The sequence below is a fragment of the Molothrus ater genome, chromosome Z (assembly GCF_012460135.2).
Source record: "Molothrus ater isolate BHLD 08-10-18 breed brown headed cowbird chromosome Z, BPBGC_Mater_1.1, whole genome shotgun sequence".
NCBI classification, from domain to species: domain Eukaryota; kingdom Metazoa; phylum Chordata; class Aves; order Passeriformes; family Icteridae; genus Molothrus; species Molothrus ater.
In genome coordinates, this window is record NC_050511.2 from 41,638,180 (window position 1) to 41,710,268 (window position 72,089).

Sequence of the window (72,089 nt, forward strand, 5' to 3'; positions counted from 1 at the left end):
ATAGAGGGGAAAGGCGATAAATGTGGCTATTGCATGAAAAAATTTAGTATTAAAATAGTTATATTTATACAGATATAAACCAACACAGATATAATTACAATTACTATGAACTGACAAAGAAAATACAGCCCTGAATTTTCTTATTACTCTTGATTTCATATAGCAAAGAGTATTGCTACTGACATTTCTGGTCAAAGCAGTAAATTAGTATGTAACCTAAACAGTCATAATTTATAGATTCTTACAATGAGCAAGCAATTAAATTAATTTGTTGGACACCTCTAGTTTACTTCTGTTTAAGTGTCCTGGGTTTCCCCTAGAGATTGCCACAAATGTTTTCCGCTTAAATTGATCTATAAGTGAGTGAAAACTTTATGGAACACATATACCTTGTATTTAAAATCTATGAAATATTTCAGGCCTGTTTCTTACATAAAATAGGGATCTTTCAACTCCTTGGATAACAGAAGGAGGCCAAAATATTTGAGATTACAGTCCGTACTTTTTGAAGCTTCTGATCAAGTTCAGTTTTTCGACTCTAATATAGGACATCTGTAGTAAAAGGTGGCTCTGCCTGTGGCAGAAGGTTGAAATGATCTTTAAGGTTATTTCCAATCCAAACCATTCTGTGATTCTATGATTCTATGACATTTGCTTTTGTGTCACAACATTGCTTTCAGGCTATTGACTCAATTTTCTCTAAATGTTGTTCACTGCTATTGTGCTAACATGGAATCACTGCTTCCATCAAAATTAAAATGAAGCAGATAATAAAGAACTCCCAAATAGAACATATTTTTGCTCAAACCATGACTGAATTCAATGATCTGTGCAGAAATTTTATACGTCTTAAGCAAAATGCGTCACTTCTGCATTCTTTTTGTGGAGATGTACAGTCCCATCTTACTGACACCAACTTCTTCTATCACAGAGACCCTTTACTTTTAGCTGTAGATATGGTCACATTGAGAAATTGAACCTCAAATAAAATCATCTTGTCAGTGGCATTGTATCTCTTGTTGCTATGCGTTTTAGGCAATTTCACATTTAATCAGACAACAAAGCATGAGTTTAACTTCAGCGTTCCCTACTATAGAAATGGAGATGGCACTGCAGAAAACGCCCACCTCCGGCCTGTACTTACCTAAAGGGTAAGCCACAGTACTACCACTTGTGCTCGAGCAGAATTCTAGCAGGGCAAACAGCGTCTGCAAAAGTTGCCTACACTTGTACGACAGAAACAACAGCTTTGCTGAAGAAAGTCTTATTTCCACATACCTACCTGTATTTTCTCCAAATCACCCAGTCCCTGCAGCAATGAAGACAGAAGGAAGGCAACAGAAGTAGTAGGAAGGCAACAGAATAGACACTTTATTCAAATTTGCAAATTTTGGAGAGGGTCAATTTTAATCTTATAAATTTTATAAATTTTAATTTTATCTTATAATTTCTACTGATCCTAAAGTCAGTATTGTAAAGAAATGAGGTTTGAGAATATTCTAATAAATAATTTAAGCAAACAATCATGACTGTTGAAAGCAGAGATCTTTCAACATATATTGCCATAGTGAAAGCATTGAAACTCTCTCAGAAACTCCTAAAAAGTTGGGAGTATTATAAAGTTAAATGTTGCAGTTATTATACTGCACAACTATTTGGACACCATGTAAAAATTATTAATTTCTACTGTATATATTCATGTTGGGTAGGAAAATCCACACATTTACTGAATCCTTCCAGAAAAATCCAGATTTACACTTATTAAATTTCCAGAAAAAAAGGATGAAATATTTTACTTTATTGGTTGCTGGCCTTAAACGGAGCTGGCCACACATCACAGAAAAGCTTCAGAATGATAATATGGATATGTTAATATACAGCATTACATGTAACACATGAAATAAGACACCACACTGTTGTGAGCACCTTACCAAAAACCAGTATCACAGAACTCAGCTATTTGTAAAATAGCTTGTATGAAATGAAAGAAAAAGTAAACTGTGGACAGCCTAAAAACTCTTTGCTTCACTTACTGGGTTTCCCCTCCACTGGTGCCATAAGCTGACCTGGGCCAGCAGCCAAGCACCCACACAGCCAAATGCTCAGCTCCCCCTGCCCAGCGGGACTGACGGCGGAGAAGGGAGATCAAAAAAAGCCATGTGTCAAGATAAACATAATTTAATAGGTGAAGGGGAAAGCAACAAGATCACAACCACACCTAATGATGCAGAGCTGGTCACCCACTGCCTCCCACAAGCACAGTGACAAGCAGCAAACATCACATTAGTGGCTGCCTTGGAAGAAGCCCACATCCTTCCACCCTCCTTCATCTATACCCAGTTTTGATTGCTAATCATGAGAGCTATCCCTTTGTTCACTTGCAGGCAACTGTCCCAGCTCTGTCCTGTCCCAACTTCTTGTGCACCTCTGGCTTACATGCTGGGGACAGGGGCAAAGTGAAAACTGGAGAAAGCCTTGACATTGTGCAAGTAGTGTACAAGAATAGACAAATTATTAGTGTGGTATCAAGACTCTTTCAGCCAGAATCAAAGATTCAGCACCATATTGGCTGCTGTAATGAAAGCTATTCCTTCCCAGCAAGGTCCAGTACAATTGCTTATTCATTAGTGGTGATTTTTTTCACCAATTTAAGGTTAGACTTCCCCTTAAAAAACAGTTCATAGTCCAATAATGACTTTCCAAAAGCTTTTCCTGCAGATCTGCTCTCACTTGGATGTTGACAGGAAAATAACAATACCATAAAAACAGGTCTAAGAATTAGGTTTTCTAAGTTATTCTCGTTTTTCTACCATGCAGACAGTGCCAATAAGAAATGCACTGCCATTACAGCAATTGCCAAAAGTCTCACTGAAACAAATCAAAAGCAGAGACCTTTTTAAATGGTATGAAATATGTGAGATTTGTACGTTGGCAGCTCTACGGAATATCAGGTGTACAGTCCGTTTTGCAATAAGGAAAGGGAGACAGTGTTTTGACTGAAAATAATGGCTGTATCCCACAATAGTGCAAACACCAATTTATTATGGGGAAGAAGGAAGTGGATTTTTCCTGTTGCATGGACTGCCCATCACGGGACACTGCACTGTGTCATGCAGCACAGTCACTGCTGAAGGAGACCTTTCCCACTCCGGCCTCACCCAAGGCCCCTCATGCCACCCAGTCCTGTATGACCGGCATTAGGAGTGGTTTGTGCCTGGGCAGTCACGATAGCAGCATTTTTTGGCTGTGTGGTCTCAGCTTCCAGAGGAATTAATTCCGTCGCACAGGGCGTGAAGGACGCCTTCCTTCAAGCTAAGTGCCTGGGACACTGGAGTCTCCTTCACACCTGGAGTTGCTACAAATGTTTGATCAAAATATGGGAGAAATTTTTGTGTGACATACAGCAGGAAGGGTAATACTGTGCTGTGGCAGGCCCCTTTGCTGCTCCAAAAGGAAATCCTCTGGGAGTCCTTTTCTCGGCGAAGTACACACAAAGCAGCAAAGAACTTAAATATTCCAGAATTTACCAATTCACAGTTGGCATGTGCACCAATAGGCACACACTCGTTTTTTCCCTTTCCAGAAGCCGCAACTGGCACACTCCGATCCTCTGTCCCCAGCGTGGTGCTGAGCGACGGCACGTCCATCCTCCAAAGCCAGATGCCCGTGAGGCGACACCGGCGCTACAAGGAGCCCGGGCCGGGGTGCCAAGGCGACCCGGCACGGCGGGGTCCCGGAGACAGCCCCGTCAGGCGGCACCAAGGGACGCACGTCACGGGTCCCGGGCAGCCCGTGCCGCGGGGTCCGCAGGAGACGGACGCTGCCTGCCCCGCGGGAGAAGCAACAAGCAACAAGCGACGCCGGCGCCGCCGGGGGCTGCAGCGGTGCCCGGCCCTCCCTCCGGGGCCGCCGCCCGAAAGAGGGGTCCGGGGGCACGGCGGCCGCGCCCGCTGGAGAGGAGGGAGCGCTCGCCCACACTGCGCTGAGGAAGTGGCCGCGGCTGCGAGCGAAAACGAGGAAGCGGCGGATCCGGCGGCGCTCTAGGAGAGGTCCGGCCCGGTCCGGCCGCAGCCCGGCACGGTTCGGCCCGCCAGAGTCGCCCGCCCGAGGGCTGCCTGCCGGAAGGAGGCGGCGGCGCGGAGCCGAGGGACCCCGAGGCAGCGGTGAGCAGCGGCCCCGGCATCCAGCACGGAGAGCCGTAGGGCGACCGGCCCGGCGCCACCGCCCCTTCCCCGCCGGGGCCGCGGCCGGGAACGGGAACGAGGCCGGGGCCGGGAATCGGGGCTGAGGCCAAGGCCGGGGCTGGGGACGCGGCCGAAGCCACAGGAGCGGGCGGCGCTGCCGCTCCCGGTGCGGGGTTGGGGTGTCGCGGACACCGGCAGAAAGGAGAGCCGGAGCCCTCAGCAGTGGGTGGGAGGGAGGCTGGAGCACCTGGGACGCAGGAGAGTCCTAAGGAGCGGCGGCAGAGAGAAGCACTCGTGTAAGGGTGGGAGCGGGCGGCTGGAAAGGCACCGCCAGCCTGAAACCTTGCTGTATTGCGGTGCTTCGAAAAATAATTACCACTAGCCCCGCGTCTCAGGAATTTAAATCTAAAACTTAGGTGCAAAAGAAATTTGATTTTGCTTTGCTACGAGACGTTACTGTGGTGGCAGGTTTTAAACAGAGCCAAGCGTACACAAAAGTAAGGCTACTGTTTGAATGGTGCATAGACTGTGAAAGATTTATGATTGAAAAAAAAATCTTTAAAAAAAGGAGTTCTCTTACCAAACTTCCCTGTTTTGATTCCAAGAAAACAACTGTGGTTATTGTATCGCTTGTAGTCGATTCTACAAGCCTGGTGCCAAAGAAATTTCTCTTAGTTTTGTGTTCTGCCAGCATTATTCAGTTATCTTTGTTAGCACTGTATTTGCATGCACTTTATGTTGTAGCTGTCTAGATTAGTTTGAAGTGATGTGATGTTTTCTTGGACAAAGTAAAACAAGACTTTTGTTAGATGAAACAATCCTTTAGAAGAGTGGTAAGTAGAGTCCTAGTCTGACCAAGTTACATGATATATTGTAGAACAATTATTTAAGGTAAATTTAAAACGAAATTATTCTTCTTTAGGGCATTAACAGTTAATAGAATTTTTTAAATGTTCTTTTCCATTAGGTTTCTTTTCTTGCTCTTTTTATCCACAGAAGTGTAGATCTCCTGCGTCCTTGGGTTGAATCCATGGAGTAATCCATGGACACAGCCATGGAGTACAGATGTGTGTAGATTCAGCGTGCAAAGCTCTATATTTTTACAGGCTTGGAGGCCATACAGTGTAGCGGTGTAGATTGAGGCAGTCCCGTTAGAGGAACTGTGACTTCTTTTTTTTTTTTATCCCTCTGTTGAGCATTGAGAGATAAATAAGGAAGTTTGAATGTTCTTTATATTGTGACAGTTATCTTGTGAGGGAGAAAGATTATAGTCATAGATACGTATATTTAAAGAGTTTGGAATCAGATGTGATTCTTTAAAAAAATGGCTGAAATAGATTAAAGTATATAATTCTTTTGGTTTTCACAATCATTTAAAATCACTACAAAATACCATGATAAATACTGTTGACATGTTCAGTGTTTTTTTCAGTTAAAAAATATTAGCACTCTGTCAAAGTAAGGGTGAACCGTGCAGCTTTCCCTTTTGCACATTGTTGCAATTTGATAGAAGAGCAGAATTAGATCCAAAACCACAGGAAGACAAAAAACATATTTATTTTTAGAATTAGCTAGTGGTTTATCTTGAGCACAAAATAACAGTGTAGAAGACTGATGGTGAAATCATAAGCTTGTCTTAAGCACCTTTGAAGATACCAATGACCAAAAAAAAAAAACTACAGTAATTTCCTTAGTCTCCCATCTTTTTTTCCTGGACCTGTTAGGACAGAAGTATTGGAAGTGTGAAAAATCACTTCTGAAATATATGTTATGTTCAGAAGTCATGGTCTCTCAATAATAATAATAATTTTCTCCTTTTTTGCAAATTACACTTCTTTTTTTCTTCCTAATCCTTTTTCAAGATGCAATATTTAGCGGAAAACAATGAGTCCAATGCCATTGCTGATTTGAATCCTATAAGTGTAAGAAATTGTTTGCATCTGAATCTACTGAAAATTCTAGGTGGTGTTATTCTTTTTCCAGCTTTATAGACTTTTGGGTCACTCCCCCGAGATCGGTTGTGTACACATTACCCAGACTGTGCCAGAATCTGCCTTCAGTGACACGATTTTAGCTCCAGAATAGCACAGCTGAAAAGGGGAACTTGTCAGGGTTATCATAATTGCAAGGAATACAAGAGTTATCTATGAATGTGAGTAATAGTCACATAAAAATCATTCCAAATGAGTATTCTCTGTTATGCTGTGCTCGAAGTAAACCTGTAGCTGCTTCTAAAAACTACCTCTTTTTTGCTCGAATGTAAACATGTGCTTTAGTTGCTCCACTGGGGCAAGAGTGCTTGTACCATTCAAGGTATCTGTTACGAAGCTGAATATGGACTTGCAAGTGTTTCTGAGTTTCAGTAGTAAGTTTCAGTCATAAGAATGAAAACTTCTCATCTTGCAAGGATTTACAGTATAATCTTCTTAAATTCTAATTTAAGAAAAAGTAAAATACCAAATTATTGTAGGGAAATAATTTTGTAGTTCAGTTTGACAGTAGTTTTCCTTGCATTTGACAAAAGAAAAGAATATTGGTGGAGGAGGAGAGGGCAGCTCACTAGATGTCTCAGCTGGCATTTCTAGAAATGCTTTTATGAAAAAGGATTCTTAATATCTGTACTACGTTTACAGAAAAACATTAATTTCTGCTGTTGGATTTAAGCCTTTCAACCACTCTCATAAGAAAGAGAAACCTTGGGCTTTACAGTATCCTTCCCTAATCTTTTGTATGGTGTAGGATAGTACAATACACGATTATTAATATTTATTTGAGGCATGGTAAAATCATTTGATCACAAAGCTTTTGCTTAGTATTTGCATTGTATTTTAAGGTTCCAGCAGCAAGGGTACATAGCTGACACTGTTTACCTTTTAATTTCATGACATAGGGTAATGTGAAGGCATACAGTTAAGCAGAAGTTAACTGGAAGAAAACATTTCCTACTGACTTCTTCATTGCATGTTGGGGTGATTAGAAAACATCAGCATTGCAAATGTGAGAAGTGTGAAGGAGAACCAAAAGAAAAAATGCCAGGATTTGCTGCAGCAAATGATAATTAATAAATAAATATTGTGTTTGACACAGAAATATTGCCTGCCTCAAAGAAATTAAATACAATTTTGTAGTTTGTGTATGCATTCCAAATTTGAAATTAGGTATAACTTCCTGTGCCTTTGCATACAAAGATTAATGATACTTCTTAAGAGTGGCTTTTCTAAAAATGAAAGAAAAGGTAGAAATGCTTTGGAGACTCACAGGGATCCTAATGTTATAAAGTGACTTCAGAATATCTTGGGACCAGTGTTATTTAATATCTTCATTAATGACAGACAAAGGGATCAAGTGCATGCTCAATAAATTTTTAGATAACACCAAGCTGAGAGGTGCAGTTGACACACCTGAAAGATGGGATACTATTCAGAGGGACCTTTATAAGCTCAAGAAATGAGGCCATAGGAACCTGAGAAGATTTAACAAGACCAGGTTCAGGGTGCAGCGCCTGGGTTGAGGCAAACCCCAGTACCAGCACAGGCTGGGGGTGAGCAGATGCAGAGCAGCCCTGCCCAGAAGGACTTGGGGGTGCTGGTGGGTGAGAGGCTGCACATGACCCAGCGATGGGCACTCCCAGCCCAGAGAGCCAAACGTGTCCTGGGCTGCATCCAGAGCAGCGTGGGCAGCAGGGGAGGGAGGGGATTCTGCCCCTCTGCTCTGCTCTGCTGAGAGCCCAGCTGGAACCCTGCATCCAGCTCTGGGGTCCCAGCACAGGAAGGACATGGAACTGCTGGAGTGAGTACAGAGGAGGCCATCAAGGTGACTGGAGGGATGGAGCCCCTTTCCTGTGAAGAAAGGCTGAGAGAGTTGGGATTGTTCAGCATGGTAAAGAGAAGCATTCCAGATTACCTAATTGCAGCCTTGCAGTACCTGAAGGAAACCAACAAGATAGACATAAGAGCATGTAGTGACAGGACAAGGTAGAATGGCTTAAAACTGAGTTGGTTTACATATTAGTGGATGGATTATTACATGGATTCCATATTAAGAAGAAATTCTTTACTGTGAGGCTGGTGAGGCACTGGAACAGTTTGCCTAGGAAGTTGTGGGTATACCATCCCTGTAAGTGTTCAAGGCCAGGCTGGAGCTGGCCCCTCCAGCCTGGGGCTCTGAGAAAACCTGGTCCAGTGAGAGGTGTTTCTGCCCATGACAGGGGGCTTGAATCCAGATGATCTTTAAGGTCCCTCCAACCCAAGCTACCCTGTGATTGTATGATATGAAAAATGCTGCAAGCCTTTCCTTTGTACCAGAGCAAATAATTTAAACTTTGCATGTATTAGAACATAAATAACCAGCATACGGAGTATGATTATAGCCAGTTTGTCCAGTTTCACTATCACTCAGTGTGTAGTAAACAGATGTTAGAGTATATTGGTTGACCAGCTAGGACTACTGAGTCATTTCTCCAGTTTTGCCCTTATTTGCTTTGAGATAGCATTCCTCCAAACAGATGGATTTCCAGGTGCTTGAGTGGAAAAAATGTCCAGTAAAAATTCCAACTTTGCCTTCTTTAAAAATGGAAAGAGGCAGCAGAAGGAATTTTTCAGCACTGACACTGAGCAGGAGTAAGGTATAAGGTGCTAAAAGCTTTGATAAAGAATCAGGACTTCTGGCATGGTAGTGTGTAAGTCCAGCCGTGTAAATCCCTGAGACAGTATCTAGGCTAGCGGTGGAATTGAAATTGACAGGAAACACAATTGTGATAGGAGGCAACTACAGAAAATACATTCAGGAAGTGTTAGAGTAGGATATGTGCCAAGGAATTGGGCACAAGCTCAAATAAGATGAGTAAGGTATCACCATTTCATGCATCAGCCACAGCCCATCCCTACCCTCTTGGAGACATTCTCTTATTCCCCTCCCCCCCCCCCCCCCCCCCCCGTTTGTATAAAATAACAAAGTAAATGAGTGGGGGGAAAAAAAGAGGAAGAAACCATAAAACTTCTAAGACCATGGAAGAAATAGAATCCAGAACATATAGAGACAGTATGTGTCTTAGCTAAAGCCCATGTGACTGAAAACGTGTGGTATGCTAGATCTAAATGCTAAAATGTGTGTTGCTGCTGACCACTGAGTGTGTAGAACACAGAAAAGGAAGCTGGTATGTGTGTAAAAAGCAGTTGCTTATGGGTAAGTTCCTACTCTGGGAAAGAGACCAAATTTGATAACTTGAATCAAGTAGATCAATCTGTGCAAAAAAACCCACAAACCTAAAATTTTGTCAAGGTGGTAATCTTCGATGTCATAGAATCACAGAAAGTTTTGGATTCAAGGGGACCTTAAAGATCATTTATCTCCAACTGTACTACCATGGGCTGGGACAATTCTTGTTAAACTCAGTTGCTCAATATCTGAAATATGTGGAATGTTGAGCAAAGGAAGCAGCACTAGTATTGTCAACTTAGGCATAAAGTTATAAATGTCACTGCTGCATTTCATAGAATTCATGTGAATTCCACAGTGTTTTGCTCAAGAGTTAGTAAAGAAAGCAGGATGTTTAACTAAAGATTATTTTTCCAAGTTGGATAACTGGGTTAGCTATCTTTTGGATCAGTGAGCATCTTGGTGCCGTGAAGTGAAAATGATCACTTCCTTAAGATAAGTATCAAGTTGGAGAGCACTGCTCCGAACAGTTCTGACACCCCAGAATTGAGGTGGTCATTAAGGGAGGCTTTGAGTAACTTTTCCATCCTCAGTTATCAGGTGCAGTTGGCAAGAAATCTCCTGCTGCCTCAGGTGCAGGGAATAACTGTGTGACAGTTTTGATCCAATAAATGCCTCAAAGATCTGCTCTGTGGGTACTTCTGTGCACAAAAGTGCAGGGGCAACCCCCCAATATGGGATGAGTAAACTCAAACCCTTCTTTCTGGGTTGTGACAAACAACACTGGAACATGCTTTCTGAAAAAGATGCAGAGCCGTGTTCACTTGGAAGCAGCGATGTGTTGAGGCCATGATGTTGCAAGTGTGAAATCCAGTTGCCTCCAACTCTCAAGAGACAAGTTTCATCAAATGGAGTTGGGTTTTTGTTATCCTGACATAGCAACTATCCAATTACCAGTGGACCATTTAGAGAGGTAGCTGTTGATGCTGTGTGGAGGACAACACACCATGAAAAAAGAGGCCTGCCTATGCAGCCTGGCAGTTTGTCATGCAAGAGATAGGGAAATACTGCCTTTTGGCCCAGAACACGCTGAGGCCAGGTGCATCCTCTTTCTGCCCGGAGTGATAAATTGGCCTTGTCAAGGGTATTTAGTTGGCCCAGGGGTTGCTAATGGGCTTACTTTGCAGGATGGGAAGAGAGGGCTTATATCTTTCTCTGTGTAGTGTTTCTGGAATGCTCTATGTTTTATGTGAGAGGAGAGGTTAGGTTTCAGTTTGCTGGCTAAAATAAGTTCCTGCCTGTCAGGAGACTGTTCTGTCTTTATACCAATGAGAAGTAAGTTTTATCTGTGCTGCTTGTTCTGATGATAAAGGTTGATATGGGGAGAGATACAGACTTAGTCTTTTCAGGATAGCTGATGCACTAATTGTTACGAAGAGCCTCTTTTGCAAAGCAGTCTGCCTTTTATGATGTCTGTGTTCTCATAAAACATAGTCAGGAAGAGCTGGCACAATTGTTGGATGATAGTATTTTTTAAGAGAAGCATTCCTTTCCTAGCAAAAATGCTGTTAAATTAAAAATGCTTTACTGGGGGAGTGTTCTTGGAGTGGTTGCCCAGAGAACTTGTAAATGCCCCATCCCTGGCAGTGTTCAAGGCCTTATTGGATGGGGTTGTGAGCAACTTGGTCTGGTGAAAGGTGTCTCTGCCCGTAACAGGAGGTTTGGAAGTAAGTGACCTTTAAGGTGCCTTCTAACCTGAACAATGCTGTGCATCTATACTTCTAATTATTAGATAGATTTTAGGAAAGATATCCTTAATGCCGTCAACCTGGCTGTGTGAGCTAGTGTCACATCTTCCTTTCAAAAAACCAGAAATGCTTGGCCTTTTTTCCATACTTCTGTGGCTGTCAATTCTTTTTGAGTGTAATTTCCACTAAGAGATAGTGCTTACAGTGTGTCTATAGCAGAACATTTACCTGGTCTGTGCTCCTAGCAGAAGGTTTTCAGAAAATAAGGTAACACGTCATGGTTTTTATAGACTCTAGAAAGTGGCACTGAGAAGACTTGGCCAGTTTTATAGAAGCTTGCCTATTCTGGGAGTATGAAAGGCAAGTTGTTTTTGTTCCTGCAATAATTTCTGTATTTTATATATAAAGCAGGATACTGTAGACTGTTTCAGATGACAAAATAACCTCGGTCTGAAAGAGGAAGCTGCCTAATTTTGCCTCTCTGACTCATGGGGCCAGTCCATTGAGGCGTGTGTTCATCAAAGGTTTTAGCAATTCTATAGATAGACCAATACATTTCAGATAAGGAATTAAGTAAAATGGGGTCCAAGTGTTCTTGCTTAACAGTAAGTAAGTAAGGCTAATATTCCTGGTTGAGAAACTGAGATAATTTATATATCTGTAGCCTCTAGACTTGGAACTAAGTAGAGACAGACCTGCACAAAGAAGGGGAGTTCATACCTGCATAGTAGCTTTGGAAATGCCAGCCTGCAGCAATTACTGATTTTAAAAAAGTTAAATATAGACACTTACTGGAATGTAAAATAAACCTATCTTGTGGGTCTGCTGACTAGTAAGACCACAGTGGTCTTTATCTGAAACTTTGATGAATGAAATTCATTCAAATTTCATATGAATGAAATGTGGCATTTTGTCTTAGTCCTGTAAAACTACAAAACTTTGAGACTGCTGTAATAATGTTGAATTTCTCCTGGGTTGTTTATTTTAATGGATGAAGCTTTTCATTTGCCTTTTGTTTGATTATAGCAACTTCCTTCTAGAATTCATGATTCTTTAGTTCTGACGTGTCTTGCTTTCCAGAAAATTTGCTAAAAATATTACAAGGAAGGAAAAACAAAGTTATGGCTTGTGAATCCATCCACACTTGGACCCTGATCCTTCTGGATGACTCCAGCCTTTCTCTGAAAATTTAAAGTATCATCGACTCTCTGCCTAAGGCACTTTTTGTGTGTGTTTGGAAATCAGACAGATATACCAGGTTTTGACTTCCTGGAAAAAGAGGAATGTTTTGAATCAATGTTTTTGGTCTAACACTCTGGTAGATCATTGTCTGGCAATTTCTTTCTGGGTTGTGACAAACAACAGACCTCAGTGAACCTTGAAAGAAGATTCTGGAGTAATTTGGGGCTGGGGGGAAATTTAGTGATAGTTAGATCTTTGTTTTGCTCTGCAATCACTATCTTGTCCATAACAGTTTTGTTATTGCTGTCTCTGTAAAAACTCTTCTGTAAAAATGAAAATATATTCCACTTGGCAACTGCTATACTGTCATATTTAATGTCACTGTAAATTTGAACCTGAAAACAAGCAGGGCGTTGGCTAAGCAGTTCAATCCCTTTTTAGTGATTTCTTGCAAGAAAGATGATAATTTTTTTTGTTTTGCTCTTCACATATTTTCACTGCCTCTGTAAGTTCATTTCACATCTCCTTCTGTGCAGTCATAGTGGGATCTATGGTATGCACAGGAGTTTTACTTTTTACTGTAGTTCTGGGAAGTAAATACCTCTTTGAAACAAAACCATAAAGGAGCAATACGTATACACATACATACATATATATATATATGTGTGTGTGTACATGCATATACATTTATGTATGTCTCAGTAGCTCCTGAAGGGAGGTAGTTGGGGCTCCCTGAGTAAGACTTTTGTGACTACACTGCAACACAGGCTGTTTTTTTTTTTTCTCCCCCAGCATTTGGAAGATGCAATTATACCTGTACTATTCTGCAGTCACTACAGAGGCACAGATGGTCTTAGTGAAGACTATCTGTGCCCAGAGAAGTTTGTTCACATCTTGTCACAGCAGGAAAATGGGAGATTAGAAGGGTCTGCCCACAGTATTGGAAATTCTTTCTTGCAGCTGTTCCTGATCCCAGTGGTTCTGTTACTTATAGGGTAGTTTAATCACAGTCGAGTACTTTGTCCAAAAGGGAGCAGGTTTCCCCATACAAATGGTGCCACCCATTTTAAGTCTGAAATTCTTGATTTGACAAGAGACAAGTTTAGCGAGAGGCAGTGTTTGCATTTGTGACAGTGTAAGAGTCAAAAAGGAGGTACGGGAATGACTGATAGAGCATAGTTAAAATGTAGAAGAAAATGTTCACATTTTTGTGTAAGTGATCTTGTCTTTTCTTTTTCTAAAAGGAGAAAAAAGTTGTTTTGGTTTTGGGTTTTTTGGTTGGTTGTTTCTATTTTTAGTATGTGTGAAAATCATAGGATTTTTTTATTTCCAGGGAAAGAATTATTGTAATCCATAATGATCCATAAACACCTGGCCATTTTTTTTTCTTTTTCTTTCACAGTAGCATTCTGACATTTTTAAGAGATCAAAGCCTAAAAACCTTATTAGAGGAAGACTATGGCATGTGAAAAGAATACCAAATACATGAGAATCCCAAAAGAAAGGTGTTGTATAAGAGAGACAATAGATTTCTAGCATCAGTGAAGAACACTTTTTTAGTGATGCATGCTCCTCCATGAGCTGAGTACAGAAGCTTTTATAGAAAAGCCCTGAAAAGAACATGAATGCAGGGGTACTTTTTCTGAGCATCTGTTTGCCTTGTAATAGGGCAGTAATTGTGTTGACAGGTCAAGTAGTTTTTCCTCAGGAAATACTTCAATAGCTAGAGTGCCTGGAATAGTCTGATGATATCAGAATGTCAGATGCAATTTAGAGTAAATGAGGGCATTTCTGGCATGTTTCAATGGAGAACAAAACATCTATCTGTCCTCAGTATTAAGATGACTCCAGAAAGTAAATCTATAGGAAAATATTTTTGATGCTAATAAGGATTTTAGGTATGTTTGTGACGTTCCTTTTTAGTTCATTTTATGAATGACTCTTTGATACACGTGGGGAGATAAATGGAGTTCACCCTAAACCTAGTAGATGAAATACCAATACCACCTGTTTAGTAGGCAATTATTTGTTTGGATGTGGCCAAAATGCTGAGGATTTACATGATGAGGGCAAAAGCTGTTTCTTCTTAAGCTCAGAAAGAGGCTAGATAGGCCACTAACTTTCATAATAACAATGAAATAAATGAACCTGTTGCAAATTGGACAATCCCAAAGCTCACTGACCAAATTGTAAGATTCAGGTTTTGAATTCCCCATCAGAAAAGTCTTCTGGGCCAAAGCTACCATATTCCCTACTTTTCCCAGACAGATTTTAATTAAGCTATGTTTCTGGTGAAGAATACATCTCAGTGTTTAAAAACCTTAGCAGAAACACCATTGTCACCCTGAAAGCATCACAATAAAGCAAAAATATCTGAAAGAAAGAAAATGCTTCTGAAACTGAACTGTTAAATTAAAATATGGAACCCGAGACAAGTATTTTTAATAAGTAGAAGTGCTAAGGAAAGAGCCCAGTGTTGAATAAATAATAAAGAATTGACAATATGAGCTTCCTTGCTAATTGTCAATATGAATTGACAATATGAAGGTATAACAATATGCAGCTTGCTAAAAACTAACACATGCTTCATGTATCTGTCAGCACTGGCCAGGAGCATATGTGGAATAACAAGAAAGTCTTTGCAGATGAAGGCATTTTTAAAGTCTGAAGAATAAGGCAAAAAACAGAGCAACATAGCTTAGATTGTCAGTAAAAGGTTACAGAATTCAGAGAGGAGTGTTTGATTGTGTGAAGAAAGTTTTGCTTGGAGAAGCCGGGGAAAACACATGGAGAAGGAGGCTCAAGCATGAGTGACGGGAATGTTGCTGTCGGCTGTAAGCTGATTATAGACACAGTAGGTGCAGACTGCGACACAGTGCCCTGAGCATCAGTACTAAGCAAGGGCACTTCCCTGAGGAAGGTCAGCAACTCAAAGATATCTAAGTGTCATTTTTCCCTCTTAGGCAATACTACAGTACATCCCCTTCAGTTGATGAGTGGGACATTGTTTGAAGTTGTCTACAAAAGTTGCAAAATCACCAGTATTACCAGTTGAATTACTCAGGATTTCAAATGTTTTTCAGTAGGTCAGTAAGTTCACTCTAGTGTCCTGAGCAAACTCTAGTTTGTTTGAATTACTTGATAAAATTATATTCTGCTGCATTTCCTGCCCTGATGACTTCCTTTTAGGCACTTGCTGTGTTCTTCCTTTGTTTCTGCATAATTTGCTCATAAAAACCCTTCTCTGAAGGTGTGGATAGAAATTAGATCTTCATGTTTATACAAAAAGCTAAAGGAGGAATTTAGAGGTAATCTGATGATCAAATTAAGACCACTGTTCAGCTGCCTACACACACTGGAAGATGATTTTAAAGGTGCAAAAATGAGAAATCCATTTTCTTTGTTAAACTTCTTCAAATTTAGTTTGCTTAAAAGTGAGGTAGTAGCAATGAATTTGTAATACTTCAGTGTTAATTATTTCCAAGTGTACATCAATTCAGAATATACCTTTAAGGTTCTTCTTAAACCCTGAAACTACCAAAATATTTAATATATTATATCAAGTCACCATAAAAAATGTATTTATAATTCTGTGCATACTGAATTTCTTTCCGCTTTCATGTGTGTTACGTAAGTTCAAAATGTGGAGAAGAATCTTAAAAATACTTATACTGCTTTTCTCAGAGGCACACATCTTGATTCCAAGAATCCTAATTAAATCAGAGCTTCAGAAAAATACACATTCATATTATTCTTTTATTATTAATGTTTTCCTGTGTATAATTAGAGAACTGTTGAAGTTCTGTGGGTGCTTGAAATATCTCCCTGTTCTAGAACAAACTGTTTCAGTAAGCATATTTTCATCATTCAGCACTGTCTGTTGTGCCTTGTAGGTATGTGTGCCTGTGAGACATTTGCTTTAAACCTTACTTCTTTATTTTCATACCCTGATCACAGAATACTACCTTGAAAAACAAGAAAAGGTGAAAAAATAACTGCTCAAATAAGGAACATTTTTTTGTAACACTTACTTCACCGCTCCACGGCTTTTGGTATTCTGTCACATTTTCCTCATCTTACCCATGAAGGAGTAAACTTAAAAATCAGAAATCCCTAAGTCTCCCACCACACTACTGTTTGGTCATTTTAGAAAGATTCATATTCCTATTTGTATTTTTTTTAATGTTAGAATGGAGATCAGTACCTTGGCAATATTATACTCTTTGCTAGGCAAACTTTTCAATATAGCAATTATTCTCCTTTTATCCTTGTCTAAATATGAGATGAAATAGAATTAAGCTAAGTGTAGCAGTATGGTTAGCACAGATTTTTATTAACACCTTCCAGGTGAGTTTTCATTAGTTTTGTTCATCTATTTTGAGAGAATGTTTTGCTTCCTAGTATGCATAAAATGTGTGAGGTACTAAACCCTGTGCTATGTCAGGAGTACCCCGCAGAGTTGATGAGGAAGCTGCCTAGGGGGGAAGTGAGTACCTAATTTCCCTATGGGTTTGTGCAATATTTTTTCTTTCACGTAGGATAAGCCTGATATTTGCATGCATTTGTAGCTTCATTAAAAGTCACATTTAATGACTAAGGGGAGAGTTGCACTTAAGCCCCTCTATGGCTGTTATGCTCAAGCTTCTCTCTTGGATAGCCAGCCACACTTCCTTCAGCACTCGTAAGAGTAAAGCCTGACAGTCAGCTGTAGGGGGGCTGATCTCCTTGTTACAGCTTCTCGTTTGCAACCACACTGGCTTGAAAAACACTGAACTGTTTGTGCACCTGGAAAAACTTAAAGGAGGAGGAAACTGAATTCAAGCATTTTCTTCTATTCCATTACTGATCCTAGAAGGGTATTACACTACCAAAAGGAAGGCAAGATTTTGAAATTCCAAACAAAGAGAACAGCCATCCCAAATTCAGACATTCTTCCAAAATTTTAAATTAGTTTTTAATCATTATCTAGAGGGGTTTTTTGTGATTATTTGCCTCCATCCATGCCCAGCAGGTGGTGCATCAGTCCAAACATTTCCTACCATTGCTAAACATTAAATATTCTTCACATATTAGAAAATGGGGTAGAGAAACCTGGCCTGAAATCTACCAACAGTAACCTATTTTGTGAAAGTAAATCAGGCCATTGTTTTCTGAAACAGATATAGATAAATAATTTGTGAAATATTAGAGATCATAAGAATCCCACTGCTGTTCTTTTTATAACTGAGGAATATTCTTAATATTTTAGAAACTTGTTATATAGCAGGCCTCTCATTCTGAAGATTTAAGAGACAGTCCCTCACCAGTGCCATCACTGACATTTCATCTAAATTACAACCAGTGCATTTCCCCCCAGGCTCCCTCTGCCTTTTAAGAACTTTTTTTTCCTGGGCAAATCATCCTGAAGATTGTGTAGAAAATAGCAAGATTAATATGAGACAAAACAATACTCGAGAGTAGCCTGATCTGAAAAACATCCTAGTCAAAGTGAATTTAAATTTCAGTAGCTATAAAGGTTTTTGTAGTCAGGGGTGATGTGTTTACCCCCTCTAACCCTGTCCCCACCTTACTTTTATCTTATTAGCTGTTATTTTCATTCTAAAGTTCTTTATCTTTTTTAAGTCTGAAACTAGAAGTATGGCAACTTTAATGAAATACATTCATTCAAATAAATTTCTACAGATGAAAAGTGTGGTGATATTTTTCTGTTTGATATTTGTTCAGTATGTATTACTGAGGTGTTCTGAGCAGGCACTGCAGTGCAGTACCATTCTTGGCATGAGACACTTTATGGGATTATTTCTTCCTTTTCTCCAAGTTGTACATTGCTGGTGAAGAGCCAGTGTCAATCAGTCATCCATCCAAATTCTTTCCTTACTAAAAATCTAGTAGTAAATCTGTTTTCTTCCATCTTTCCTGAAAGTGATATTGAAGACTTGGAACCTGCCTTCCAGGACCATTTTGCTAGAAGTTGGATGATGTATATTTGTCTCCTAACCACCAGTATGTGTGGTGCATAGTGGAGTAAAAAAAAAAATTAAATGGGGGTGTGTGAAGGAAGCAAGTAAGCACAAGTGAAGGAAACAGAAACTAGAACATTCAAAACATCCTTATTTGTAATGACTTTCAGAATAATTGAATCAAAGAGTCATAGGAATAATTAGGTTGGAAAAGGTCCTTAAGATTATCAAGTCCAACTGTAAACCTATCACTACTCAATCCACTACAAAACCATGTCCCTAACCACCATTCTGTAGGTATTTAAATCCCTTCAGGGATGGTGGTTTAAGCACTTACCTGGGCACCTGTTCCAATACTTGATAACTTCCTCAGTGAAGAAATATTTGCTGGTATTCAATTTAAGCCTCCTCAGTACTACAGGAGGCCTTTTCCTCTCATCATCTCAGGTGTAGGAAGAGACTGACTCCAGCCCTGCTTGGGATGTCTGCCCCATGCCACTGTCCCTTGCAGCAGAGTTGTTCTCCCCTGTGCCTTCTTAGGTGCCCGATGCCATGTCCTGCCAAGACAGACATACAAAGTGATGGGACTTGTTTTTTGTTAGGAGTAGAAAAGTCAGGGAGGCATCAGAAGGCTGTGGGAGAGGGGAGATGGTGAAAGAGCCTCCTGGTGGCTCTCCTTGAAGGCTTGAAAGCAGCACCTGAGCCCTGGGACAGGGCAGTGAGATGTGGGGCTCGGCTGGTCTGTGCCCCTATCTGTGCACCCCACTGGAGGGCAGGGAGAGATGGCAGGGATGGAGAATAGGAGGAAGGCCCTGATCCTCCTCCACATCTCCCAGGTGCTCAGGCTGAGATATATGTTGCACATGACAGGCTCTGGCAAGATGTCAGGAGGGCTTAGGAGAGGAACTTGTATATTTACAACCCTAAGCCCCCATACCCTTTCCCAGTCACCACCAGCTTAGTACAGTGTACTTGGGGGAGGTGGTTAGGGAAGAAAGAGGAATTTTCTGAGTGTGTTCCCTTCTATCAATGCACTGTCCCAGGACAGGCTCCTGTGAAACCCGCAGGACTGTGCAGCTGGGGAGGGGAAGGGAAGCACCAGCAGGGGCTGCACTTATGCAGTGCCCAGGCCTGCTGCTGTCCCCTGTGCCACAGCTGGCAGAGCAAGCCAAGAGTTCTGATGGAGCCTGCATGCCTTGTGTGTGCACCTTCAGGGGCCCTGGACAAACTGTGGACAGACAGACCCTGCTGGAAAACATCCTGGTCACAGACCTTCCTTCCATGGTGACATCACAAGGGTGTGAGACACCGCCGTAGCCAGGAAGGCAGATGCTCCAAAAGGGGCAAAGTCTGCTCCACCGAATGTTCCCCTTTGTTGAGCTTCATTAAATTACTTTAATTTGAATTCCTTAGCCGTTTCGGGTCCCTTTGAATTGTATCACAGCCCTGTGATGTTTAGCCACTGTGCTGTTTTGTATCATGTGTGAATTTGCTGGGGCTGTGCTCTCCCCGCTCTCCACCACCTCAATGAAATAACATTGACCCCAGTCCTGACCCTGGGTTGCAATACTATTAACTGGCCTCCAAATGGGCATTGTATTATTGACTGCAGTCCTCTGGCCCTGCATTAAATTACTGAATGAATCTATTCCATTTGAAGAAAGCTTTGTATGGTACAGTCAGAATGGTCATTTTGCATACAGAATAAATGCTGGGTGGTGACTGACTAAGGACTGCCTTGTGTGTCTTTGGTTATAACTTTTCTTTGTTGCAATTAGCAAGCAAAAGTTACGTTACTAGATTGGTATGGGAACTTACACCAGTAACTTTTAGTTGCAGATCACAAGAGTAATAAATAATAGGCTGCACAAAGCTCTGTTTTATAGGTGCAATATTTTTGCAACTTTGAGATCTCCCTTATTTGGGATGGTGGGAGAAGACCGGAAGATCTGCACAGCATGTGGTTTGACATGACTGTGCCCTATCTAGTTTTCTATACTGTGTGAGCTTTGTTGTTTTGACTTTGTGTTCCTCTACCTCTTCCCTTTCCCACATCAACCCTTTACATATTCACAGCATAACACAGATATTTCTCTACTGTTTTTTGATATGAGAACAAGAGACAGCAAGTCAGCACTGATGGATCAAATATGAATTAAGCAGTAGGCACAAACAGCTCTGCCTGCTTCAGGACTGCCAGGGAAGGTGTCAGTCTGAAGTGCTGTGTGCTAAAAGGCCCTACATTAAGACTCACATTCCTCAGTTACACCTTTGCATTATGGACCCTCACTTTTTACATAGTTATCCTTAAAGTCTTCTGCACTTCTCTTCATGTAACTCAGTGCACACTGTTCCCTATAGCCTGAATTGTTTTATGCTGATTCCATAGATTGCTGCATGACTTCTCTGAAATGATGCTTCATTTTATTGTGAAGGGCTCATACTTTAACTCCTATGTGCTTCACAACTATATAAGGAGAAACTGAACTTCTGATCACTTTGTCCACTTCTAGACAAGGCGCTGGGAAACAGGAAAAGAGAGCTCATGGGATTTAGACAAACAACTTCTAACAAGATAAAAATAAAAATGGGATCTTCACTTTAAAATAATTTTTTAAATTGTCAACATATATATCACCAACAAAGGTTTTACTAAAATTACCTCAAGCTATGCCCCCTGGACATTTTCAGGTTGGACATTGGGTGAATTTCTTCACAGAAGGGGTTATTAAACATCGGAATCCTCTGCTGAGGGAGGTGATGGAGTCACCATCCCTGGAGGTATTCAAAAAGCAAGTGGACAGAGCACTCAGTGCCGTGGTCTTGCTGACAAGGTGGTGATTGGTTCAAGTTTGGACTCGATTTTAGAGGTCTATGCCAGTTTAAATCATTCTGTGATTCTGCAAACATACTACAGGTGAACTGCCATCTTACTGGTTTATCCTCTTTTTTCTACTGACATTCATATCTCTGTCTTTGTATTTTCAGGTACAGTATTCTAGGTTTGTTACTTGGAAAAGAAAAAACCATGGCTTCCAACACATCAAACCCTGCTAACCATTTGCCATACTTCTTCGGTAATATCACACGTGAAGAAGCCGAGGAGTATCTGATGCAGGGAGGAGCAAATGATGGACTGTACTTGCTCCGCCAAAGCCGGAATTACCTGGGGGGCTTTGCCCTATCCTTGGCCCATGGAAGGAAGGTTCACCACTATACAATTGAGAGGGAGCTGAGTGGTTCCTATGCTATTGCAGGAGGCAGGTCGCATGCCAGTCCTGCTGAACTCATTAACTATCACTCAGGGGAAGCGGATGGCCTTATCTGTCTACTGAGAAAACCTTTCAACCGGCCGCCAGGTGTTGAACCCAAAACAGGACCCTTCGAAGACTTGAAAGAGAACCTCATCAGAGAGTATGTCAAGCAGACTTGGAATTTGCAGGTAAAACCAGACTGATCTTGCCATAAAGTAATCCGTGAGCTAGGAGAAAAAAAGATTGCAGTGTTTGTTTCCAGCTGTTGCTGCTGCTAGGTAGTATTTTTTCACAATGAAATCACAGCTGTTTGAGATTTAACTGTAAGGGGTTTTTCTCCCCAGTACATGCAGTAACTTTGTGATAAGTGTAGTTTTCCTGAAATTTAAGCCCTTAGAATTTCTACAATGTCCTGGTCTAGCATAATCTTATCTACCTCTGCACTAATATATGCCATCAGATTTTGACCAAAAATTAATACCTGTAATGAAGAATATACAGAAGTGGTTTGTCTCATTGCTTTTAATTCTGATTTGTTATGGATTATTAGGCAGGCAGGCATGGTGACATGATGACTTGTTGTACATCTTACTCTCTTAGTTGGCCTTGTTTCTGTGATGCTAATTTATGTCCAAAACAGAAATTGTTCCAGAAGGAGAACAGTTTCTACAGTCTGGAGCACTGCATCTTCAGTGCTGCAGGGGTCAAGCAGGAATTTTCCATGTGGAGGACAGATGTTGGATTTTTTCCTGGGAATGACTATGAAGAAGCCATTCTTAACATGGAAACACTAGTGTAGGAGGCTGCAAAAAGAGTATTATTTCACCTTGCTTACCTTTATGAACTCATGAAGATACTCATGGTTCCTAATCTCTTTTGCTGCTAGCAGGTAACCCTGTGAATTCTGCTCTGTAAAATATATGGAGCAAACCCCAGCTGGGAAAACCTGAAACTTACACAACATTTTCTATAACTGCTGAGATTCACAGTGTCTTTTCTGATGAGTCTGAGCTCAATGTAGAGGGAAGTTGATGAGCTCTGGTTAAATGCTGGTGAAACTAGTGAGGGTTGCCCTCAGATTCTGAGCCCAATTTAGAAGTGGTAGGTTGTAGACAAGGTTAGAAATATCTAAGTTAATATTACTCTGAATAATTCACTCTAAAATGGGGACTGTTCTGTCTGGGAAAATTTGCATTGATGTCTTTGACATAGACATGCTGCAACAGTGCAAAGCACATTCTTTTTATTTTAGTACACTGCCATAGGATATGTAATTTGGAGGTATGTTTGAAAGCTCAGACTAACCCTAACTTCATTTAGCCGTGTCTCATTACCGTAACAATATGACTTTTTTTAAGCTTAAATACTAATATATCAGTGGTTTTATTTACTGGTTAATTTTTCTTCTTTTTCTCAGAGGTAGAGGGAGAACCCTAGTTTTGTGATATGTTAGTTTCTGTTTTAAAATCTTTATAGCAACCAGGCCTTCACACACAACAAATATGTGCAGATTTTGGATGTCCCAAAAGCAGTCCCAAAAGACTGAGAGTCTACCTGTCATCTTTTTATTGCAGAAGATAGTTTGACTGTTTCACCGTGTTTTTACTGTTCTCTAGGGGCAGGCTCTTGAACAAGCTATCATTAGTCAGAAGCCTCAGCTGGAGAAGCTGATTGCCACTACAGCCCATGAGAAGATGCCGTGGTTCCATGGGAGGATCTCTCGGGAGGAGTCAGAACACCGTATCCTCATCGGGTCGAGAAACAATGGAAAATTTCTGTGAGTTTCTTTTTCTGTGGTATTGTTGTTTGCCTCCAGTATTACTGTACAGCTCTTTTGAATAAATCTCAAATGAGACTGTGCCCTAAAGCATGGTTCATCCACAGTGAGGGCACCCAGTTCAGCATCATTTACATGACATGATGCTTCCTACCCTCAAGTCCCTCACTTAACTAAAGATGGAAAACTATAACAAAAGCCTGAAACATCTGCAGGGGTGTCCACTAGGACCTGCTGGCACCTGTTGTGACCAGCCCAGGGCAACCCCTGGCCTTTGCCAGCCCCACTGTCAAAGCCTGACCACTTGCACCCAATACACAGGCTTCTTAAACTGGTACAATTAGAGACAAACTCCCTATGTTAGCAGCTGTTGGGATCTGTATCTGTCACGTCTCCCAGGGACAGTGGTAGTGCTGTGTTTTGTAGTTAAGCAATAAAATGACCACTTCTACCTTGACAGCACTATTTTGTGTCTGGTGCTTACCCTCTGCATTTACCAAGCCTGATGATCTTTTGTTTTCTGAGCATAAATGTGGCATTAGGATAGTGACTGACAGCCATCAGGGACTAGAGAGAGCCAGGGGTTTGTTTGGAGAGTCCTCATTTGAAAAATACCAGTGTTTTAACAGAGCTGTCTTTTGTCACTCCCACCCCCACCCAGAAAGTATTTATATCATGATAAAAAATTTGAAAAATTAGGCTTAAAAGTCTAGCCACGTAAGGATCACTTGGAACTGTATAATTTTTGAGGGAAATTTCATCACTTACCTATGTAGTTTTCATTAGCACTCAGCCTTTGGCTTTTTTTAGAGGTAGTCCAAAATGAAACACCACAATTAAGTGCAGGAAGGATATGGTTCTTCAGTACCAATTCTTTCACTTTACTGTTTCTCTGTACTTATGCCATACTAATTGCTAATGTGGGTGCAACCCTTGCATATTTCCATTGTTTCAGTCTTAGTAGACAGGAACCAGCAACTCCTTTAAATCCAATTCCCAGTAGAGTGAATTCCTACAAGGTTTTAACCACAAATGCTTGGACTGTAGTGACATCTCATTTCTTGAACTCTCTTTCCGCAGTAGTTGAGTTTTTTGTGTTTCATAGCCAGTCTCACCCAAGTAGCCATGCATGCCTGTTTTCAGCCTGGTATTCCCTATTGGTGGGGACCACATCCAGAGGGGTGTTACTCAGTTGCTTCGGCTGCCATGTGTAACAAAACATTGTAATAAGCTTGTCACAGATTTTGTCATACTTGTAGTAAAAAAAAAAAAAACTGTTACAAAAGTTAAAAAAATTTGTGGAGCCAGATGTATATCTTTCTGCTGAATAGGAGTTCAGAGGATTTGATGAACATAGCTGCTGTTACCAATTACCAGCCCAACATCACCACACAACCTCTCCTTTTTCTTGCCCTGTGATTTTGCTAGTTTCTTCTCCTGCTTTTTAGACAGAAGGTCCAGTACTTGAAACAAAAAGCAATCCTTTCTTTTAATGACAATTTTATACCTAAAAATATATTGCTTTTTTGCTTTCCGTTTCAACACCTTATCAAACCAACTTTGTATCATCTGAGTCATGATGTTGATCATGTATTAAAACTGGCAGCTTTTTCCAGTTTCCCTCAGGCACATATTGGTTCCTCTGTGGCCAAAGTACTTCTCTTTGGGAAAAAGGGGGTGGGGGGGGGCACAGGGAAGGAATCTAGTTTTTCTTCAAAGAAAAGAATCCACTAGCTAGCATTTATTAACAAGAGGGATAGGTTTTGGAGTAAGGGAGTGAAATTTTCTAATAGACTTGACATTTTCAGCCTCTATTATAAACACTAGTCTCTTTTTAATCTTCTATAAGCAGTCCTACTGCTTTGACTGGAAATATTTTCCCAGCATTTTCCTATGTTCCTTAAAGATGGCCTAGGAGGCATTTTTGATACTCTTTGCAGTGACATGTTCAATCAGTTGTGGGGGAGCATTCAGACCTTCTCCCATGAGACTGGATATGTCAATGGATCCATATTTACATAGTTTTGATGGAACTTGGGTGGCTACTTTCACACGGGGAGGAGAAGCTCATAGAGGAGAAAATGCTAATTTTAAGGCTCTGTTTAAATCACGAGAACTGCCATTGGAGCTTAAATAATATGAATTGCTAGTGTGTTGATCTTGGATATCTGTTATCAAGGACAAGACTGATTACTTCTGCATCTGTAGGATGCTCTCTGATGTATTAATTTTTCTTGCACAACCTTCCTATGTGGCCATTTTAGAATGCAGTGGCCACTCAGCTGCCATTTGCTCCTATGGTCTCAGGGAAGACACAGGGAGAGTATCCCATAGTTCAGTAGCCAGTGCAGCAAGAGAAATAATGTGGTGTTCATTTGTGTTGAAATCAGTTATTCTACATTGCTGAGCCATTCTAGCTCTCAGACCCAAACACTTAGAGGCTCATCACAAATAACAAAAGAACTGTCTAATTTAGAGATGTTTATTGCTTTCAGCAGTGGGTTGCCTAACATAGGTTTGCTCAGCAGGTGTTGAGAAATAACCACTCATTTCTGGCTAACCAAAGCAGAAGCAGCAAAACTGTTGAGTGTGAGTGTGGTGCATTGTTTTATATTTCAGGCACAGACATCACAGTTTTACTTACCCAGCAGCAGTGCTTGCCAGAATATTCTGTACATCTGTGGATTGAAGGCTTTGAAGTTGTGACTGTGAGTTAGTGTTTTTCTAACATTGGTCAAGATAATTAAGCCCAGTAGCTGACTGAAAAGTAAAACTTTCAAACATGTAAGTCTAAGAGATATTTGCTTGTTGTAGGAGTTGGAACGTGGGAACAAAGAGAGGAGCTAAATTTTTTAAGAGATTAGGTAAACCTGAGGTTATTTAACAAGTCCATGAGTGAATACTTGTATGTGACAAAAATCAAATTGTTTATTATGGAGAAAATAATAAATCTTAGAAGGATATAATATTTTATATATTATATAAAAATAAATATTTTTAACAAGAGTCTCCAAAACTTCATTACACTAGAAATTTGCTATCCATCTGACATACCTACCTTAAAGCAAAATCCAATACAGCAGTCTGTGTAATAATACAACTAACATGTAGATTTCTTTAGCATTGCTATGCAAGATTATCAAATCTATAATTATTTTTAATGGTTTAAATATTTAAATAGTAGAAAAGATTCCTGACTGCAGTTCAAAATATCATGAGTAGCGCCATAAAAATAACATTACAATGCATCCAAGGAAAAATTCTGAGCTAAATGCGGATGTTTTACCAGGAGTTTTCAAAGATCTATTAAAAGTTTTTTTCATGGCTTAAAAGTCAGTAAAGTATGTATGTGGATGCTAGAGTTTGTTTTCAAAACCAAACACAGAAACCATGACATGAAATGGGAAGTATTTTCTACCTCTTCTGTGAAGAATGTTTATGTAAGATTGCCACTCTAGGCACAAACTTTGGGGGGAAAAAAATAGCAGCGGAACAGCAGTAAAATATTTCTAAAATTATCTGAAAAGAAACTGAAAATAGAGAACTTTATGTCTGAATCCCCATTTAACTACACTAACACTTTTACATTCTATATTGGGTGATGGTTCTTGACCAAACTTCTGGGGTTTATTACATTTTGTCTGGTATGGAACATTGATCATAGATTAAACTGTTAATATTGATAATACTTTTATTAATATTGCAATAGTATTTTATTAATAATGTATCATTAAATATTTATAATATTGTTCATATCTATGTGAGTTCATGCATGCATATGTGGAAGAGTTGAAAAATAAATTATAACTTCACTTAAAGCAAACAGTAGAAGAGTTAGTTTCCTCTGCAGTTTCACATAAGAAAGGCCTCTGGTATGTGGCACAGGTTGGCATATCTTGCCATCAGTAATGAACACATAAGTTATACAAGCATGTGATCTTGCATATGCATTCAAAACCAGGAGTTATGGAGTTGGAGGAGAATAAAGAATATTCAGAAATACTGGTAAACTTAAAAATTCAGTATTAGGGAAATTGTGAGTGAAGGCATTGCAAATTAGCAGTTTAGTCTATATAAACTTCTTACCTGTATTCATGGCTGTATGTAGTTCACATAAAATATGAACAATTGTGTAAAATGAAAGTAGAAAACTATTTTGATGTCATATGAGTGTCTTCAGTTAGTAATGAGAATATTAAAGAGGACAAATCTGATTTAGACTATTATAATGAGCCACAGTAATATGCCATATCATGGCATTCCATGACAACTAGAAACTAAACTGTCTCTTATGTGTCACAATACTTAGTACTAGTAACAACATTTCAAAATAATAAGCTTTGAAGTGCAGTTGTCTGTAACAGTTTTATTGTCTTTTGTCTGACCAAAGATTTTTGTTTCTGGGATATGTAGCAGTATATATTTACACTAATATTGCTGCCTTCTTCTAGGAGTTTGCTGCTACCAGACTGCATACTGAGCTAGGTCATTTTTCTGACCATATAGAGAATTCTTAAGATAATTCTATCAGTATTAACTTTCTATCTATAAAAGGGACTGGACATTGTTGACATCATAGAAGATGAAAACAATCCTATTAAATGTGACCCTCATTCAGGGACATTAATTAATGATGAAATTCCTCTTGAAAGTGCCAAGGAGTTGCTAGGCTTAGACGAGCTATAAAAGACCATAAAAGCTTTTCAAGATAAATGATAATACACAGACATTGAACTGTGTTTCTGGAGGTGCTGTCTTCCTCTCCACAGCAGCCTGGATGGTGTGCATGACTCTTTGGGAGAGCTCTTTACTGATCTTCAGTTAGGTACATGTTGGGTGCCACTTGCAGACCACCGCAGCAGAGCTGTGGCCTCTCAAGACAGATTCTGCACTGGGTGCTTCAGCCGCAGAGTGGGTCTAAGGTGTGAAGAAAAGCTGTGACCTAGCTGAGAGAGCTGTACTAAGGTCTTCTATTTCAGGTTCAGTTTTACTGCAGAGCTGTTTATTAGGGGTTTCGTGGAGCATGATGTATTTTGCTGCCATGGTGAAGTCAACTAAATAGACTAATTTGATGCAATCCTCACAAAATTATTTTGTAACTGTGCAGCAGACTCACCAGGAGATGAATTTTTAGGATCCATTGTAGATAGCAATAGTGTGAAGCTGAGATATCTCCTAAATTCTGTAGCGTTCTGACATTTCTGAAACAGCTTTGAATGTGTTAGCGAACAGGGGAGAAGAAATGATGCAAATGAAGACAGCAGTCAATCCACTTTGCCCTTTATGTAATTCTTTTACAGATGGCGCCAAGTTCATTTCTTATTACCCGCAAACTTGGAACATATGCAATGTGCAGCAGATCTTTGAAGTGATAATGAGTACCCATGTTGTTAATAGCATTACCAGAGAGATGGCCATGGAGAGAGAGCAAGACAAACAGGGAATGGCTGGAGCCCCATCAGCAGTGGGGAATGTCAATATCTCTGGCATCAACAAAGCTGTAATTGCTGAGAAGGCAAAGCAATGCCAAGAATAAACTTTAGTATGCCTTTGGATTCAGAAGCAAGAATAATTTCACACCATTCCTAAAGCAAGCATTTTGCTTGTTTATTTTCTTCATAATTCTCCACTGCAGAATGGTGTCAATTCTGTTTTTTTACACGGTCAATGAGGCATATTGTGGTAGCAATTTATTTCTTTGACCCTCAGGGATATTTTTCTTTAGAAAGAGAGGGATCATTTGGGTTTTCAGATGGAAACAGAAAAAATTGGGACATTGTTCTTTTTGCTTCGAAATGAAAATACCAAAGGAAAGAATGGATAGCTATTTACACGGACTGTAATAATACTCCAAATTGTTATTGGTTGCTGTCTAGGTTACATTCCCAAAACCACAAAAAATACTCAAACACACATTGCATGAAGTATAAAATAAATACCTAAATATTCTCTGCATTGCATCAGGTAACAGTTTTAATTTCTACATTCCTTATTCTGCTGTTTTAAAAATGTATGTCACAAAAAAATCTAGATACCTTGGCACTTCTCTAATATAGCTTTGTGGCTATGTACTCAAATCTGTTCTCAGTGAAGTTGTTCATAGTCTGATGAATTCAATGGATGAAAGAACACTTGTTTATTTACAGGTGTTTATTATCTTTATGTTTTTCTTTCTGGACATTTGCAATTCTCTGCAATAGCATGAAATGGAAGACGAGGTGATACCTCACTGCTGGCTTCCTTCCTTGCCAAAATTTTTCAATGAAGGCCTTTTTATTTAGCAGTTTTTATTGAAGAACAGTTAATATTGTGTTTCATTTCAGAGCCCTTTAAAGCAGAGAGTGCATTTGGAATTTTGATTTTTTTTTTTTTAATTAACATTCCGGAATTTGTTACTTTCCATGCAAGGAAAGTTCCATATATGAGGAGAGCTCCCAGATCTAAAGTGAAGGCCCTGGGTAATGCAGGCAGTACCATCAAGATGTGAAACTTTTCTGTCCGTTCCAAGAAGTTTCAGGTTACAACCTTTAAGTTTGAATAGCATTTGCCTTTTATTCTATTTTTTACAGCAGCTGTTGACATAGAACGGGATACTGTTACCCAGCTGCAGTTCTGGAGGCTTAGCCTAACCTAGACAGCTATTATCACAGTCTGCAAAACCAAAGTGAAATTGTGAAATGTGGCTTGGGGCAATCCATGCCACACAGTAAGGGTTCAGTTTGCCAAAACTAAGACTTAAGCTGTCAATTCAATGCACTTGACACTTCTGCCTTTCAGACGTATTTAGAAAAATGGTAGTATCTTCTGGTTTCATGTTTTGTGGGGATCCAGGTTGTGTACCTCTTGATTTTATCTTTTGTAGGGATCTAGGTTGTGCTGGAGTTGACTGACTACCGTTTAAAACCCACCTGCTCCTATTACATAACCCTAAGGGAGAAAGGGTCCCGTGGACCCTGACTGATCACGTGTTGGAATAGAGGTGTTTTCAGGATGTGCAGTGATAGAGCTGTCTGACAGAAGTTAACATGGCTGTAAGCTGCAGGTGGCTCCAGAGTTGTGTAGCTGTTTGGTTAGGGGAAGGAAAACCTCTGAAATGCAATTACAACCCTATAAACCTGAACTCCACCCCCAGTCCTGCACTGAAGAGTGATAGAGCTTTTTGGGTCTGTGCCATAGTCTTCAGAAATCAGGGCTCTCCCCTCCCATGGGTGCCTGTGCTCTCAAGAAATGTTTGCAATGCCTCTCCTGAGAGTAACAAGTCTTGGAAATGAGAACCAGTTTCAGTAGAACTGAATTGTATTGAAGCCTCCATTTCTTCCTGTGAAACATGAAGGATATTTGTTACTGAGAAACAATCCATTGCATTTTTAAAATCTTATTTGTGCTATTCTCAACAGAAGCCTGATTACAATGAAATGCCATTTGTTTGTGTTTTAGAAACAATGCCCTCTATTCTGAAAATATTTTTCTAAGCTTTATTTGCTTTGAGCAGGTCAGAGGAAAACTAAGTAAAAGTCACTCTTCATTGTAGCAGAGCCTGTTGCTTTTCACTGGTCAGTCAGTGCAGGAAATCAGCATGCTGAGAAAACACCTATATGCCATGAAGAAACCACAATGTGTTTCAATTTGCTTTAGAGACTTACACAAGTTACTTTGGTGTCAGGAAAAAAAAAAACTGACCCTACTTCCCTTTTCTTTTAGCCAGTGTCCTATTCACATCTTAGGCAACAAGAATCATTCTGTTTGAAGGAAAAAGCTACATAAGTAATTCAGGCAAAATACACTTTTACTTCAACCTTGAGAGAGTCAGCTGAGGAGAATACTTTAATACTTGCCTCTGCAATCTCCTGAGATATAACAGCAAGTACCAGTGTTGCACCAGCAAAGATTCTTAACACCTTAGTGAGTATTTACTGCTATAATTCTTTTCAAGGCTGCTCAAAAATTCAAGGGAGAGAAAGTAGATTTCTGTGCACACCAGAACAAGAAATGTTTTAGTGCTCCAGAATCTAAGCTTTTCATTAAAAAAAGAAAAAAAACAGTCAGTTTTATTCTAACTCTATTGCTGTCACATTGTCAGCTGTCAGTCAGCATGGAAGCCTGACTGAAAGAAAAAGCCTTCTTTCCAAACTCAGAAATGTTGCACCAACTGTGTTGGAGGTAGTAACAGACTCCCATCTATTCTGCATCCAGTAATCAGAATATGCTGGTCTCAGTGTCAGCTAGCCCTGAGTACACACATAACAACTCTGTCATGCTTTATAGGCATCTCAGAGGGCACTCATAGGTCTCCTGGAAGGAGGAGATCATCCTACCTATGAATTTTAGACAAAGTTTTTATATTACATTTGGCAGTCTCTCCGTGATGAAGTTTAGATGAGATATGTACACTTCAATACCATGTTAAGTTTCATATGAATTTTATGTAAAATCTGCAACAAAACATTAATGTCTTTCCTGAAATAATAAGAATTAATGATTACAGAAATATATTATTTTCTTTAAATTCCCAGCCACACAGCAAGCTATTTCAAACACAAATATTTTGCCTTTTCATATTACGTTCTTTTAATATTTTATCTTCGATTCTTACTGTCATCTCTTTATTTCAAAATAAAAGATACAAGAGAGGTGAGCCAGTCCTGCAAAACCTTTTAAATGCATATTTGCCCCAAGAGTGCTTTATGCAGTGTACAGTGTTCTGTAGCTGCCTTACAGTGCCTTACATAATTGATTTTTTGTTTTCATCTGTTGCCTTTTTGGAAGAAAAAAAAAGAGAAACTTTAGTCAATTAACCTGAAAGTTAATTACACTAAGAAATAAATTAAAAGCTTAACAAAATGTTTTCAGAGGTTGCAGTGCTGATTTTGTTTTGGTTTTAATTCAGAAGCTTTAAGGAAAGGGTAAATAGAAAAGAATGTTCATTCCTGGTAAATCCTGAAAGTCTTTCTTATTTCTACAGTATCCGAGAAAGGGATAGCAATGGTTCCTATGCCCTGTGCCTACTGAATGATGGAAAAGTACTGCACTATCGTATTGACAGAGATAAGACAGGAAAACTCTCCATACCAGATGGAAAAAGATTTGACACCTTGTGGCAGGTCTGTTAAATTTATGTCACGTGGATATCTGTCATCACATTTCTATATAACTGACCAACTGACCAACGTTGTTTTATTTTGCCCTGTGACAATAGTCTTTGGCTAAAACCAACATGTTTTGGCAGGTTATTTGTCAAATGTTTCAAATATTGTGTGGTTTCTGTATATGAAGAAAATATATGTTGATATTGAAAGCTATGTGAGTGTAGAGAGTTTAATAATTTTTAAATGTGATGTTGCAGCCTGGCGGAGTTCAAAACTGTGATTTTTATTAATTATATTATTAGGTGAACATTCTCTAGAATAACAATCCATTCACATTTGCAAGTAACCATTTTCAATAATGGATATGCTTGGTTTAGTCTTTTGCTAATGTCATTTATGACAGCAACAACAGAATTCTAGCAAGCAAAAAGAGGATGGTTTAAGGTGTTGCACACATAATTCAGTCTTTAGCTTTGAAATTCTCTACCATCAAGTCTGGTAAAGCATGGCTTGCTGAGGCTTACCACCCTAATATGTCTGGATCCTGGTAAAGATTAAACAGTGAAGAAGTCCATAGCTGACTATGCCATAGTTGATACTAAAACTGAATACTGGTGAAATTACTGTGTAAATTGAAAATACTAAGGGAATTGAAATCCCTGCAGAAATCTCTTACGTCCTCCTGCTTAAAAATCTATTAAAATGAGTTAAGTGAGTCACAGATCTAAAATATGAATCTTTGCTTGCATATATTAATTCTTAGGGTTTTTGTATTTCTTTCCTGATGTCACTAGAGATTAAAAAGCAGCTCTACTATCTTACAGTTTTTGTGAACTGTGAACATGCCTGCAACTCTTATGCTCACAGACCTTCTCCTTTATACCCAAAGGGAAAATATCAGTAACAAACCTGTAAAAGATGATGTGGGGAGGACAATCCAGGAGCACAAATGGTCACAACTACTGGTGCTACATTTATTAACTGTGCACATCCCATTGCAATTCTGAGGTCCAGAGAAAGCATTGCATATTAAGGCAATTCTTGCATTGTAATTATCCCCAAAAATTAAAAAAAAAAAAAAAAAAAAAGAAGGAGTGGGGGGAAATACTGACCCATCACATTGTACATTTATTCACAAGGTTACTTCAGAAACATGCACCCCTGCTAAATAGAAATAAAGCAAATAACATGGGCAGTAAAGATTTGTGGTATTCCATGGTCATTTGTTGTAATATAGATCAGCTATTGTAAATATGCACACTTTTCTAAAGAGACAGTATATTTAATTAATATATTTAATACCACCCTCATATTTTCTTATCTTTTTCTCTCATTATTTCTTTTTTTTCCCTCCCCTCTCATTTTGCTAGTTAGTTGAGCATTACTCATACAAACCAGATGGATTATTAAGAGTTCTTACCATTCCTTGTCCACAACATGGCTCAGAAAATGGTGAGTTATTCCTATTATTTTTATATGTGTTAAAAGACATGATAATTATGATAAATGTGTGTGAATTTTTTCCACTTCCCATATAGGTGGGTGCAGATTTTCCACATTTTCATATGAGGTAATATCTGCCAGACTGTGCATGATGGAAGTAATATCCTGTAGCTTAGGGCTACCAAGTGAAATTACTGCTGGGTCTAAATTATTGTTAGATCAGAAATGTGCTTTGCTGCTCAGAGTGGTTGTGTGTGTTACTTGGACCACAGACTTGAACAAAGTGCTCTTCCCAGCACTGCTCCAGTGGTCCTTACTCCAAGCTGAAGCAGGCACAGCAGCAGTGCTGCTGCAGGAATTCATCATGGGTGCAATGAGTCATGTGCCCAGCAGGTGAGTTCCTGTGTTGGGGGGAGCAGGGCAGAACAAGGCACTGGCTGCACCCAACACTGAAAATGGGGTCAGAGAGCCATTCCTTGATAACTTGTGGGAAAGGAGGAGAAGAGGTGGGGGAAAGTGTCAGTGTTGGTTTTTATCCTGTTTCTTCTTTAATGTCATATCACACTGAAGAGACGTTGACCTCCCTCTTTCCCTGACCGAAAAGTGAAAAAAGATGGATCTGACTGATCTATGTCCAACTTGTGCTCTTCCAGAACTGGTTTTCTCTCTGTAAGGCCACCTTCTGTCATTCTAACTGGATGCCAATGCTATGGTGAGAGGATTATAGAATAATAAAATATAATCATAGAACCATTTAGGTTAGAAAAGACACTAAGATCATCAAGTCCAACCCTGAAATTTTTACATTTTCCATTCATTTGAATCACTACATGCTTTTTTCCACCATTATTTTCATTCTCCTTTGAATCATTTAGGCTCTGCACTTACTTTTGTCTCTGTGGCCAAAAGTACCAGAGTCTGCTGCATATAAGAGACAAAAGCAAAGAAGATGGTCCAAGAGAAATGCTGTAATGGGATCTAAAAACTTCACAGTTGGTCCCCTCTGTAAAATTCTGTGTTCTTACACAAATTTTTCACCTTGCTCAGTATCATTTTACGTTTGATTCTTTTGCAGATAATGTTGGTTTTAATACTCATTCTTCTTCTGGAACACTTCCTAAGGTAAGCGAACATGGTGGTATAGCAGTAGCATTCATTTGAGGAGGATTACAGTCACGTACTGTTCTGGGAATCCTAATTCTTGGGTATTATTTCATCTGTGAGTTTATTTTTCTTGGGTTATAAACAGTGATTTGAAAAGAAACTTAACATTCTATCATGGTATTGCTTTCATCAGTGTTTTGGATGTGCTAATCATAATTTAATTTTTTGAATCTCTTTTATACATATGCATGTGATAAAACAGTATTTTACATAGGCAAGATGCCTCATTGATGGTCATATTCTATAATGTTGTATCAGCAACACTAGGAGGAGAGATACGACATTGCTTATGCTGTTCACTTTGAGAATCTTCTGACTGAAGCAGAAATGGAAGTTCAGTTTATTTTCATATTTGGTCTGTGAAGTTAACATCAGACTTTGCACAAGGGTTTCATTTCTTATGCACTGCTTTAGGGGTGATTCTTTCATCCACTCCATGAAGAGTGAGCAAGTCCAACTGTTACTAAATTGCCTAAGTTCTCAAAGTCCATTGACTACAGAAGCCATCTGAGGTGTGATACATCCACAGTATTACGTGATGCTGTGGATGTATCACACCTCAGATGGCGTGATTCTTTCCTTTATAAAGAATTGGAAATTAAGCAACCAAAATCAGTCCCTTTTAAATTAGAAATATATTTAAATTTATTTCTTCTTTATTATTAATAATATTTTTAATTAGAAAAAATTAAATATGAAAATACAGCCTTGAGGTTTGGATCTGTGCCATTTACAAGGATGTCCATGAAGTTTAAGCACACAAGACCACGTGTGTATCATCTGGTATACATGCAGTTATAGAGATAGGGCAAACATATTTAGTGTGGTAATACTGTGTATGTTTCATAATATACACAGAAAAAATTCACAATATAAGTGTAAATCTAACTGCTGCTGCTTAACAATTGTCATGACAGCTAAAAAAAGTCACCAAAGCTAAGTGAAAGTGCATATTTTGCAAAGAGTGTACTGAAACATTTTCAGATTAATTTTCAATATATTTGATATTTTGAATTTCTTAAAATTGAAATCTGAGTTTTGTGTTTTCTTTGGGACTTTTTAAAAATGAGCCTGCTAAATTACTTTCTTGTACTATAAACATAGAAAATGGAAAATTTTAAATAACTAATACTGTTTATGGAGCTCAAAAATTTCACTTAATATTTCCAGGTTCTCACAAATTAATACTTGTCTGTAAAAGCAGTGACTCATGAAGACTTTTTATATGCCTGAAATACAATTATTCAGATTACACAAAACCAAAAATTACGCCAGCTTGAAGAGAAGGAATACAATCACCAACATACAGACAGAATCTTATGTGGAAGATGTGCAATCTATCTTCATATTATTTACACCATGATAATTAAGATTTAGGAGTTTCTGACATTTTTAGTATACTGCATTGGGTTTTTTATCTGTGAAAATCATTGCTGAAATATGTAAATTGCAATAGTGAATTTTTGAATTGGGTATCAAAATAATTGTGATGAATTAGGGAAATGTCCTGTAAAAAATAAAAAGGGTGAGGCTCAGAAAAAAGTAGTACAAGATATTGCACTTTTAATAGTCAGATATAAATCACAGAAGAGCGGGCAGACACAGCTTTTCAGAGGATGTTATGCCTATGATGAATCAGGATGGGAACAAGAATGAGCAGCCACCATGCTGGTAGAGGAAAGGGAAACATCAATGTGTTTCCAGCTTGTTCGACTCTGGCAAGGTCTCAACTGAGAGACTTTCACCTGTTTTTGGCACTGCATGGAAGAATGTTTTCCAGGAGGAGATAATTCAGAGCAAGACAACAGGGATGATCATGACTTGTGAGAAAGGATTGATTATAATAAAGAAGCAAAGGAGAGAAAGTAGAGGAACAAAACATAATGGCCAGTTCTAAGCAACAGTCTAACACTGGTGCTCCCATGCAGACCAATTTTTCAATATCTTTTTCATTTATATATATATTTATATATACATATATTGCAGCCTAAAATACAGTGATGCTAATCCAAAGCCTTAGTGGAATAGAATGCCCAAATCTGAAGTTGAATTTAAGAAGGTGCATGAAATGTAGAAGCAACTGCTGGATGATACGCAAATTGTCCAATTATTATCTGTATACTGTTGGTTATAAAAAAAAGATCTTGGAGTAAAATTTACACCAGGGACATAAATCTACATCAGATTTGTCCAATATTTGCTATTGTTCCATGGGCAAATTTGGAGTAAAAAAATGCTTAAATTTAATGTAACATGGACATCTCCTTCTTAGTCATACTAACATGCAAAAGAAGGGACTTTATGCTAAATGTCTGTATTGAAGGTAATTTTCCATGCAGAATATGGAGAGTTGCTTGTTCTTGCTTCTCCCAGAACATGCATGGACTGAGATGTTTCTTGCCTTTCACATGAGGCTCCATGGCTAGATTTAAGGTGATTTGACCCCTTACATTTTATAAATTATTTCTTTCTCTTTGCAATCAATTTCATCTCAATATATATTTAAACCAGCAGAGGAGCCTTTGAGTCTTTATTTCAGTTCTCAAGCTGATGACATTATAGTGAAACTGCCAAATTCTGGCCATTTCCCAAATTCTCCTCTTAACCTTTCTCAGTATTTTGTTTAGTCACAGACTTTTAGGTGGTAATAATAGACCTAAACTTAATGAGTACAGCCTAACTAACTAGTTGCTGTGCTTGATGAGGTATTCATCTCAACATACGTTTGTAGGTCTAATACAAATATGTGAGTTAAACAGTATCATCGTAACTACAGGTGATTGCTTTCCCAAGTGCTGGGAGATACTCTCGCTGAAAAAGTATAATGAGAACCATGCTCAGCTTGTGCAACAGAGCACTTGACCTCTTAGAGAATTTATCTACTTTCAAACTGCAACTAAGTAGTACTTCAGGTTTCATTTATTCCCAATATGGAAAGAAAATTTCATGAAGTAAAAGAAAATAGCTGACACAGTAACCTTTTTGAATATGCAGTATATGAAATTTTTATGTATCACAGCTATGAAGAATGTCAAGCATCAAAAAGGTTTCTGTTCTTCCAGTAGCATCTCAGGGACTACATGGCTGTCCTTAGTGTCTTGAAACAAAAGACACCTTTTTAATGTGAAATCAGAAATTTTATTTTAAAAGAAAACTAGGGAATATACCAACCCTAGCAATTAAAAAAGTTACCTTTTCAGAAGATAAGAAGTCCAAATGGGCTGTTAAAAAGTTCTGAGTATCTAAGTTCAAAGGCTGTTTCAAGTGACTGACAATGTGGCTCAGATTGTTGTTTTAGCTTTGGCATCAGACTAAATGTTTGAACAGTAAGTGCTCCATCTCAGTTTTTAATCGTCATGTATGATCTCTCAGTGACCCCTAAAAATGCTAATTTGCCACATTTAATTAAGTTAATGTGTTCTTGTAAAATATATTTGCATATCTTTCAAAGGTATCTTTATACAGAACATAAGTGTGTGTGTAAAATGTAAAGCCTGTTCCTTTTTGGAACTAATATTATCTAGCATGCTTTCTGCTTCAATAACCACAGTGTTTGTTGTTTGACCAAGGTGTGCTTCAAATTTTGCTTGATACGTTAGATACATTACAATTAGGAAGTATTTCCAGACATGAAAGTTATCAACTCATTTCTAAATATGTTTGGGGGCTGGGGGAGAGGGACTAAAGTTCAGTGACAGAGGCAGGAGAAACATACAGTGTACTCCATAAATAAAGATCTGGACGAAGGGCAGTGGATTTGAATTTAAAAACTGCCTTATGGTATGTCTACAGGTTCAGGATGGTTTGACAGTAATATAGATGAAATAAAATTTAATACTAAGATTTCCTGTACTGCATTTTTCTGATGCATCATATGTGTGTACTTGAAGGCAGAAGCAACAGAAAGTTTGGGAGTTTTTTTAGAGTGTTTTGTTCTTTTAGAGTGTTTTTGTTTTGTGAAAAACCTTTAGCTATTTTCATGACACATTTACTGTTCCTCTTTGACATTGTGGTTTCTAGAGTTGGGCAGGAGGTGGAATTATCTCAAGACTCAAATCCTACACCTTCCCAAAGGCTGGCAGCAAAAAGGTGCCTCATATACTTTTTTTAGGTTTTTGACTGAGTTAAAAATACTTAAATTACTAATTTCACTCTCTTCTCCCCCTCTTTTCGCTTGCTGTCTTGTCTACTAACAATTAGATTGTTAAGATTTTGTCAGTTTTCTCTATCTATCCTAATCATCTGCGTAATTATGGGCTTGATGTTATAACTGAAGCAATGGGTTTGAAGGAGTTTTAAAAATAGAGGGACTCTTTTTTGTTTTTATTTCTGGCATACCAAAATAATGCAGATCTCAATATTTCTGCAAATGAAATGTGATAAAATATTTTTCAAAACCACTCAGTTATAACAAAATTATATTTCTACTTTCCTTTCTAATCAGAAAATTGTCTTGCTTACACAATTATGTTATTACTGAACACATTTAGGGAACAATAAAAACAACAACATACATACTTACATAACCTATGTGCACAGATATTCTTATGCATTCACTTACATTTAGGCAAGCATAAGATGCCACAAGACCAAGCAGAATGGGAAAATTGGCCAGATGCCAAGGAGCCAAGGGGAGCCCTGCCCTGTCCTACTGAAAATGCTTTTGCATGGGCCAGAAAATGGTGCTGTCCAGTAATTGATGTAGTTCTGAAGCATGTAGCTATGAGTTTATTTGCATGCTGAGAATAAAATGTATGCCCCTGTTCGGTCCATGAGTCTGTATGTTTATTGATTTATTTCCACTTGCTCTTCAACAAAAATGAGCAGGCATGAAAAGCCCTAGAGGTATGCTACTGTTCAGAGTGAGAAGCTCTGTTTTACACATACTGTATTTGATAATCCTGATAAATAACAAATATTGTTTTCCTACAGCTTCAGTTCACTTTTATGCTGAAGTGCTAACAGCTGTTGTCAGCTGTGTATCCCTACAGGACCCATACCTCTTTTTCAATGTGTTTGTTATATATGAATACAGACACAGTCTTACGATCTGCTCTCAACCATCTGAAATACAATGCAAAACTGTCACACATTTTGGGTTGATTCAGAAAAACGGGTGTCGGGTCTGAACTCTGTAGACATATGTTTGGTCACACTGCTGTCTGTTAACCTGGTAAAACCTGTGTCTTGCTCTGGTCACTTTCTGCTGTCAAATACCTATTTCCTGCCTTCTGGAAAACATACACAGAGTAGAGACTGAAGCATATTGGCAGAGTAAAACCATTCAGGAAAATAATTTCAGAAACCCGATTCGATTGCCATTTACGTGTACTTTACCTGGAATACTCAGACCCACATCATACTGCCAGATTTTAGACTCTAGACAAAAGTTTTGCTGTGAAAGATTTTAACTATTCATTAACCCAAATAAGCACAGTTTACTTTAGACCTGGTTAATTACACAATTACTTCTACTATGTCAAAAGCTTTCAGACAGTAAACCAGAAAAAACATATTTATTTTATTTGTTATGTTGTTATGTTATATTTATTCACTTTTGGGGATTTCTTTTTTCAATTTTACAAATGCACTATTTGTATTACGTTTTCAGATGCAGTTGAAAATTTTTCAGTCTGTTTTATTCGTGTAAAGTTGGCAATTTGGACAATTTAAGGGAAATCCTGCCACCTAGTGGCAACTGAGATGGAGTAGGCAAAGCTCCTCTCTCATGGCTAATGAATGTTTGTCATGCAGTATTTAGCTATTAGATTTTAATAAGATTACTTTATGCATTTTTTCAAATCATAGTTATTTCCCTGAAAGAATATTGCACTTGCTGTACAACTTGCCTTCATGAGAATCGTACTGTGCTATTTACTATAAAACTATAATCATCACTGTAAAAGTCAGGTTTAGAGTTGCTGGAGCCATTTCATTCATATGTCACATTTTCAAAAGGCTCCTCTAGAGGACTGTTTTCTTGTACTCCTTTTTATTGGTTGAATAAATCCTTGGTCATCTTGCCCGTTCTCTGTTTCTTGTAAGAATACAAGAAGTAATCGGTTATCCTCTACCTTACATGTATTAAGACAAAGATCCTTTTGTCCAAAAAAGATCTGCAGAATTATACTTGCTGTTTTAAAAGGGTAGGGCAGAAAGGACTCTGCATTTAAATGATAGTTAAATAAAAAGTAAAGTAGGAATATTAACATAAAAGGCATTACTGTTATTTAATCATTCTGCAATAATTGGAAATAATTCTATATGTATTAACCAAACTAAGTAATGATAAATAAGGCACTATGATTCTTCTTAAACATGAGCAGCTCTCTGAGAAAGAAAACCCACTTTGATATATCTGGTGTCACTGTGTGATTTTCAGTTCACAGCTGCAGAGCTTTATTTGCAAGCATGGAAGTGATGTACTTTTTTGGTTTTATGCAGAGCAAGAGCATTCAGTCCTTTTGGATTTTTGTTGTTTTTGTTGTTCTTGAATTGCAAAGAGCAGTCATATCTCACATGTCTAGTTTGAGGATTCAGCTATGTCTTGGCCAGAGCTATTTTTTTACCAGCAATTCTCCACTGGTGATAGGATTCTTGAGGCGTGCAAAATTTGGCGTACATTAATTACATTTGGCCAGTTCAAAGTATGCCAGTTGACTTCCAGTCTTAATGGGGGTTGGGGGTTAGTGAATTGCCTGTGTGAAATAGAGTGACACAGGTCTTGTCAGGGTGAATCAGTCTAGAAAAACAAAACTAGATCTAAGGATCTTGGTTTATACCTTCATTTGCCTTGAGAATGGTAGATCAATCAGTTTGTTCCTTGACATATCCCAGAACTGTCTTGGGGTTTTGTGGCTTGCCTTGACAACAAATGGCCTTTTCACACTGTTCCAAGTCAGAAATACTGCCCTTACTGTGCCTGATGTCAATGTGCTCATCCTGCTAGGCCAGAATATTGCTGAAAACTGGATTCCTACACATGAATTGCAGTAAAATCTGTGTAGTGAAACCTTTTCTATTTCATCCAGTTGGGCAGATAACTTACTTATGATTTCAACATCTGTAGTTCCCAGGTCAGGTGTTTTCCCTATGAAATGCTGTTTCCAAATGATAAAACTTCTACTGCATCTAATAGTTCACTATGGGAAGCTTCACAGAATCATAGAATGGTTTGTGTTGGAAAGGACCTTAAAGGTTATTTCATTACAATCCTTTTGCCATGGTCAGGGACAGCTTCCATAGAGCTTTGTTTGTCTTTGCTTGAGAAAAAACTAACGTCCAGAAATAGATTCTGTAATTGCATGTTCCCAAGAGCTCACAAACAGAAGTGACCAGATTAGTAGAGTTTCTCTCATCTATACTTTATTATGCCAGGCAAGGAGCTTCAGAAGACACAATGGGTGAGATGGTTTGTGTACACCATATTATTTCTCTGTCACGAATAAGGGGAGAGGAATTGTATTTGAACCAGATGCTTAATTAAGTAATCTTGTCCCTCCTCAGAGCAGACAAACAGGCTGTACCCCTAGTATCTGGTCCATGATGTTTGTCCCTGATGTTACAGAAGCCTATGAAAGTAGTAACTTTTTACTACAGTTGCTTCCACTTCTTTAAAATAGAGCTCCTCTGTAATATCCACAAGAGAAACAGGAAATTGTTTTTTGTTTTAATTTGTGCTAGCAATTTCTCTGTGGCCCAGATAGGGGGAGAGATAACTTGAAGAAGGAGGAAGGACAGATTAAAGAGAAATCCTTCTGACTGCTTGTGTTACGTGGCAAATTTGAAAAGAGCATGTAAATTTAATAACTGCAGAATAAGATTTGTGCATGACCCACTACAGTTAATTCTCTCTTATCTAATGTTCTGAAATATTTGTAATATCTTTCTGTGCTTTTGGCCTGCTCTAACAATAACCTTCGGAATGAAATAACCTCTTTTGGATCCCTTTCTTTTTGATTCTCACCTATGTGTCTCTTGCAAACATTATGCCAAAATTCTTAGGGGGGAAAAAAGGTGCTTTTAACTTACCTATTTATTGTTAAAGAGAAAAACTTTATTTGTGTGCTACAGCTTCAGTCAACTAGCGGCCACCCACCAGAAGAAGCACCTTTTAATCCATATGTGCTGCAAAGGATCAGAGGTCTTTCAGGAGCAGAAAGAGGTAGGCAGAGTAATATATGTAATTAATGCAATTTTCTTCCTCATGGCAGAGCTCTTTCTCAATCCTTATTTATTTTTTCTTGCATATATTTCACATTCTGTTATGTATTGGTATAGCCACTATCATAACTGAAGCCAGGTAGCTGAAGATACCAGCTGTCACAATGTATAACAAAAATCATTTAGTAGAAATCCCTTTTTCCATTTCAAAGTGGAGTATTATTTCCTGGACTCTAAAAACTATATCATCTCATGTCACAAAAAGAATTGTGCCCTGTTGCATCCACAGTGCCAAGTTAAAGTTAGGTGCCTGAGAATGAAGTACATATAAGGCAGCATTCTGAGTGAAGAACTGTGTGAGGTAACTCATGGGGAGTACCAAGGAGAAGGGCCAACCTTTAGCCTTCCTTTTATCAAGTAACCTCCTGGTTTCACCCTGCACAAATGTTCAGTAACTGCAGCATGTCACCAGGGGGACGCCTCTGTCTTTTGGTCTGCCCTAAAATGCATATAGATGGACAGCATATGGTTTCTTTATAATGCCTTTGCAAGTCATACACACTGATGTTCTTGAACGTAGAAAAAATGAATATATTAGCTGTGGCAGCAAAAATGTCTGAAATCATGTCTAATTTTTTCATTGTTTGAACTGCAGGTGATCAGAGAGAGGCCTTACCCATGGATACTGAAGTCTATGAAAGTCCATATGCTGATCCAGATGAAATTAAACCAAAAAATGTCACTCTTGACAGGAAGTTGTTGACTTTGGAGGAAGGTGAACTTGGCTCTGGCAACTTTGGTACTGTAAAGAAAGGGTTCTATAAGATGAAAAAGTGAGTGTTGCCTTCTATTTTCATGGAATCCAGTATGTAAAAGTTCTAGCGTTTACTTTTTGGAGTAGCGTGTCATTTGGAGTGACACACTGTAACTAATTTCAGTTAATATTCACCAGTTTCTCTCTTTGTATGTACACTTATACACTCATTTTTGTCTTAAGTAGGAAAGTACTGTTTATGACTACTTTCTTTCCTGATGGGGATAGTAGAGTAGGAATCCCACTTTCTTGCTCCATAGTTTGCAGAAGTACTACTGATGCACAGTATTTCCCATCTGCACAACATCTCTGTCAGAAAACCTGGATAGTGCCATGGACAGTTTACCTATAGCAAAGAGAGTTTTGCCTGAAGTGTGATAAATACCAGTTTCCTGAAGCTGGAATGATGATTTTCAAGAAGACAGAACATGTAACATTTTCCAGCACATCATGTCAGTAGGAACAGACCCTGTTTGTACTTGACTCTTCATGCATTTTCATAGTAAAATGTTATCAGTATGCTGTTTATGTGCATGGACTGGTTTTGTACACACTCTCATCTCTTGAAGTTGGAGGCATTTCTTTAACCGAGGTTTTCAGATGCAGAAAGGATTTCTATTTTTCTAGTATAGGATGTAGGAATTTGAAGGGCTCTGATCTCAGCTTGTGTATATTTTAATTGTGTTTCACACTTGAGCTATGTTGATCTCATCAGTCACTCTGTCAGTTTGCTGTATGAATGGAAGTTTGCAGAAGTCGGCTTAGATTCTCAGGGTTTCAAAACCTTGCCTTGGCAACTGGCAGTGAGGCATGTTCCAGTCTCCCCCCCAAAACACCCCAGTGCTTAGAAAACTCTTTATAGCTTTTCTTGCCAGAAAAGCTTTATGCCATCTTACCAGAGTGGACAAAAAAAATTTGTCCAGTGTTTTTTTTTCAGGCTTCTTTAGGCATTGTTATGACAATCTGTAATTTTCTCAGGTTCTTTTCATTCTCACTCTTTTGCTTAGCTGTCTTCTGAGCATTTGATAGAGTGATGTTCCTGTTATGGCTGGATTTTTCTCCTCTGAGTGTCAATTCTGTCTTTTGTCACAATTTGTACCATGTGAATGGAAATACCTGATGAAGATTGTGTGCATTGGTGCACAGATTTTTCAGCAGCTAGTCTCAGAACTGGATTCTCTTTTGCAGGGGTGCCAAGCCTGTCGCTGTAAAAATTCTGAAGAATGAGAGTAATGATCCAGCCATAAAGGATGAGTTACTGAGAGAAGCGAATGTAATGCAGCAACTGGATAACCCATATATTGTCCGAATGATAGGTATATGTGAAGCTGAGGCCTGGATGTTAGTAATGGAAATGGCTGAACTTGGGCCATTGAACAAATTTTTGCAAAAAAATAGGTATGTAAACTTTGATTCCATTCCATAGGCATGGAAAAGTTCCTTTCTTTTATTTTTTTCTTTAAGGACAATTAAAATTGATATGTTGTTAATGTAATAATTAATGATTGTAGTTATTCTTCACTGGAACGTGTCTCCAAACTGTCAAATATTTCTGCCAAAATAGAGTATTTTGAATAAATGAAGGACTTTTCATATATCCTTCTTCTCTATATCTCCTTCATATATCCAACTTCTCCTTTATTAATGTGATCACATGTCATCTTGCCCAGGACAGGAGCTTAGATTGCCTTTTCAAATTGAAGCTTAGCTAAATGTAAATGAACCAGGTTCCCAGTGTAATATGGACAAGTTTGGAGTAAAGATTTGTATCTGAACTCCATGAAAAGTCATGAAAATGAACTACTGACCTCTTTAAAATTCAATTGTGATTTCAGACATGTCACAGAGAAGAATATAACAGAGCTGGTGCATCAGGTTTCCATGGGGATGAAATATCTGGAGGAGAATAATTTTGTTCATAGGGATCTGGCTGCAAGAAATGTGCTCTTAGTCACCCAACATTATGCCAAAATTAGTGACTTTGGACTTTCTAAAGCTCTTAGTGCTGATGAAAATTATTACAAGGTAAGTCTGAGCACAACATGAAAACTGTGTAGTATCATAGCTTAATAAGGATATTTTCAGTTGAAATGCAGTTGAAAATGAGAAATATTATGTATCACTCATTATTTTAAAACCTGATATTAAATTACCAAATTAAAATTTTGTGATCAACATTAAGACATGTAGAGAAGAAAAAGCTTGTCCTTTTACTTGTCTACTTTCATTTCCCCTTGATAACCTTGTCATTAGAAGATTGAAAGTTATTGTGGAAATTAGATACTACCTTATATAAATGGGGGGAAATGTGTTCGTTGCAAAACAGTTCCCATTATGTCCAAGTAAAATGTATGCTACCACTAATACACTGTCTTATAGAACAGAATTAGGGGAGGCTTTTGAAAGAATACCATTGTTAAATAATAAATTAACCTAAGCAAAATTTGTTTATCTTGGTTTTAAATTCTTTGGACCTCAGTACACGTCAAGTGATTAAAATAATTGCAACATTTAATAAGGTAAAAGGTGGGAGACAAAGGCTGTTACCATGTGTATATTTGTTTTCCTGATATACAGTCTTGCAGTTCAAATTACTTCTTCCTTCTGCTTATTCCCTTTTATCAGCTCTTTGAAACTAATAGCCCAACCCCTGAAGCACTGCAGAGGAGAAGCAAGCCCATGCTCCCTTGTGAAGACCTTCCTGTGTAGGAACAGTAGTCACTGCTGCCAGAAAAAGCACCTTAAATCTCTGCCACTAGCCTAGCCTAGCTTCTCAATCCCAGTCTCAGGGCCTCGAGAATTAATGTCAAAGTCCATTTTCTTTACAACTCCACAGGATGCAGTAGGGCCCTGTCACTAGATCTAGCACTGTGCTGGTATAGATTGACACTTGAACGTTCATAAAGCAGTATTATGGCATAATTTAGGTAAACTGCAGTTTGCCACAAGTCACTGTGCTTTGAAATAGAGCAACCTCTTCAACCATCTGGACATGTCTCTTAGCCTTTGTGAGATCCAAATGGAAAAAAATTATTCTAAAGAGCAACTTTAAATTAAATGCCACTAAAAGCATGACTCAAAGTCATTTAGCTGCACTATTTTTTACCATGGATTTCATTTCAGTACATTGTTTTGAAAGTGGAAGATTAGAACAATTTTGTAACACTTTCAAAGAAGCTGCTACCCATTTTCTCTAATGCTAACTGCATCAGAAATGTTATGGTACTTAGTACAAATGTGTGTAGATCTAAGTTAATGTTAATTATGTGCATTCAGATGTTGTTTACTGCTTATCAGTTAATCTAGTCTGCTTTTTTTTCCTTTCTGTTATGACATATTTTAGGCACAAAGTCATGGAAAATGGCCAGTCAAATGGTATGCTCCAGAATGCATGAATTTCTACAAATTTTCTAGCAAAAGTGATGTCTGGAGCTTTGGGGTTTTAATGTGGGAAGCTTTCTCTTATGGACAAAAACCATATAAGGTGAGTGGTTTTATTTGGTCATGTTTTTTCTTTAAAAATTCAGAGCAAATTTGAACCAATATTTTTTCCTAACTAAAGGGACTTGCTGCAAGAAGTGAGTCAAAGGATAGCCCAAAATCGGTTCCAGTCCTGTGTTTGATTTATGCTGTCATGTGTGCTGTAATAATTTGCACCTTGGATGACTGTTCTGGTCACTCTGTTCCAGGGAATGAAAGGTGGAGAAGTTGCACAGATGATTGAAAGAGGAGAACGAATGGAACGTCCTGAAGTCTGCCCAACAGAAGTCTATAGTCTAATGAAATTGTGTTGGACATACAAGTGAGTGTGCTGGGATGCTCTTTTGATAGAAGCACATTTTAATATACATGATTAATAGCTAGAAAAGGGGTGAGTAGGGGTTACTTCAAAATGCATCTTTTCACCTGGAGTTTAGCTTACAACCGCACTCCAAGCTCAGAAGTCAATTGCACTTTCAGGTGAAAATTATCTGAGTTACAGAGTGTACTACAAAAAGCTAATTTTGTAGAACAGAGTTTGCCAGAACAGTTATATACAAAATACATGGTATCATAAAAAATAAGTACACAAAGATGTCAGTCTAATGCATTTTGAAAAGAATGTTTGAAAGTATGCAAATATTTTTGTTTCATTTTGAATTGTGGTTCATTTAATTTTAATTTCCAAGGCTTTAGCTTTACTGAAATTTCAAAGTCATATTGCCAAAATGTTTGTTCTATTTCTCAATATTTAATTTTTTTGAGTTGTTTATCTCTTCTCTAATAATGGAATATCTTCAAATTGGATCCTACACTGACTTCTTATCAGTGAGAGGCAAACCATCTTTTCTGATATGTCAGAAACATTTTTTCTGTTTCATAACAATTTAGAAATTAGAACTATGAAATACAGAAAAAAAATAAAGCCTACCTGATTTTTTAAATTAGTATATTGCAAAAATATATTAAAACTCTTTCATGATTTATTGTTTCAAACTATTCTGCTTTCTGAAGTTACTTTTAACTGTAGAAAGCACCCAAAATTACTCTAATATCACTTATTCTTCCAGGTCATCATCAGGAGAATAGGTTTGTCCAAAAGTTCTATGTTAAGGAGCTGTGGTACTTCATTTTAGGTATCTTGCTTCATGTTAGCTTTATTAAACCTAGTACTCTAAAAAGAACATGCAACCAAAAAGTAATTCCTACCTTTTGGTTTGACTCCAGGAATGCTATAGCAGTCTACAGTGAAAGGGATTAGGTTTTGTTTTTAGTAACAAACATATCAAAAAGCATACTGATTTTATTTTTGTACTAAAATATCTTTATTAATAGAAAGAAAATAAATTTAAAAAAGAAGATTCAGGTTAGGCAGAGTAACTATCTCAATATGTAATGTAAAATTGTAAGGGCTTGTTGTCAGTTTAATTGTGTTCTCCAAATAAAGAAACAATTGCAGATAAATAAGAGATGGTACAGTCATATGATGTGTGGATAGGCTCCTCTCAGTGCTTCTAACCACTCTGTGTGATGGTACTACCCATTATAAGGCAGATATTGCACAGCAAATATTCTTTTCTCCAGATTATTACTAAAGTAAATTAAGTAGAAAATTAAATGGAGCTGATTTACCATTTCTTTGTTCTAGTGCCTTCATCAACCACAAACAGGCATGATAGTAAATGGGATGCTCTGTAGGAGCTCTGTAGTAGTATTTGTCACTTGGTATTAATTTTGTAGTGTCGTTTTTGTAGCCTTAATATACTGTGAGCATCTTTAAGTGAGCCGTCACTGAGGTAGAGTCTCAAGGGGTGTAAGGCCCATGAACCTTGACAGCTCTGTCCTTCCTGCACAGTGACACTTGTCATCTTCCCACAGCGTTGACGACCGACCAGGATTTGTTGCAGTGGAGATGAGGTTACGTAACTACTATTATGACATTTCCCACTAACAGCGTGGAGAGCAGCAGCTTCCTCATCGCCAGCCAGCACCCTCTAAGAAGCAGCACATTTTCCAAAACCAAGCAACCTCAATTCTTGTACTTCCGTTTTCAACCTGCAAAGCTCAGAGCTGAGCCTTGCATCCGTAAGGTTGCCTTTTCTTACCTTGTGCACAAAATCCAGCCCCAAAAGAGTTTTGGAAGTGTAACAGTCTCAAAGTGCGCAGCAAGGATGTTATATAAGATGCTTGTACTTTTGCTACATTCAATTTTACTTTATTTACAGCTTTATTTGCATTATATTTTGCAGTCTTGTAAAACCTATTTAATGACTTTGAGCCCTCTTCCTCTCCTATATTGGAATGCAAATTGGAATTTAAATTCTTCTCATCAACATTATTATCCTTTAAATGTATTTAGTTGTTCCAGCCTTCCCTTTCCTCAAGGAAGAATAGCATAAACATTTCTCACTATGAAGCAAATTCACTATACAAGTGTGTCAGACGCTTTGACTGACAGTGTGCTTGATTTTATCACCAAGCCCCTTTAAACCAAATCACATTATCCCTAGTAGTAAAGTAAGCAGAGGGGAATTGGGAGTTCTGGCTTTCTAACATTGTCACATCCTTTAAATGTGACCATTTTCTTTTGTTCCTCATCTCTTCTTTTGTTCTTCAGCCCAGCTGTTCCTCAGGGAGTTATTTTTTCCTAGTGAAAACTGGGAACTCAGAGGCTTGATCCCATCTTGGAAGAAAACATACCAGCACCTAAGATGATTCTATATTTTAACATAAACTCCAACACTGCATTCCTGAAAATACACCTGTGATGGAGCAGCACTTACCTTTCTCTGGGCTCTTCCATCCTTCTCCAGAGATACTTTTTCTATGTATCTATTTGGGTATACCATAGCTCCTTGTGTTGTGCTTTGAATAGCAATCATTTCTATCTTTTCTTCAAACCTTTCATTAGAAAGCATGTGAGAATTTCATGACACCTTACTCCCTCTAGATTTAAATTTCAGATCTAGTTGAAATATTTTATAATGGGCATATGGACAACAAGATTACCAGCTCCAAAATCTTAGTATTTGTCCTGTGGGACAAATCTCAGGAAAAGGCATCTCAGGAAAAGGCATTTGTCTTACCAGTCTTCTGTAATGTAGTGTGCATCTCCATTAAATTGGAAGTATAGTGGAGTAATAACAAATCATGAAATCAATTTCTGATTCAGTTTTTACCCTTATGCTTTGCTTGCTCAACCTCATTTTAAATATTATCAATAGAGACATTTCTATCACTTATTACTTACAAGCAGCTATTTTATTGTCATTTGCATATATCTCAGGAATCTACTTACATTTTGTTTGCTTGATATAGAGATTTTAGAAGAATATAAAGAATAAGATTTAGAGTTAGATATATTTATTGCATATGGCTGGTTAGTATATATGTGATTAATTTTTGTGTGAACAGAGTATTCTTAGAGATGCAGTGGTATTTTTTTTCTCTAGTAATTAAATTGTGTGAGCAATTAAACTGAGAAAGGGTGAAATCATTTTCATAAAAGACGGGACGATAAACAAATATAGAAGCTACTGGTATTTTTTTTATTATTTTTACTAAGTTTATGGCCTGTTTGTTAAATAATATCTGGTGCCTTTTAGTAGTTTAGTCTTGGCTGTCCAGTGCAAGGCACCACAAGCTACTGGAAGATACTGAGTGTAATAGACTGTGTTTCAATGTGACCAAACATGACTTACTTTGAAGATGATTTAATTTTGTTTTGTTTTTAAGATACATTTTTCTACAAGACCAGCTTCTGTAGAAGTTACCCATAGTTATACATCGGTGTTTTGTCACTTTAGTTATGTTGCAGAGAACTACATGTGCAATTAGTACAGTTATGGGGATATTAGCTATAAAAAAATTGCACAAATCTCTATGAACCAGTGAGTGACAATACTCAATTTTCTAGAATGAGGGATATATTCATCTCTGTCTTTCTCTCTCTTTAAAAGTGATGTCTGATACAACAAACATGGAGGATTATTTCTTCTCTTCTGAGTGAATGTCAACATCACTTTCTGGAGTTACTTGATTATTTTTAACTTCATTATTACATAATTAAAGTTTACAATGAGAATATAAAGTATTGTGAAATAAATAGATTTGGTTTTAACATTTTAATTAAAGATACTTTATAAAATATGCTGTCTTAACAAGAATCCTTTCATAATTACATGCTTTGTAAAAAATCCTGATGCTGTGCTGTATATGTACTGAGTTATCGTGATTGTTGTGGAAGACTGAGGTTTATCTGCTGACAGTGAAAAGTACCCACCAGGACAGATAAGGCCACTGAAGCTTGGGCTGCTTTCAGAGCAATTCAGGAATAGCAGGAAATTCCCAAAATATGCATATTGTTATTGCACCTAAGTATTTTCAAAGTGATTTACAACAATTCTGTGCTGAATCTGTAAGGTTAGAGAATTCCAGGAGTCAATGCACTGTATCAGCTAGCTAAGAATTTCTGCCTTACAGATGTCAGCTATGCAAGATTTAAGTCACATTATGACATGGGGCCTCCCTCAGATGCAGACAGCTGTTCTAGATATTCTAAAATAATAACAGCAACCTCTTAGTGTTTCATTTTGCTTTTTTGTGTGCTCAGGTTTTCTGGAAAGCTAAGGCTAGATGAGTGTGAATGTGAATTTGAGCAATAAACAAGAAAGGCGGAAAGGTAGACAACTCTTCAAGCAGCTATTTGCCTTTGGATAAGTCAGTCAGTGTCTGACTGACTGTTCTTCTGTGGATGTTTTCCTGTGTAGCAAATCTGGCCTATTTGCTGCATCTTCCCACTTGTAGGGCTGCACCATCAACTGACATGAAGGGACTTTTTCTCTTTTGGCTGTCTGGATCTGGTTGTCTGTTTTTAGATTGACTTGTCTCAGAAATGCCACTTGGTGGTGTAGGCCTACAGATGATTGTCAGGACATAGTTAAGGGGTAGAAAACTGCAGCATGCAGTTAGGGAGGCTGGTGGAAAAGAAGGACTAGGTGATAACATGCTAAGAGGGCTTTCTTTTCACTGGAAGAAAACTCTGTATTTACACATTTAGTTAGGGCTCAAATTTACAAAATTATGGAGTATGATTTTGAAGTATGGGAAGCACGTGGCCTTTTCCATAAAGACACACCCAAACATCCTAAAAGCCCTGATCTAGCCTGTCCTTGCTTCTAACACTGTGCAAAAACGGGGCTTTTAATCAGACAGTGAGGAACCCATAATTTTCACCCATTAAATCAGCACAGTCAACCCTGCCAGTTTGCCAAAGAACCCATCTGCAAGCAGCCTGGCCTGCACAGCCAGGTCATGCACCAAGGCAACGGGGTGTCCTCACCAAAGTCCTGCCAGGAGGTGGCAATGCCTGAACACAGTTGCAGTGAAGCACTTGTCTGGCCATTTCTGGCACCCTCTACTCTGCCCTGGCTGCTGTTGTGGCTGCATGTTACAGAGGACACACTCTCTTTGCTCCTTGCTGTGAAGCAATGCTGCGTGTGAGGACAAATCATCATTTATTTATATGGTGAATAGTCAGCTGTGGATGATTAACCAAGACTTCTGAGACTCAGTGTCCCCTTGTCTTTTAAATGATCACAGCAATGAGGGATTGCACGCAGACTACGCCCCACATGTGCCTAGAAGGGAGTGAGGGTGACATATGGATTGAATAACATAGGGAAGCATTAAGCAAGCAGTTGTAATTACCAGCCCTAAGTTTAGTGAGGACAGACTCAAGAAGACTTGAAGACTGTAAGGCATGCAGAAAAAGAGAAAAAAAATAGATTCCTGTTAAAAAAACAGTCAGAGAGATGTAAGGCAAATCCTGAGAACAGTCCTCCAGTCACTCAGAGTTCCCTGAAGCCAAGCTAGCACTGTGCATCTATGTCCAAGTAGGTATTTTATTATTTTCTGTCACATATGTAATAATTGAGACAAAGACCCACTGGGTTCCTTGGCATGTAATTAACTCTGCATGGAGTATAATGACTGCTTCCCTGAGGCAACGGACGTGTGTGCATTTCTTGATAACCAGAGAAGAGAGAAAACAAGGCAGCTGGGGAAAGCATTACACTACTGTCCATTAAAATTCATTACTTCAAATGTAAATAGCCCCTGGATGACCAGTCCAGTGTAAGTGTGCGGAGATGATTAACTCCTCTTGTCTATCCACTGCTGCAAATGCCTTAAAATGTCACCAAGAAACTGTTAGGTCTGGCTTAACTGTATCAAAGTGCTTGTGGGGGAATGCCACTGCCCTGCACCTGCAGCTACACTGCCCATGCAGCACACTCCACGTGTCAGAGGTTCAGTCAGCTGAGTGCCAGGCTCCCTGTGCCTCTGCCATGTTAGAAATGCAACACATTTCTGCAGTGACAGAAAAAGAGAAAAAATTTTGCAAAGAACCATTCAATGAAATTGTCCTGTTCTATTGTCACCTGCCAGTGGCTGCATTAACATCAACATCTGTTCTTCCTACTTCCTGCTTTAATAAAGAGAAATTGTGCCAGTTTCAGCAACAAGACTATAATTGCATGACTGAGCAGCAGAACATGTAGCAGAGAACTTTAATAGCTGTCTCTTGAACAGCTTGAAGACTTTCCTTTAAAAATATTACACACTTATGCCCATATGCAAATATTTCTTGTCATTATTTCATACTTGAGTTCAATAATGACTTGTTCCTCAGTTGTTACTGAACAACCATTGTGGCTGCATCTTCATGTCTTGTCCTAATTTATGTGCAGATTTCACCAGTGTTACCACAAGATTTCTCTCTGACTGGTGTATCAGGTCCCACCTCCAGTAATCTGGCAAGAATTAATGTTGGTTTTCAGTGATAGTTCTAGAAGATAACACGAAAATTTGTTATCCTGTTAGATAACAAAGAAATGGCTTCAGGGTGCATGAATACATCAAGAAATGCATGAGAGGTACAAGCTCACTGAGCTTGTCAAAGAGCAGCACTTCAGGGTGTTTTTCCCACTCTACTTTGGAGCATATATAAATTGACTGCTTGGCTAGGTTTGATGTTTCTTTTCCCAAAAGATACATATTTAGAGTCAATGTTTCCTTAATTTTCCCCAGTTATGTCGCATCTTTATACCCATAGTTGGGTATAAAAACCTAGATTATCAATATCATTTTGTTTCAGCAAGATTTCCTCTGGTGCCAGTAAATGCCCCAAACTGGGCTGTTTCTATGCATACAGCTACACACCTTGCACTCAGGACCCACCTCATTTTTTGCACACTTCTAATGCACTTGAGCACAAAACCTTCTTTTTTTTTTCTTTTTCTTCTGTAAATACTTTGTTGAGTCTGTCATGGATACACATATCTTTGGGTATTTTAAAATTGTATATTCACTGGTTTTACTGCTTCCCCAGGGGCATGCAGCAATGAGGTACTATTTTTAAACTCCTCAGTCAGCCATGACTTCCTTTTTGTCTGTCCACTCTGTAGCTGCCATGGGGAATGAGCATGGCATTCCTCATCATTTTGTGGTTTCTACTTATAAGGAATAAGCAGAACAAGTAGTGGTTCTTGTTGGTGCTGGAGTACTACACAAGTCAGATTACAGGAAAAAGCAAAGACTGAATCATGTCTCAGAAATTCTCCCTCCAGTGTCACATTGTACCCGAGTTAATGCAAACCAGAACTCCTGCTATACAAGCACAAGTACAAAGCTCACAGTTTGTTCCCAAAACTCCCACAGCTTTTTCCATACCAGCTATATAAAAGAAAAAAACAAAAACCTAACCAAACACCAAAACCCAACAACATTTAATAATATGACACATTCCTGTGTTTGTTTGCAGAACTGTATGTGACCAATTTTATGAGTCATTTAATTACAAGGAAGCCAAGGCCTGGACAAAGAAATACACTCAAGGTTTGCTTGGGTTGAGGACAGTCTCTGTCTTTCCCCCAAAATGAAAAGGTCCCAGTGTGTTTGAAATACAGCTAGAAGGAATAAAGATATCAGATGTCACACCAAAACTGGACTTTGAGACAGCTGTGAGACTGGTGGTACCTACACCTTTTGCTTGAAAAGTCCCTTATTTGGTGGTGGTGCCAGGCCCACAAAGCCAGCATGTCCCATTGCTTGGCCCCCAGGCCTCAGTAGGAGCCTGCTGATTACTACACATTAACAAACATTTGTGGAAAAAACACACAAGTACTGCACCCACTTCACCTAACGTAAACAACATACACTGAAAATGTCATACATACATACATGGGACATGGACTTGAAAGGGAAGGAGCCTTTAAAGGCCTTTAAATTTATTTATCCTAGTAAATGCAGCCAGTCTCTGCTCCTTATCCAAGGAGCTCACCTGCTGCCAGCATGTCCTGGCTAGATGTTATTGCATACCTTTTGGAGGTCACCAGGAAATCAGTAACTTCAACAGGTGGGAAGGGATGCAAAGGGAAGGGAAGGGCGACAGACACTATACTCATCTCTTGCAAAAAACCTATGAAGCACACTTTCACTCATAAGATAAGAAATTTAAAGTAGCTGGAGATTGGGTCTGGAACATTCAGGTCACCAATAGGGCTCACCTTTCAGCCTAGCAAGCAGTAGTACCATGTTTGTGGAGGCAATGTGATAGAGCACAATTTTACAAAGGTCTTTCATTTTTGTAAAAACAATGCCCGTGTAAGATTAAAATCTTTGGCTGATTTATTTTCCTTTAACTGTGCTTAGCAACATGCAACCGTGTATAAATATGCCTTACTTCAGAAATATTTTATTCTCACCACTAATTAGCAGGCAAGTACCTTCCAGTCTTGCTCTTGGTTGGAGGAAGCCCACAGCAGCAGGACAAACTTGGTTCAGACCTACTCATTTCAAGAAAGAAAACTTGCAGATCCTGCTGCATGCTTACTGCTCCCCTGCTTCTGCATGGCCATTTGTATTCCCCATTAGGCTGACCATAACCATAATTCCCCTGCCACCCAGAGAAATGGCTTTGACCCAAAGTAAGTTGTGTAAAGGGCACTGCACAGCTGCCAGCCATAAGACACTTCTGTGGGAAAATGCTCCAGACAATGGTGAAATGGCAAAGAACACCTGGTACCACCTTCTGCCGCTGCTGGGGAACAGGATCTGGGATCCTGTTCCACTGAGGTGGCAACAGTCCCGGCACAGCCCTGCAGCACAGCTGTTCTGCAGTACCACTTGCTGCTGATGAGCCAGGGGCAGAGTCTGAGGATGCCAGTGCAAACCTCAGATGAAGGAGTGGTAGGGGTGCTGCTTCTTTCTTTTAGACAAGTGCTGATCAGCTGAATCAATTGTTTCCTCTTCCCATATTTCAGACAGCCACTTTTGTGGCTCTCCCAGTAGGAATGCCAGTCTACCTGTCTGAGTAAAGAAAGCAAGGGGAGAAATAAGGCTCTAGATGTCATCACAGGTATGATGATGTGCAGAGCAAGTTTTCATGTTGGTGGGGATCTTATGTTATATTCTGGGAAGGTGTCTCTTTTCTGTGTCAGAGCATGGGTTTTGAGCTGAGCTTTTCCCCCCTTTTAGTTTAGATTGAAAAACACACACCTAGCTTTAGGTGACAAAGTGAAGCTACAGGACACAGAAAGAAGTCTTGTACAGTAAGTAGCCAAGTGCCCATACATTTCAAGGTCTATTTTTATTATTATTATTTGACTTGCAACTCAAAACCACTTCAAATTGGTTCTATGATGCTTATTTGTTTCTGTTCCTCACACTCTGCATGTGACAATGAATAAACCAAAAGGTCACTTCCTTCAAAGCTCTCCAGGAAATGCTCTGCAGCCATAAACTCTGCAAGGCCACAGAGAAAACCAGCTCAAACCAATCAAGTTTCCAAAACTGCCAAGATTGAGAAGAGAATGGCCTCAACAGGTCATCCAATGTTTCTCTGACCAAAAGGACAAAACTTCCTTCCAGCCAAAGAGCTCTAGGGTGAAATGAGAGTGCAAGAAGCTCACCAGAGGTCACCAAAGTTTAACAAAAAAGGGAACTATTATTTCTATCTTTGTGCACATATGCACACACATACACAGAGGCATCACTGGTCAGGGATACTTACCAGCCAACATGCCTTATTAATAAAAGGCAAATAGCAAGACCTGATTCTGAAATTCCCTGCCTTCTCTATACTCATATTTCTCTAGCAAATCTCTGTTTCTGTTGTCATCTGCAAATTTTATTACAAGCAATTTTTCCTATATTTTCAACTCCACGGTAAAATAATGAAAAGGTGCTGAGCCTAGCATGAAATTCATCAGATTCCCCTGACAAAGATGGAAAGGAAAAGCATCTCCTGTCATATGCCACTTTGCAATCACAAAACTCATTTAACCTAGAGGAAAGGGTTTTAAAGACCCTCAAATAATAGCACAGAACTGACAGATCACACAACAAAATTGTTTTAATACATTCCAGATGTATTGCTTCACTGAATTTAATACAAAGACTAATCTGAATCACTGCTCCTATGGTTGTCACTTTTCAATTCTCTCAGGGCTACATGCCAAATTTTTTTCTGCTTTCAACTGCATGGCTTTCAACAAAGTCAGGCCAAGGGAGTACACAATTTGGGTCCCAAGTAACTAGTTAAGTATTTGAAACTGTTTCCAGCCTTTTATGAGCTCAGTTCAAAATGACATTTAGGGAGGCTTGAAGCATCTTAGATAAGAAAGATGCTGAAGAAATAGAGGAGGATGATCAGCAGAGGAAGAAAAAAAAAGGAAAATCACTGCTACTGAAATAATAGAAATTACAAATATAAACCAATATTTACACATGTTATTCCCCTATTTCCTAAGTAAGCATGCACCATTAACAGGAATTTTCAAATTATGAAAGCATATGCAAAGTTGTTTAAATCCAAAACCTTCAGTTGTAGGGGAGTGATTTATTCTGTATAATTAAAATGTTTAGCTGCAAAACAGAGAACAGAATTGAATGTTCTGTTCAAATACTTACGTAAATCCACAGTAAAGCTGAAAGAGAGCTCTGATACCATCTCAATGGAAGCAGTTTTATTTGCTTAAGGAAAAGCTGTATTTTGAAAAGACTAAAAAGGACCAAAACCAAAAGAAAATAAAAAGAAGTTTGGGCTATGGTAATGGTGAAGCAATCCAAACAACCTCTGCAAAAATAGCAGAAATTCTGAAGAAAATATTGATGTCAGAAAATCTTTTGTATGAAAGAATATTAACTTCTGCTATTATGAATAAATGAATTCTAAATTATTCTTTGTCTGATGGATTTTAAGAAGTATTACCATAATCACATGAACTTCCTTTCATATAAAGCTATGTATAACATAAGACTTCCCTTTCAGTGCCATGATCAGAGAAACTGTTTGAATGAAGACACTAAAGCAGTGAGATTCCAATTAGAGTATGAAACACTCTAAATCTGTCAAAGTGAGCTGCTTGGATTACTGATGGAAACCCAGAAAACCCCAAATGATGGAAGATAAAGGTGAACAGAAACTCAAATGTGGATCTGTACCCATTCCACAAGCCCCTCTCCCCCACCCTGTTTGATCCCAGAGCATGTCTTTTTGCAGCCAAATTGTCCTTTTCCCAGTCTACAGGTAGATGAAGAACAAAGTTTTATTCAAAATGAGAGTCAGGGAGAATATGTTACATAGCACAGGTTTGAAAGGCAGTGACTATCTGTCTTGCTGAACGAGTATAATCTGTCTGATATAGATGGATGTGGAAAGAAGAGAAAAGAGAGCAACGTTGATGCCTGGGCTTAAAAGAGAAGTTTTACATAATAGCTGAAAGAGGAAGATTCTTGCACTGAAAAATTTGGAGCTTCTTGTCAGAAATTAGCATAAAGCTAAAGAGATCTGACAAACAGCTGTTTTGTGTAAAGATGTTCTATGGGATTTCTTTTCATTATTTTCAGTTCTTTACTGCATCTTTTATGTATGTCAGGCATGCACACACATATACACAATCAGGAAACCTTTTATGGATATATAGATCAAATTGTTGTGCAAAGGAGTAAATTAAGACAAATTTGCCAAGCCTGCACTGAAGTGATGCTCTTCATGCCTCAGTGCATCCCAAGCAAACTCAATGGTTTTATCCTTTACTTAAAAACAAACATATGGAAAACTATGTTTCCACACTGTCCTGGGGTCTCTGGTGAACCACAGACCACTCAGTGAGCCCATAGAAAAAATGAAGAAATTATCCACTCTTACCCCTATTCTGAACCACTGACCTTAGTGAGAATATCCTTCTAGTAAAAACAAATATTTACAAAAACCAGATTTCTTCTCTGTCTGTGAAAATCACTTGTCTCCCTTTTCAGAGGCCAAGAACCGACGGTGTTGATGATTTCTTGTTTGACCAGTCCAGAAAATATGTGCTGTGGGGGGCAGACATGAAAATGTCCTTCTCCTGGGAATTTTTCTAGGCTGGGTGAAGTTTTGTGGTGGTTGCAGTGGGAAAGGCCTGGTCCTGGCAGAGCAAGGCTCTGTGCTGATGAGGGCAGGAGCCAAGGTGTCCCCAGCAGTGACAGGATGGATGGCAGAGGACAGGCGCCAAAGCCCACAGCACCTGTGCCAGGAACGATGTGGGAAATATGCCTGTCAGGGCAAGTTGCCCATGAGGCTGCTGGAGGCCCTCTTTGCCTTCCTTGGCTGACCAACAGGTGACACTGCAGCTGCTGCAGCCCCTTCAGCCACAGCAAGGCCAAAAAGGAGGAAGGCCTAGTATGGAGGGAAGGTAATGCTGCCCAAAGCAGTATTAGACTGCATTTCTTCCACACTTTCATCCAAGTATTATTTCCTTGATAGAAACATGTACTCTACTCTTTATATGTTTAGAGGGGGCTAAAAAAATGTGAAATAAGCAATTTTCACTATCCTCCCTTCTGAGTACTTTATATATATTTCATATTTTCTCAATGTTGTTGCTAGTCTGCCTAGTAGTCACACTGTGGGCCTGACAGCTCTTGGCAGCAATAAGCAAGATCACAAGATCATAAGCCGTACTTGGTACAGACAAATGGTAAGCATGACCTGTGTCATCAGTACCCTCCAGGCCTTCCTTGTACCGTTCCTTATAGTATCCAGATTTTATCCTAGTTTCACTTCAGTACACTCCTCAAGCTGTGTGTAAGAGGAAGAGGACTAAAAAAGGGACAAACATAAACATAATCATAAACACAAACATAAACATAAACAGAAGGGTAAGCCAGTTGTCTTAGTAAGTTTCAGCCACCACTCTCATGTCTTCTTAGGTACCTTTTGGATCAATGTGTTGACTGCAACAGACCTTAGGTGGATAGAAAAAGAAAATTTGCTCCCCAAGAGCAATTCCCACATGAGGGATCTGGCACAACCTCCTCGCCTGATTATTGATCTTAACATGTTTCCCTCCTTTGGTTTTCTCTGACAGTAAAACCAGTGTGAAATCTTCTGACAGATGCTCATAATCTTTACCTCTGTGAAGCTGTTTATTGGTTTAGATTGAGTAGTTTTACACGATTAGTAGCTCTCCACTTTATTTCAGGAATCGCTGTTAAGCCTAGACAATGTATTCTGGTCAGAGCACAGATCTTAGTTTTAGGGACACTACAGCTGTATTTTGAAGCTGTTGCTTGTTATTGGGATATTAGCAGAATAATTATCCTCTCTCAAATTAATTCAGAACCTACAGAATAGTCTATGGTATTACTTCAAAATGCTGTAGTAATAAGCAGGTATGTCACTTTGCTGTACCTCTCCCAAGACTTTAAAAAAATTCTTAGATAATGCTTTTACAACACACTAGCTAACTTATTAGGATAATGATATTTTATAATAGCATTATTGAAAGTGATTACTAACATATGAAAAATGTCCTTTTCATATAGATTGAAAAGGTTGCAGTCATATATAATTTCTGTATGATAAGTTGAGTCATATTCATTGCAGGGTAATAGGTACCAATTGCACTGAAGCTACACTATGATTTAATTTTGCTCATGACGTCTTGTGTTCCTATTCTATATTAGCTACATTATATTATCTCCCTCCACAGGCACAATTGCATGTACGTCAAACTTGATTTGATGTAATTATCTAGGAATAAATTATCTTGTTTTGGCTTGTTTCAACAACTTGGGCCATTTCCACCCTGTTCCCACAAGATTTTTCTGCCTGCAGAACTCTCTTGGCAGTTCTTCAAGTCTGATCTAAAACTCAGTTTGAAAAGGTACAAATCCTTTATGTGTACCTACTGTACAAAAACAGTTGTTGCCTTTTTTTCCCTACAGCATGTCACAGCTTTTGCTGGTGGCTTATGAGAAACATTGATTTAAAGCATTTTTTAGGACTAATACACTTGCATGTGAAAAGCAAGAGTATCAGTGACACTTCAGGTTCTTATAAGAAACACACCTTTAGATATCCATTGCAGCTTAAGCTTCTATATCACTTCCATCCTTATAGAAAATTATCCATATTTGTAAACTATCATTTGTGTGTGGTTGTTCAGACATATTCTGGTCTACTGACAGAAAAAAAAAGGTTAGGTTTCTATCACTAGTAGGGAAATTGGCAACCTACTTCAAAACACCCTGCAGTTAGCAGAGGAAGAAGCTGTTTTCTTCACTGTCAGGCAATGGTTCAGACTTGAAACATCTCAGAGAAGGCAAAGAACAAAGACAGTGATCTGGGCACCCTCCCCTTTAAACTCCTCCACCAGGAAGCTCTGTGCTGGCTAGCATGCAGATACACACTTCTGTTGCCTTTCTGAGAATCTATTGCTCGCAAGAAAAGTCTCAGTTTTGACTGAACTAACACCTTCTGAGCATATCAGGAGCAGAAATTAATTTGGCAGATACATCAGACAAAGCTCTGTGCTTCGTCTCAGGCCAGAGGCCAGATGCTTCAAAGTGCATCTAAGTTGCTGAGAATGCAACTGGTAGTCCTCATTTCTCTGGTTATTGTCTAACAGGTGTTTGTGAAACCTGCATGGTTTAGCACCAAATCAGGCATCCAGCAAATAAAGAAAAGGTAAAGAATTGCAGGGGCTATCTACAGCACCCACTGAAATCCTCCTGCTTATTTTCACCAAGTGCTCTGGTAGCCAGCTCTGGTGAGTTGATCTGCCTTTTTGCTGCATTTGAACAAGGCAGATCAAATCCAAGGCCTTTAGGTACTGCTGAACTAAAACTGATCAATATTCCTGATCTCCTAGAAGTCAGGAACTCACCTAGGACCAGGACCTGGCGCCAGCCCTCTGTACCTGGAAGGAAGCTAGAAAGAACATCTATTTAGTATTAGATGCCCCTGCTTCATGGCACAAGACAAATCCCACTCCACCTTACGTCTCTCATTTTCACATCAGTGCTTGGTGCTGATGTGCAGTGTGGTTCCCTGTGCTCTCTGTGCTTCCATCCTATTGCAGCAGGCTGAGGAATGCTATCCCCTCACTCTGTCATCATTTTGTGAAATGGAGAAACTCACCACCACAAGATGCTTTATGTATCAGAATTATGAAGTTGCAGAAAGCAATTAGGGAAAGCCATAGATGGAAGGTCCTTAAAAGGTCTACTGAAGAAAGAGAGGCAACAATCTCCAGCATGGCAAGTCTCAGAGCCTGGCTGGTCATTAGGAAGTCTTATACTGGAGAATTCTCTAGGAGCATGTGTTTTTTCTGGTCTAAGCTTATGTCAGAGACAGAACATGTGAGTGGATGAGTTTTTCTTCTGAACTCATGTGATGTTGGTTCTGTAGTGTCAGTTCAGTTTTTCTGCTTTTCAGTGAGATATTGCAGGAAGAAAATTAGAAGGGCCAAAGGCCAAATAGCATTCTATCTGGCTGCAGATGTAAAAGGGAATGAAAATGGTTTCTATGAATACATCAACAACACAAGGAGAGCTAAGGAGAATCTCCATCCTTTAGTGGATGCAGGGCAAAAACATAGAGACTAATGATGTGGAAAAGACTGAGATACTTAATGCCTTCTTTGCCTCAGTCTTTAATAGAAAGGCCAGTGCTCCAAGTACCCAGCCCTCTGAACTGGAAGAAAGGGATGGGGAGCAGAATGAAGCTCTATAATACAAAGAACAGTGCTCAGCAATCTGCTACATGGTTTTCATACGCAAGACTGTGGGACCAGAAGGAATTCACCAAATAATAGTGGGTGAAGCTTTCACTGAGCCACTGCCAATCAGTCCTGGTCAACCAAGGAGATCCAAGGTCACTGGAGATTATAAAATGTGATGCCCATCTATAAGAAATGTGGGAAGGGGCACTCAAGGAGCAATAGGCTTGTCAGCATGATCTCAGTGCCAGGGAAGGTCATTAAACAGATAATTTTGAGTACCATCATGCAATAAGAACAGGACAACCAGGTGAGGAGACACAGTCAGGATGGACTTAGGAAACACAGATCCTCATTGACCAACATGACCTCCTTCTGTGACAGGGTGACCTACCTAGTGGATGATGGAAAGTCTGTGCATGTTGTCCACATGGACATTAGCTAAACATTTTACACCATTTCATACCATTTCCCAGATATTATCCTGGAGGAACTGGCTTCCTTTTACTTGGGCAGGTGCTCTCCTTGGTGAGTTAAGAACTGTCGGGATGGCCAGACCCAGGGACTGGTGAGTGGAGTTACATCCACCTGATGCATGGTCATTAGTGCTGTTCTCCAGGGCTCACAATCAGAGCCAGTCCTGGTCTGGGTGAGGGGATCCCCCTTAGTAAGTTCTCAGATGACACCAAGTTGGATGGGAATGTTGATCTGTTGGAGGCTAGAAAGCATCTGCAAAAGGATGAGGACAGGCCAGATCAATGGGCCAAGGCCAGTGGTATGAGGTTCAACAAGGCCAAGTGCCAGGTTCCACACATGAGTCACAGCAACCCCAGGCAGTGCCACAGACTTCAGGCAGCATCTGGAAATCTTCCCAGTGGAAAAGGACCTGGAGTGCTGCTCAACAGTGTCTGAACATGAGCCAGCCGTGCCCAGGTGGCCAAGAAGGCCAATGGCATCCTGGTCTGTGGCAGCAATAGTGTGGCCAGCAGGACAGGGCAGAGATTTTTCTCCTGACCCTGGCACTGGTGAGGCTGCAGCTTGAATCCTGTGTTCAGTTCTGGGCCTCTCATTACAAGAAAGACATTGAGAAAGGAAACAGAGCCAGTGAAGGGTCTGGAGAGCAAGTCCTGTGAGGACCAGCTGAGGGAGCTGGGGTTGTTTAGCCTGGAGAAGAGGAGGTTCAGGGCTGACTTTATTGCTCTCTACAACTCCCTGAAAGGAGGATGTGGTGAGGTGTGTCAGTCTCTTCTCCCAGGTAATGAGACAGGGCAAGAGGAAATGGCCCCTATTTCCACTAGGGAAAGTTTAGATTCGATATTAGTAACAATGTCTTCAGCAGACAGGATCACTCCACATGTCAAGCAATGGAACAGGCTGCTGGGGAAGTGGTTGAGTCACCTTCCCTGGAGATATTTAGAAGATGTAGTGCTTAGAAACATGGTCTAGTAGCACACTTGGCAATGTTAGGTTAATGGTTTTACTCAATAATCTTAAAGGTCTTTTCTGACCTAAATGATTCTACCACTCTATTAGTTTTTCCTGTCATTGCTCATACTCTCACTCTTGTCCTGTAGTGCTTCTTGTAGAAAATGGAAAAATCTGCTGTGGTTAAAGATTCTTCTGAAAGGAATAAACAAACCAACAAACCCCTAGCCTCTTGTAGGCTGTGAAGATTATGAAAGCCATGGGCATGTGGCTGCAGCACATTTGAACTTCACAAGGGGAAGTTCAGTCTGCCTGAAAATCAGGTGACAAAGGTCTTGTCACACGCAGAACAACAAGGGGGCTGTGATGCCATCACTTTGCTGATGAAGGTGCCCAGTTATTGCTTTTCTGGGTGTGGTGCTTGGCCCATTTTCACAGCTCAGTTTGACAGTACACATCCCATAAAGCCAAGAACAACAAAAACACCAGAGCCAGATTTCAGTCAGGTTTGAATCTCCCTGAACAAAACATATGGCCTCTTCTGCCTAAGAACATTTTGTTTTGAAAAGCAGCATTTTTGCATGATTTCACTGATTTGAATGAAATTGGGAGAATTTGTGGCATGATTTTTATGGTGAGATTAGCTGAAAAGTATGTGTATATGGTGGTCAGTAGTGGTCACCATCTTCAAATTCTGCAAAGCACAGCTTTGCCCCTGGCAAGGCCAGGAAAGGCCACAGGTGGGAAACACATCACACCAAAAAGAGAAGAATGACCAACAGCTATCTTGACACTAAACATACTCTTGAGTGTGCAGGCTCCAAATTATCTCATATTCTGCAGTGCAAAACACTCCTCTTCTGCAGGGCCAGATGCCCAGACAGTGTAAATCATCTTCCCAGTGTTGCCATCATTGATGTCTGCCAGCTGGCATCAGCTGTGGGTTTGACTACAGGTCCTTCCTTTCCTGAAGCCAAACAACATCCCTAAAAGTAGTCAGAAGCCTTAAACCTTGCTGTTTTCCTTCTCCTAGCCCTTCTGGTGGCAAACCTAGATGTCAGCAGCCTGCTAGGAAATTGCATGTCAGTTTCTAAATGTGCAAGTGCAAAAAATGAAGGGAAAACTTCCACATACCTCTTTCCTTTCTCATTCCCACACAGAGAAACCTTGCCAACCCATGGAAGAAGAATCCTTGCTGGACAGAAGCCTCAACCCAAGTGGGATATTTCAAGCCACTCAGTGAAGGGGAACAGTCCCACTGCTGCCAGGCCAGAACCAATGCACAAACGTTTTACACAACTGTTTTTGTGGTGGGATCTAATGGCTTGGTATCTGAGACATCTACTGAGGATCAAACCCCCCTTGCACACAGCTCAGCCAGCCTCACACTGCTGGTTGCTGAAGCCACAGCTCTGGACTGCTTCTCAGGTTTTGTTAACAGCAGAACAAAGCAACAAACCAGCTTGCTTTAAACTGCTATCAGTCATGCTTAGTGTTACTGTGTCAGGTACACCTTGTGCAATTCCAAAAACCTGCAACATCCACCACATGTCTCTCTGTATTTCCCCAAATCCAATTTCTGAGAGAAGAGACAAAATAAGAGCATGGTTATGGCAGGACATCATGACTTGCAGCCTGTATTTATAAGGGAATCCTGATCTGTGCTAACAGAAAGACACCCTCCTCCCCTGCCCCCCATCCCCTCCTCCACACACACACACACACACACATTCACACTCACTTTCTCATATACTGTCATTTAAGTGCCAGTTTCGGTGCTCGTTCTTTCATGGGAACACAATACAAATACACAGCAATAGCCTCAATGTATTCTTTTTCTTCAGTTTAACCATTGCATTATTTTCACAAGTGATTCTTAAGATCAGTTCTGTGATGTGAAATCCATTACTTAGGTCCCCTGTCCTAAACCAAGGTACCCATGCTCTTAAAACAGTATCTTTCAGCATCAATGGGTGCTCTGAGCACAAAGGAAGCAGTAGATGGTTTTTCGGATTGCCCACTCTAGTTTTGATATGAGAAGGAAAACCTTGTCACAATCTAATTGCTCCACTTCTTGCAGAAATAGCACTTGTCACTTGTGCTCACAGTGAGATAAAATACACAGACAATTTGTATTCAGAAGTAACGCTGTTTGAGGCTTTGAGAAGATAGTGTGCAGGCAAGATCTGTAAGTCCTCCTGAGGCATTTTGCTTTATCTGTGGCACATATTCTAAATGAAGTTAGGGTATTATCTCTATAAGAGCTGCAGCACCCAGCCTGGCCTATAGGCCTACTTAGCCAAAGACATAGTCCCATATATGTATGTATGTGTGCACTAAAGAGACAATAACATTAAAATTCTGCTCTGGAAATTTTGTAAAATTCTTCAAGAAAGGGCATCCCAATGTGTCTGCAAAATTATATTTTTAGAAAATGTGATTTAACTTTTCAACATCACAGGGGAACAGAGTGGTTCCTTTGGCTTCATGACTTAACTACTTGGCTTCAAGTGACATGATTGAAGGGCAGACTGCAATATATTGCTTATCTAACATGAAAAGAAGTAGTCTTCCATTTTTTCACTTGCTCATCTGCTGAGCAAAGATTTGCATAGTCTGCGAATCAACCAGGCTGAGGCATGAAGACCACCCAGATCACTCCATGGTTGGAACAGCCTCCCTATGATCCAACCCATATACTTTGTGGCTGAGGAGATGGCTCACTGGCCTCTGAGCAGCTTCTGAGGGCCCTCAGTGCAAATATACCACATCTTTCCTTGGCAGGACAAGTGGCATGAGATTGGTTTGTTCTTTGTTGAACTCTGAATCCTAATCCGCATCCTTCATTCCAAACTATGGTTTACTGAAGTGCAGTTTAAGGTCATATGCTATTTTGGATATGTAACTACAAAAATGTAGCTGGAAAATCAAAGAAAATGAAAAACAGCTTGTGACACTCAAATATTCAACAACTACATGTGGGTCCTCCATAATACATATAAAATAGGAGAGGGTAGGCAGAAACCCCGAAAAAACATAAATCACAGGGAATATACAGGGACAGATGGCAAGACTCTGGAAGAGATTTCAAGAAGCCATCCACTCTTTTTCTTAAGACAAAAATCACTATCTCTGTCATTGCCTACAAATGCTTTTTCCTATTTTAGATGAGATAAGGCAACCATCAAACACCAATAGTGGGGATTCCACAGCCTCTCCAGGCAATCTGTCCCTGCACTTCACTATCTCTGCTTTAATGCTTTGCTTAAGTCTTTCAACACTTACTTTGATTCTGTTCCTTCATGTCATAACCAACAGGGACAAGAAAATGAGTAGAAATCAATTTAGAGAAATTACACTGTATTTTGAACAAGGGACAGCAAATGGTTTTCCTTTACAAGTTCATTGTAAGCAGTTCTGGTTTACAGCTATGGGTTTTTTCTTTTTCTTTTTGGGCCAAATTAATTTCCACATGCTGGCAAAATGATCAGCTTCAGAAAACCCTTTAGTAACAGTAAATCCCAATAAAGACATGAAGATGAGTACTGAAATCTTTCCTGAACCTATTTAATAGTGTTCCTGTTAGAGGTCTGAATCAGTAAGACCTAGAGGCATGCTGGGGTCTTCAGTGGCAACACCTTGAAAGGTGATTTTATATTCTTATTTGTAAGGACATATACTGAAATTTTTAGATGTATTCTGGTTTGGCCAGATAGTTCTCAGGCAGTAGGAGTTTTACCACTGATACAATTTGAGAGCTTTTAAGAAGCAACTGGTAAGAAATAGAGTATAAATGCAGGCTGTGGCATCATTGTATTGCATTGCCAAAAAGAAACCAGCTCCTGTGCAGCACACAGGAACTTTGCAAAAGTTATGGTTTTGACAGCAGTGTTCTATTCCCATGGGAGGACATTAGTCACTGTGGATGGGCACATTCAGTTTGTGCCACATTACCCATACAAAGACACATTTGTAGAAGCCAAAAGGCAAATCTGCTGCAGGGAATGAGTTGTCATAGCTTCACCAACTTCCACTGGGCAGCAATGAGTTCCATAAATTAAGAAACTTGTTCCCAAACATCTGCATGCTTGATTTCCTTCTCTGTTTACAGAAATACTCTCCACTAAATATGCAGGCTGGTGTTAGCTCTTTTTGGATGTGTTCCTGAGCATCTTATGGCTGTTCAGCTTGGCATGATTATAAACATTTCAGTACTGCTAGTAGGTACAGAACTGCCAGATCTTTAGCAACTGAATTAGAAAGAAAAAAAAAAACAACAAAAACAATGCCTTACAGTCATATTAGTTCTGCATTGAAAAGAATATATTTAAAGTGCAATTACTACAGTTTGTATGGGATAGTTATAGCAAGTTAATAGTGTGATGTAAGTTTTGGCATGGGTTTGACAGTTTGAAGTGGGCAGAATATCTTCAGCTTTAATATATACATTACATATCCAATGAAGACTAACAATGCTTATACAAAGACTTCACATTTGTCTTTTATTGAGATCCTACTTAAAGATTTGAACTATGGCATAAAGGTAAGGCTGCAAGATAAGACTGCCAGTCTGTGTGCAAACCTGAACAGTTCAAATTTTGTAGATCAAAAATCTGCCTGTCACAAACACTCAGGTTGATGCTGCAAGGCTCAGAGCAGTTGGAGACTCTGCTTGCCAAAGCCTCCTGACAGAAATAATCTCACACCACCTAACTCCACTAACTGCATGAAAGTTGGATGGGGCAGGACACAATCTGCTACTAGTCCCTGATCTATAGAAACATGGAAGTACATGTACAACTTACCACTCATGATCAGATCATGTGCAATGTCAAGTCTGTTCTCTTACACAATCCAACCTGAGTTTGAGTTTTGCAAGAACTGACTTTTCATCATTTGATATTGTAAAGGCAACATATCTATCGCCTGTACTGCACAATATTTTCCCTGGACTGATACAAAGAAAACCAGACACTAAACAAGCCCTTTTTCAGAAGCCTATGTGTCTTCCTTTTCTTATCCATGACTTAATGCGAGATGCGAGTACTTTCCTAAGTACTTTCCTAAGTACTTTCCTAAGTATGTGTCTAGGGGCACATACATATATATACATATCCAAAATCCCACAGCCCTGAGAGACTTTTCTAAGCAAACTGCTCCACTTTATTGCTCTTCAGCATATTGTCTCTGCACAGCTGGAGCAGAATGTGGCCTTGAGTCTCTTACCTCCCATTTCTGTGTATGATTCCTCAGCAGTGTTGAAAGGTAGTGTCAACGCAGCTTTGATTCCTTTTCATTCGCTGCCTGACACATTTAGAATAGCAAAACCTCTAGATGCAAGATCAATTTGGCAAAAAGCCAATAATTGCCAACACAGACAAAAGAAAATACTTTGGACCAAAAAAAACCTTCCCTGTTTTATTAACAGAGGTCCTATTTTTCTTTTTTCCTTTTTCTTTACAGAAAGAAAAAAGTTTCTTTTTTCCTTCTTTTCACTACAGAACCACTGTTTGACCACTTAAGGCAGCCAGAGTGGTCAACCTCCCAGTTCCATGGAGAATCCCAGGCCTTGTGCCCATGCCCTGCTGCATGTTGCAGTGGCAAGGGACAGCATATGCCCAGGAGACCATGCTCCCCCAACCTGTGCTGCCAGAACCCAGACTGGGCTTGGCAGCTAAGGGAAGGAATGCCCCAAAAACCTCAGAGGGACTTCTCAACATTGGTGAACCCATAGGAAGATCTGCCAGCCTCGCAGGCATTTATAGCAACAGGCAATAGAAAGCCAGATCTAACAGTGTATTTATTACATTAACATGCAAGGTTTAGTAAATGTGTTATAAGGAAGGAGATGTTGCAAAATAAAAAGCACATGTTTAGCTCAGTTTAGCTCAATAGGGCTTCTCTTTAAATTCAGATAGTAGTTCCCAAGCCAGACTAATCTTTGAGACCACCGCAGCTCTGAGCAATATTAAAGATATAGACTTTCTTTATATTGCTCTTTTCTTTGGTAGTTTCACCAATGTGCCTGTTCACACATCCCTAGGGATTTCCTGTAAGCTCCAGCTCCAACAGCTGATTCAACCAAGGAATCAGTTTGTATCTATCTGCCTAACTAACGACATCCTATAGATCACAGCTCAGATGCTGGTGAAAAAATGGCTTTGAAACACATCCTTACAAAGGACAGGTGTGGATGTGTGGCTGAAAGTCATAGAAACTTAGAGCTCATGTAAGTTTATGTGCATAACATCTCTGACAAAATAGTTATTTTGTAGTTATTTATAAACCCACAGACAGAATTAAGAAAGAAGTTTATTAATAGTGTGTGTAATAGAGCTCAGACAAAGGACAAATAGCTAAGGTTTGATGAATAGTATCATTGGAAAGCTGATTTCTAGATAATTTTCATAGTAAAAATAGAGAACAGTCAGTGAGTCTTTTTCCATGGCAACATTCTCTTTTACTACCTGAAATCATCAGGACTTCCTCCCAGGAAACCAGAACAAGGCAATTTCTGACCCATGGACATTCTGTGCTGCTCCCTCTGCCCATGTCTTAGTCACTCCTCTTACTCAAAAGGCAGCAAAACATGCAGTTGCCATGTAACCATAAACTTGAGTGGTCTTGTATCAAATTACCCATAATTTGCTTTCAGGCTTTTCTTTTCCAGGTGTAATCAGGACTCTCTTCTAAAGTAATCAAATTAATTAGATTCGCCAATAATGTGAGAAGTTTTCTAATTAACCTTCTCCACAGCACAAATAAAAACACCTTTCTCATTCTGTCCCCATAATCCCTGCCCAAGAGGACTTGAGAAGCATCCTGAGCAGGTACACCTGGGGAGAGACATTGAATGCCTTATTATAATTAATATTTTATGACACTTTATCTGGAGGTCTCTGACTAATGGCATTAACTGCCACAAGCTAAGTGCTATGGAGAGCTAGAGGAAAGCTACATTTGTCCCAGAGAATATTGTTTATTTCTGCTGAGCAGCAGGGGTTATCCCACAGGAATGCTTGCTTATAAGGTAGAGAAATAAGAAGAGCAGGCACATAATATCTTGTCATTTGTCAATTAACAAATCACACTTGGATGTTGTTCCTTAAGTCAGAAACAAATTACAAATGTGCAAGACAACTAGTAGTGCCCTAGGGCACCTGTCCATCTCTCCCAGTCTGTCATCCTCTCCCCCAAGTGACGCAC

At 39.2% G+C, this 72,089-nt stretch overlaps 1 protein-coding gene across 2 annotated transcripts; it reads left to right on the forward strand.

Annotated features, from left to right (window-relative positions):
* Nucleotides 1-4,081: 4,081 nt before the first annotated feature.
* Nucleotides 4,082-51,561, forward strand: SYK (spleen associated tyrosine kinase). 2 transcript variants are annotated; one of them, XM_054518008.1, is made up of 14 exons: nt 4,082-4,163; nt 21,220-21,673; nt 23,102-23,262; nt 32,225-32,363; nt 33,719-33,800; nt 34,867-34,913; nt 38,976-39,044; nt 43,029-43,119; nt 43,774-43,951; nt 45,121-45,330; nt 45,768-45,957; nt 47,276-47,416; nt 47,622-47,734; nt 49,291-51,561. In XM_054518008.1, exons 2-14 carry the CDS (start codon nt 21,260-21,262, stop codon nt 49,361-49,363), a joined length of 1,908 nt encoding a protein of 635 aa, XP_054373983.1. In that variant the 5' UTR covers nt 4,082-4,163; nt 21,220-21,259; the 3' UTR covers nt 49,364-51,561. The 2 variants fall into 2 exon arrangements, with proteins under 2 accessions (XP_054373983.1, XP_036259883.1); XM_036403990.2 differs by lacking the exon at nt 38,976-39,044.
* Nucleotides 51,562-72,089: the final 20,528 nt, after the last annotated feature.

What these genes read in the sequence shown, in the direction of transcription:
- SYK (XM_054518008.1), top strand. Translation starts at nt 21,260, where the DNA reads ATGGCTTCCAACACATCAAACCCTGCTAACCATTTGCCATACTTCTTC. An exon ending in AAATTTTTGCAAAAAAATAG is followed by an intron (nt 45,331 to 45,767) that starts GTATGTAAACTT and finishes TTGTGATTTCAG; the next exon opens with ACATGTCACAGAGAAGAATA. An exon ending in CTGATGAAAATTATTACAAG is followed by an intron (nt 45,958 to 47,275) that starts GTAAGTCTGAGC and finishes GACATATTTTAG; the next exon opens with GCACAAAGTCATGGAAAATG.